General features: G+C 39.0%; 1 protein-coding gene across 3 annotated transcripts; it reads left to right on the top strand.

Moving 5' to 3' along the window:
- Positions 1-21,836: 21,836 nt before the first annotated feature.
- On the top strand, positions 21,837-55,088 carry ZMAT1 (zinc finger matrin-type 1; the record flags this gene model as incomplete). 3 transcript variants are annotated; one of them, XM_079726888.1, is made up of 7 exons in its annotated part: positions 21,837-22,122; positions 36,742-36,848; positions 40,769-40,870; positions 40,948-41,122; positions 42,718-42,786; positions 52,020-52,119; positions 53,364-55,088. In XM_079726888.1, the coding sequence occupies 7 exons, from the start codon at positions 21,837-21,839 to the stop codon at positions 54,676-54,678; spliced, it is 2,154 nt and encodes a 717-aa protein (XP_079583014.1). In that variant the 3' UTR covers positions 54,679-55,088. The 3 variants fall into 3 exon arrangements, with proteins under 3 accessions (XP_079583014.1, XP_079583013.1, XP_079583015.1); XM_079726887.1 differs by having other exon boundaries at positions 21,837-22,140; XM_079726889.1 differs by lacking the exon at positions 42,718-42,786.
- Positions 55,089-72,089: the final 17,001 nt, after the last annotated feature.

Here is a 72,089-nt window from a genome sequence, read left to right as displayed (position 1 = left end):
AATAAAGAGCTAAAAGAAAGCACTACCAAGATAGCACTGAGAAGGTAAAAACACAAATCTGGTGCCTCTTTCCCATAAAGATTTCATCTGAATTTGGAAACAGTATGTTGGGAGCTCTCAGAAGCATCTTAGCCCTCTCCCTAGAATATTTTCAGGGAAAACAATTGAAATTCAGGGAAAAAATAACCTGAATATCTTTCTCAGGATGGAATTGTGTTTTCACCTGCTTAGCACCAACTAAGTGATTGAAACAGGATTCAAGTCCTGTCTTGGAGGCTCTGATGTCCATTCTCTTTCCAGTATAAGACACAGCCTGCTGTTAGACACAACACTGCCTGCCCTGATATATCTCAAAATATTTTCAAGAATGTAAATACAGGAGGAAAATAAAAATAAAGCTAACATTTATTAAATGCCTACTAGAGGCAGGCTCTGTAGGAACTACTTTACATAAAGAACTTTGTAAATAGCAAAGCATTTTTGAAATTTTATTCATTATAGTAAAGGGTAAGTGAGATTTGTTTTTATCACCTGTGAGTACTTTCCTTTATCAGCACCCCAGTACTCCCTTTAGTACTTCTTTAGATTTCATTTCTCCAGTTATTCAGTGTCCTTCTTCTGTTCCCTTACTTTTGAGGCAGAAACTCTTGTGTCTGCACTGGTCTGCCTTTCTCTAGTTGTAGATCTTTCCTTTCTTCCTCCTCCTCATTAAAAATGACTTTCCTATGTCTCATCAAATAATTGCTTAGCTAATACATTTTATAGCAGGATTTCTCTTTGTGCAAATAAGTGATGGAGACAGATGGTTTAAATACCTGAAGCTAACACAACATTGTAAATCAACTATACTTCAATAAAAGAAAAAAAAAGACAGACGGCTTAACACAAAACCTATAGCAGAGGAAGTTACTATTGATGGACTTGCACTCACTGCAGTAGGCCACTGGAGGAAACACCTTGTGGATGGTAGTGAGATTTTGCAGTAAGAAAGACATGGGTTAGATTCTCAGTTCTGTCACTAATGAGCTCTATGTTATTGGGCTAGTCACTTTTCCTCTGGCAATCTCATTTTCTCTGTAAAAGGAGTGACAAAAGAGGATTGTTACCATCTATTTTAGCACTAAAATTGTGTGATTTTATTAGTAATGCATCTTCTTAACAAAAAGTTATAAGGAGTAAGAGCATTATAAACAGTATATTATGCTGTCTTTTTGCAATTCCCATTAAAAGCAGGTAAAAAAGTCACAGTTGTACAGTGATTTAGGAGCTACAACCTGGATATCTGCATGAGAATCTTGGCTCCATCACTTAATAGTGCCACTTAGCTGTGTGGCTTTGGGCAAATTGATCTCTCAGCTTCCACATCTGAAAAAATGGGAATAACATTAGTATTTTTGAATTAAATTGTTGTGTGATATAATTAATGTATGGGAAGCCCCTAACAAACACTAGGTATTACTGTTATAAAGCTCTGTATAAGTCCCAGTATCTTAATCTGTTACAAGAATCCTTGAGAAAAGTAGAAACAACCATCAGAGAGAGGTAGTGTGGAAAAGGATGTGTATTAATGTTTGTGTTGGGTGGAGGGGCAGATATTAAGTAGTAGTAATCCATGAGCTGAAAGTGACAGGCTAACGATGAGTCCAGATTGATTCTCATCCATATCTTGTGTGTATTTAATGGACTGCTAGTCTTTCCTGTCTTTTACTCGTTTTCTTTCGCCAGTCTCTGTTTTGATTTGGAAATCACAGAGCCTTGCCCAACAGGATGGATGATGTCTAATTTCCTTACATTAACATGGAGTTATGATGAGGGGGTTGTTTTGTGCCATTTAGGTTTTGCTAAGAGTCCTGAAATCGTTTCTAAGTGAGGCTTTGGCAGAAGTGAGTGGGTGCTCATCCTAATCTTCCAGAAGATTCATTTTAAAGTCTAGATCTCAAAAATAATTCCAGAAATATCTCTTGAAGCAAGATATTGTCTCCTCACACCCACCTTTTCCACCAAGCTTTGTGGGTTTTTAAAAATTATATGAGAGCTATTTGGACACTTTTCATATCTAAGACTCTTCTGCAGACTGCCTTGTATGATTATGGGTCTGATCAGGGGTGAAGCTGAAGGAAAACCTTAGAAGTACACATGTATGATGATTAAGGGTACCAGTTGAGGCAGCAGAGCTGACTTTCTGGGGTTTTATAAGATTATATATGCCAGGGTGGCCTTTATCATTTTAGCCCATATCATAGGTCCCCAACAAAGTTCAGTGTTTACATTGAACAAATATTACTTCTAGGGGGAAGCTTCGGAGCCACGCAGGAGAGCGCAGCAACAGGGGTGCAGAGGGCAAAGCGGAGAGATTCCCCCGCACAGAGGATCAGTGCCGACCAGCACTCACCAGCCCGAGAGGCTTGTCAGCTCACCCGCCCGGGTGGGTGGGGGCTGGGAGCTGAGGCTCAGGCTTCGGTCGGATTCCAGGGTAGAGGACCGGGGTTGGCTGCGTGAACACAGCCTGAAGGGGGCTAGTGCGCCACAGCTAGCCAGGAGGGAGTCCGGGAAAAAGTCTGAACCTGCCGAAGAGGCAAGAGGCTCTTTCTTGACTCTTTGTTTCGGGATGCGTGAGGAGAGGGGAATAAGAGCTCCAGAGATGGGCCGGAGCCACCTCTTTCTTGACTCTTTGTTTCGGGATGCGTGAGGAGAGGGGAATAAGAGCTCCAGAGATGGGCCGGAGCCACGGCTATTAGCACGGACCCCAGAGACGGGGACATGAGACGATGAGGCTGCTGCTGCAGCCACCAAGAAGCCTGTGTGCGAGCACAGGGCACTATCCACACCTCCCTTCCAGGGAGCCTGTGCAGCCCGACACTGCCAGGGTCCCAGGATCCAGGGACAACTTCCCCGGGAGAGCGCACGGCGCGCCTAAGGCTGGTGCAACTGGACAGGTACATGTAAAAGTATGAGATTAGATCACTCCCTAACACCATACACAAAAATAAGCTCAAAATGGATTAAAGACCTAAATGTAAGGCCAGAAACTATCAAACTCTTAGAGGAAAACATAGGCAGAACACTCTATGACATAAATCACAGCAAGATCCTTTTTGACCCACCTCCCAGAGAAATGGAAATAAAAACAAAAATAAACAAGTGGGACCTAATGAAACTTCAAAGCTTTTGCACAGCAAAGGAAACCATAAACAAGACCAAAAGACAACGCTCAGAATGGGAGAAAATATTTGCAAATGAAGCAACTGACAAAGGATTAATCTCCAAAATTTACAAGCAGCTCATGCAGCTCAATAACAAAAAAACCAAACAACCCAATCCAAAAATGGGCAGAAGACCTAAATAGACATTTCTCCAGAGAAGATATACAGATTGCCAACAAACACATGAAAGAATGCTCAACATCATTAATCATTAGAGAAATGCAAATCAAAACTACAATGAGATATCATCTCACACCGGTCAGAATGGCCATCATCAAAAGATAATAAATTACAAACAATAAATGCTGGAGAGGGTGTGGAGAAAAGGGAACCCTCATACACTCTTGGTGGGAATGTGAACTGATACAGCCACTATGGAGAATAGTATAGAGGTTCCTTAAAAAACTACAAATAGAACTACCATACGACCCAGAAATCCCACTACTGGGCATATACCCTGAGAAAACCATAATTCAAAAAGAGTCATGTACCACAATGTTCATTGCAGCTCTATTTACAATAGCCGGGACATGGAAGCAACCTAAGTGTCCATCGAAAGATGAATGGATAAAGAAGATGTGGCACATATATACAGTGGAATATTACTCAGCCATAAAAAGGAACGAAATTGAGTTATTTGTAGTGAGGTGGATGGACCTAGAGTCTGTCATACAGAGTGAATTAATTTAGAAAGAGAAAAACAAATTCCGTATGCTAACACATATATATGGGATCTAAAAAAACAATGGTTATGAAGAACCTAGGGGCAGGACAAGAATAGAGACCCAGACCTACCTGAGAATGGACTTGAGGACACGGGGAGGGGGAAAGGTAAGCTGGGACGAAGTGAGAGAGTGGCATGGACATATATACACTACCAAATGTGAAATCGATAGCTAGTGGGAAGCAGCCGCATAGCACAGGGAGATCAACTCAGTGCTTTGTGACCACCTACAGTGGTGGGATAGGGAGGGTGGGAGGGAGGGATATGCAAGAGGGAAGAGATATGGGGATATATGTATATGTATAGCTGATTCACTTTGTTATACAGCAGAAACTAACACACCATTGTAAAGAAATTATACTCCAATAAAAATGTTAAAAAATTATATTCTACATAATTTCTTCCACTGCACCCCTCCCCAATTCTTTTCACTCCTTAAGGAGCTGCTGGTCTTTTTGCCAGAAGGAATCATCTACTCAGGTCCACTGTACAACTGAGTAAGTATATTTTTAAAATTGTAGACAACATCTCCCCATTTTCTGGCAGGCTGCTTTTGTGTCTCTGCTAATAGCGAGGGTCTTGGGATCTGTTGACTCAGTTAGTATGTTACTCTAAACTAGAAGTTCTTCTGAGACCTCCAAACATTTCAGCAAAGCCCTCTTCTATTTGCTTTTTTATTCTACACCCCCTGAGACCACACTTGTTCCTGATTTTGAAGTCAGGTGGTCCCAGCATACCCTATATCTGTTACCTCTGCCCATAATGTTACCTTTTCCAGTTCCTCATACTTTTATACCCAGAATACTTCCCATCCTCTGAACCCTGTCTATTGCATGTAATCTCCATCTCTTGGAAGAATTCTTGCAATTGACACTTGGCTCTCATTTGAGGACATTTCCTTTTCTTGCAGCTTCTATGGGAAAGTTGATAGTTCTTTCAAACCCCTATACTACATTCCTAGATATGTCTCTGAGACCCAGTTGCCACTTCGAGAGCATTATTTTTATACCCTCAGATAAAAACTTCCTCTCATGCCATCTGATTTTATATAATCAGCTACCCTTCTTGATCATTACTGTCTGCTAACCCCTGGTCATTGTTCCTTATGTTCATGTCCTTACTATCTATCCTATCCATCTCATCTTCACTGCCTTCAATATCTGCTTATACAAGTCAACTAACTCCCTAACTTCACAGATTCTTGGTTTACTCAATTCCAGTTGTCTTCCCCTTTCTTCCGTACCAGGCATACCCTCTCATGGCCACATCCTGGACACAGTCATAATTCATAACTTCTATACTTCTGACATTTTACACTCTAGTGCTACTTTCTAATTACCACTTCCTACCTTTTCACCTATCTTTCCTTTCTTTCCACTAAAGTTAGTGTATGATCTCATAGAGACCTCAAGTATTTGACATTTTATTTTCTCTATCAGAAATCTCCCATCTGCATATCTTTCCTTATCTTGCCAGTTCATAACTTTAACCACTTTCTTGCCAATGCACTAAACCCTCTATCCTTCTTGACCATTCTACCCGCTTGTTTGGTAGCATTCGAACCAATTTTATTTAACTGTCCATTTTTTTCCTACTTCACTTGAGGGTGATAATCATAGCTTTCCTTAGTTATTTTCCTTAATAGCACATCTCCAAGCACATGTGCCTCTACAAGCTCCAGTTCTACAGTCTCAACTTGGCCTTCAGTGCTAGCTAGAAATGCTTCAATGGATTGATTAAAAAAAAAAAAAAAGAAATGCTTCTATGTGTCCCTCATTGGCTCTCTCTCCCCTTTAACTCAGTGGTTATTTCAGATATTCACTACTGTCCTTGAGTCCTCTGTTTTCATCAAATGATATCATCTACTTGTCAGAAAATACAGAGTCCAGAACATGTGATTCCCTACAGTTCATCCTCCTACCCTCATGACAATATCTGTATCTCCACTCATCCTTACAATCTTCCCTAGAAGTTTAGTGGAATGGGAGACCTCCTTTTTCAAAACTAAATCATACATCTGTGTCTGAAACTCCCCTGCCCTCCTGTGACATTAGGACCTTCCTCCTTAAATTGTCCTTTCTCCTTCCCTTGACATTTCACTATCCACTGGCTTTTTCATTGCAGTCAATAAACAAGATGGAGATTCTTTGGTCATTGTTTTCACAACCAAGCATTTTTTTAAAGAAGAATTGTCTCTTATAGTTATCTCCACATTTTTACTTCCCATTCCTTCTTGAACCTACTGTGGACTACAGGCCTCCCATCCCTCCAGTAAAATGGCTTTACCAAGGCTAATTCCAGCAGATACTTTTCAGTCTTTATCTTATTTGAACTCTTCATCAATTGATACTTCCTACCCTTGATTCTGTGACACCACTTTCTTGTGATTCTCATGAAATATGCCTAGTGTGTCTCAGTTGCCCTTGTTGGCTTTATTTCTCTAACTGCCCCTGATATATTAGCCTTTCCTGTGGCAGGCTTTATTGTTAGCTCATTCTCATTTCACTTTATACAAGCTTGTTACATGAGCCCAGTCAGGCCCTTAGCCTTAATGGCCACCTATAGGCTGATGATTCACAAATCTCAGCCTCCTGATCTTGTTTCTAAATTGTAGACCCACACACTCAGTTGCTTCTAAGACACTCTTCAGAGCTCATCAAACTGGACATATAAAATACAAGTCTTCCCCTTTTTTTCTTTCCTCTTCTTCCACCAAAACTGTTTCTTTCTCTTCCTCTCTCTTTCTTTCCCTCTGGTATTTTCTACCTTAACAAACAGCCACGTGGTCCAAGTCAGAAATTTGGAAGTCATTTTTGATCACTTCTTATCATTCTCCTTCATCCACTTGGCTGCCAATTCCTACCTCCCAATTATCACTTGGATTTTTTCACTCTTCCTTATTCTTATTGTCAGTGCCTTAATTTTAGCTATTGTTGCATCAATAAAACTGTATCACTGGATACAGATCACTGCTAAATTCTTTTAACCAGCCTCTCCTGTCTCCTAATTAAATTGCCCTCCACAGTGCTATCAAAATGCTATATCTCAAAAACAAACCTGAGTCTATCACTTCCCTGCTTTAACCTCTTCAGTAACTCCCACCAACCAAAGAATAAAATCCAGACCCCTTGGCATACCACCCAAGACTCTTAATGATTTGACTCCTGACATTTCCTTCTTTAGCTTCTTCTCTATGTACACCCTATACTTCAGCTGAATCCAATCACCCACTGACCTTTGAATGGACTATAATTTCCCATGTCTCCCTGACATCATGCATGCTCATCTCTTTTGAATTCTGAAATATTATCTAAAATACCCTCAAACTGTTCCACTCTTTTTCATCCTTAAACACCAGTTTAGAAGTCACTTCTCTGTGAAGCCTCACTGAATCCCCTATATTCAGTTAATTACCCAACAGGGATCTCTCTCCTTTCATCCTGGAATATCCTTGTAGCACTCTTTACATGTATCTTAAGCCTGATTACTTGTCTGCCTACTCCATCAGACTATAAACCTCCCTGAGGTCAAGGAGTATGCTCTCTTATTCACCTTTCTTTCTCAAACATCTAGTACAATTCCTGGAACATAGTGGATATTTAGTAGTGTGTGTTGAATTAAATGGATGAATTTGCTTATATCATAGCAAAAGTCTTTCCCCTGTTTTTGTTTTTTCTCTCCAAAAGGACAGAATTCCCCCCCATTTGATTTTCCTCTCCAAGAAAGACAGATTTTTCAGATTATAACGTATTCTTTGTTTCTCAGAGTTCTCATCTCCTTTTCTTCATCCTCTGCCCTATTGCTTAAATAGATGTGCATGTGAAATGGTGGTGGTCTCCCTTTTCAGATATGTTGCATTGAATGATATAGAATGGAGCCTGGGGACAGTGGGTGGGAGCAGAGGCCTCTGTAGGATTCAGCTGGCATGTGTACCTGCTTGCTTAGGCAGACTCAAACCAGTTGGAGGATGGACAGCCTATCCCAATTGTTTTGGCTGTTGTGGAGGGTAAATAACCTTCTTGTTATACCATCTCGACTGTGACATCTATAAAAAACAAACAAAAAAAACAAAATTAAATGAATAAACCAAATAAAAAAACACATAGATACAGAGAACAGAGTAGTGGTTACCAGAGGGGAAGGGGTGGGGAGGGCAAAAATAAGTAAGGGGATCAACTATATGCTGATGCATGGAAACTAAATTTTGGTGGTGAGCACACTGTAGTGTATACAGAAGTAGAAATATAATGTTGTACACATGAAACTATGTAATGTTATAAACCAATGTTACCTCAGTAATAAATAGATAAATATTTAAAAAATAAAACCTCCTTGCCTGCAAATATTAGGTTCAGATACTGAAAATCAAGACAGTAATTCTTTGGTACTATCAAAGATGTGTTACTCACACAAGTGGGGAAATCCTGAGGCAAGATGCTAGGAAGATGGTTGTTTTGGAAAATGTCTGGGGGGAGGGAGGGGGGGGAGAGAGAGAGAGAGAGAGAGAGAGAGAGAGAGAGAGAGAGGCGAGTGCATGGGCATTTTATAACTAGTTGGTTACCAGAGGGGAGAAGGATGGAGGATGGGCAAGATAGGGGAAGGAGATTAAGAAGTACAAACTACTAGGTATAAAATAAATAAGATACAGGGGTATAATGTACAGCACAGGGAATATAGCAATATTTCATAATAACTTTAAATGGTGTATAATCTGTAAAAATACCAAATCACTCACTATGTTGTACAGCTAAAAACTAATATAATATTGTAAATCAACTATACTTCAATTAAAAAATATGGAATCCCAACTGGCATGAAATTTAAGAGACAGCTATTAGCATAAAGTTTAAAAGAGGCATCAAGAGGGTGCAAGAGCTTGTGGAGTATGTGTGTGGGCAGGGTGAGCCTTATTAGGATGCTGAAGGAGGCAACAGACACAGATAGGAAATGTGGCCTAGAGGTCGCTGGTACTAAATCACACATCAGTTAGGATACAAAATTTTTCCTGAAGTCTGAGTTAGCACAGCAACCTACTACATTTCCTGTAGATAAACATATGCTTGAGAGAGATCAAATTTGCAAAACCAACTCAAAATAATCAGACCAGCAATTATTATAACTCCCTGAAAGATAGTACAGCACCTTCACTGCAGGCAGAAGGAGAAATCCAGGAGAAGAAATCAACCAGGGCCCAGGGAATCTCTTAGAGTACTTCTGTAATATTATTTATTATTTGGTTTGCTCTATCTGTTGGAATATTCCAAAGACCTTTCCTGTACTATTGGCCCATCTTTAAGGCACAAACCTCACCTTGATATGGCAGTAGGTAGTCCAATGCTAACTTTTAATCAGTTACCATAGGAGCTAGAGAGATTTATGCCACATTAAGGGCTTCTAAGTCTTGAGCTGCTTGATATACATGGTCTTCTAGAAGTGATGCCATTGTCTGGGTGGCCTATATGGATTGAGTTTGTGTTAATAAATTGAAAATACCTAAATTTGTGCCTGTTATACCAAAGGTTTTGAAGAGGCCCAATATAATAGGTAAAAAGATAATTTGCTGCTGCTTTTTGTGGGAAGGCTAGATAAGAGAAGTTGATTTTCTAATTGGATATAATGAGACCAGAGACTAAATATGCATAAAACAAAGGTCAATGTGCATAAGGCAGAAGGGGGAGGAATGGAGGAGTAGAATATGCTACCCTACTGAACAGGAGTGGTACCACAGGAGAACCAGTAGCCCAAGGGGGCTTGGAGAGTGGGGTTTCTGATGGGAAAATTTAGATCAGTGCAGACATGTGAGGATCAAATAATCTTAATGGAGGGACATAGCTGTGTATAATATTGACTGATGGTGGGAGACAGGAAGGATATACGGTCCATGAAGGGAAATTTAATGAGGGCAAGGGAATGCTGGGAAGAAATGCAGGGGCTCCAGATGAGGAGAAAATGATGAGTAGTCAATATGGACATCAAACACCTCCAAGAGGACAGGGATTAGTTGTATAAGTGGTTGTCCAGGCTGGAGCACCAGGTAGCAGGTCCAGCATTATTAGAGGTTTAGCTCTTAGGTAACATGTTGCATAAATATTTTCCAGCAAGTCAAAGAAAGGAGGAAGTGGGAATGATGACTGTGAAATAGTGGAGAGTGAAGTGTGGGTTGTTGGACAAGGGGAAGTCATAGCTACTGCAGTTGTGGGGGTTACAATGGAAAATGATGTGGGAATGATTATAGGTACAGTAATCATGGCCAGGTCCCAACTGCTATGCATAGTAGTAGGTAGAGTTTTAGGCCTTTGTGAAGAGATAGTGGAGGTGAGGATCCCAATTCAGGTTTTAGGTACCCAAGAGGAGAAATTAAATGATGTGGCACCAGTAGGAATAAGTCAGCTAACTTAGAGGGTGGTAGTTTACACCAAGAAGGCAGTGTATGGAGATGGAAAAGAGTGGGCCAAGAACAAATCTAAATAATCTGCGAGGAGTTCTTTGATGTAGCAGGATAGATAATGGGGCCTGCCAATAGGCTTTAGTTCCTTGCAAAGTATTCTTACATGTTATAAGAGAGGATATGAAATCATAGAGATGTAGGTAAGCAGGATGGGTAGGATCTTCATTTAAGCAGTTGACAATAACCATGGTGGTACTGGCATCATCTAGGTAGGGAACAGAGGACTGCATAGATTGAAATTGAGGGATAAGGTAGGAGGAGAGAGAAGAGAGGGCAGTTAGGGAAATTATAGGGGATCCAGGTGGGTATATTGGTGGGTGGAGGAGCCAAGGGTTGAGTCTGGAAACAGAATCTTTATTTGGTGGGTTTTGACATTGGATTGTGTTGGCAGGACATCTTGCAGTGTCAGCATCAAGGCTAGGACTGACAAGTTGTGCTGAGATCATCATTTGAGATGTGTTCATCTACTGGGCAGAGGTCATCATCTTGAAAGTGCTGGGCTGCTGGGCTGAGGCCATCATTTCTGAGGTGATGGTTTGTTGTCTGTGTCCTTGTCCATTACTGGCTTGTGGGTGATACCTGTAAGGAGCCTAGTGGGGCAGGGGGACCAGGAGCTCCAGACATGAATCCTGAGCTACCTTTAAGACTTTAAAGCACAGTTTTACATTTGGAAAAATATTACGAAAGTGGCTGAATATTTGCCTTTTGCCCACCAGGTGTTACAGAGTAACTTCTTATGGGGAAACTGTGAACTGATTGAACACTTCAAACAAGTAGGGTAAAAAGGAGCCCAAGCAGTTTGGCATTGAGCTGAAGTGGTGGAATCCCACATCCAAACCATGAGCCAAATAAGGCACAGCAAGAACAAGCAGAACTAGAATGTTCCACAACTTTGGGCCTTTGGCATATAGTCCCTGGTGTGCTGGGGTGCCTGTTTATTATGATGAGAGTCATAGGCATTGTCATCCCAGATCCTGTAGTGGCTCCTCATTTGGTATCACTGTAATGAGGTGGATCCACAGTTGGTATCCGATTTAGCAATACTGACCCAGAGAACTAAGTTAAGATTTTTCTTCACTGGAAGAGCCACACAGTTGTAAGTAGTATCAGGTGTGGAGACTTCTATTCCTTGGAAAGAGGAACCTCTAGTTAACCAAACTTTAAAACCATCACATTGGGAAAGGACAGCAGACTTTTGTGGAAAGCTTCCTTGTGGCATACAGAATAAACTTTTGGGGTGGAGGCAGACTAAATTTTTGGTGAGTGTCATTCTATTATTTGCCCTTCATCCAGGCACCAATTCAGCATGATTTGTGCCAGGATAGAAATGGGGTAATAGAATGGGGATATGTCATTAATTTGAAGGTGCTGTTACATTTGGATATTGTATACCTAGACCTATAAGTGAGAAGTGCCCATTTATGGCTAGAAAGGGGATGACAAATCGTTCAGGAATAAAATGGCATGTTCAAAAAGAGATCCAGGGCTTCCCTGGTGGCGCAGTGGTTGAGAGTCCGCCTGCCAATGCAGGGGACACGGGTTCGTGCCCCGGTCCGGGAAGATCCCACATGCCGCGGAGCAGCTAGGCCTGTGAGCCATGGCCGCTGAGCCTGCGCGTCCGGAGCCTGTGCTCCGCAACGGGAGAGGCCACAACAGTGAGAGGCCCGCATACCGAAAAAAAAAAAAAGAGAGATCCAATATACAGACATAATTAATAAAAACCTGACTTCAAACTTCTTGCTGGTTGCATGATAATTGACCAGAGTTATGTATTTTCCCTAAACATTTATTTCCCCATCTGTGAACTAGAAGTGGAAGTACACACCGTATAAAAGAGTAGTGAAGAGTAAAAGAGAGAATGCACATCACTTAAGCAGTACTGATCCTGGCATTTAACATATTCTCACTATATGTTTGCTGAATATATCATTACTTGTATTCCTCCCAGCCAACCAGAAAAAGAATAAAGGTTAGTGGTTGGATACTGGGGAAGTTTATTGCATTTTGTCCAATCCAGTACCCTACTTCTGGCACTGTTATATGAAGAGACCCGCATAGACCCTCTGCTGAGAAATGGATGGTCTGAGAAGTTTCTCGGTGGCTAAAGTGAAACTGGTTAGCTCTGGTTGTGGGTAGTTGACATCCTGGCATCTGCTGCTTCAGTCTGTATCCAGGCCACTGTGCTAAGGTCCCTAAGTCCCTGCACACTGTGGACTCTGTCTGCAGGCCTTTTACATCCACTGACCCTAAAAGCACCATGTGATAATGTAAATACAGAATTGTATTATTTGCATTCATAATAATAATTTAAGAGTGAAGAAAAAGGTTAACACTGAATATGGCTATTAGGGTTTTTTCTATACTTTTTCACAATCTATATTTAAAATAGGTTGCTATATATATTGTTTTTAGTCACAGGTCAGTGTCATCTGGCGAAGACGCCCAAAATTATAGCTTGGACATCACGTGACAGGTAACAAGGAGTTGAAGGGGCATGAGGGGTTTTATGTGGTACAGGAAATCAGGCAGAGCACTGAAACACTAAATCACATGACAAAAAGTATTCTCTAGATCTTTCCTCAGCTGACAAGAAAGGTGTGCGTGTTTGTGTGTTTTTATGTGTGTGTTTGTGTGAGACCCTGGGGAAAGAGAGAGAGAGAGGGAGAGGAAGAGAAAGGTGTAAGGAGTGTTCAGAAGCTAATGACATACTAAGAGAATATATAGTATTATATATTATATTATTGAAAAAATATATACTATATATTAACACTATAAATATACTGTGATATATGACTGAACAAAAGATGCAGGTAAAAGGTGTTTATAACCTCATTTTTGTTTCTGTCAATGATACATATTTAACACCTTTGAATGTAAGAGAAATACATTTACACAAAATAATTTTTTGATTCAATTTAAAACTCCATTTCTTACATTTTAAAAATGTATATCAAGTTCTTTTCCTGATGACCAAATTAATATATTTGAGGCAAGCATTAGAAAATATATCAATATAAGAGGAAATTTTTATGTTGTTGCCTCTCACCTTGCCACATCACAAGATAAACCAATAGCAATATTTGGATGTATAATCTCCAGATGTGTGTGTGTGTGTGTGTGTGTGCGCGCACGCGCGCCTATCCCAGAAAATGTAATTTACCTCCTGTAACTCAGGCATTGCCCATCTTCAAAATGGGAGCAATGGAACCTTCCTTGCATGATCACTGGGAGGAGAAAATGAGAAAACCTAAGAAGGTTTGTCACATTGGGCACATTCAGAAACTGGCCTCACTCTGCTTTCTCCCTCACATAAAGAAGTCACTTTAATACCTACTGTTCCAGTTATCTATTGCTGTGTAACAAACTGTCATAGAATTTAGTGGTATTAAATATTTCTTTGGAGTCAGACAGTTATGCATTCGAGTCCCAGTTCACATTGTTTTCAACATTCAGTGGTTATAGGATAAATTACCTAATGGAGTTGGTAAAGAAAAGAATAATTTTTATCATTTTATTTTCTTTCATGTGTTTTCCTAACCCCTGAAATTATTGTATAGTATGATATAGGAGAAAATTTTCCACTGGTCTCCAAAAGGAAAAGATGGACAGAGTGACAGAGCATAATAGTGGGACTGCTAAACAGAGAAGTGGATTCAGGAGATACAAACTGTTGGGCCCATACATAACCTACATCATTTCATTAATGAACATTAATTATATTAACTGATTAATATAATTCATTAATTATATTAATGCTCCCTTCAAGTAACCATTTTGCTAGCACTATAGTAGGCTTCTAACAGGAACTGTCTAAGGTCAACTGGCTAGTTTATTCTGTCTGCTTGATTGTTTAGTACGTCTTCTGTGGTAGGTGCTCTTTAGTGGGTATTAATATGTAATACAAAGATGTTCACTTTTTGCCTACTCCCATTAGTCCATCCACATAACTCCTCTCCAGATTTTCTTGTACTGGATATTCTATCTTTCTCCTTCCAGGACCCTGACCAACTTGACAAGTCATTCTCCACTGCCTGTGAATTCATATATATTCTTACCTTGGGCCAGTTCTCTCTGAACCAAGGTGAAGAACCAGATGCTCTCCCTATAGCGCTGCACATTGGGAAACTTTACCCTTAAAATGTATGTCTTTCAAGGCTACCTCTGAGCGAAGCTTAGTGCAGCAGCATTCCATGTTCAGCTTGTACCTGCATACTGGGCCAACCCATACATGAATGTTTCTTTCTCCAAGCGAGTCATAAGGAATCTCCCATGGCCACAAGTGTGACTTGAGACTTGAGTCTCTGATGCAACAGTTTTGCTAACTTGGGAGCCTGGGCCACCCACACCAGTAGTTTAATTGTGCTTTGGGGACCTGCCCATGCCCAATCCCAGCCATATCACTTCCACTTTACAATGAATCATTGCTGGACCCACTCAAGTTTATGATTTTGTGGGTCTGACAGTATTCAGCTCATGATGGGAAATTCTAGCTGTATATTCACTTAGTGTCAAAGGATCAGGTGCTTTGTCTCTACCAAGGCCCAATAATGTGCTGGGGGGTCTTTTTTGAATGGTATCTAATTCTTCATTGCACATGGCATGCCCTTGCTCCAGGACATCAGAGATTATGTTGTAAATATCCTGCTGAGGCTTGCCATAAAGTACACGTCATCTATTCCCTCTACATGTACCTACCTTTAATATCATAGGATCTGTTGGGTCATATGGCCCAAGAAGCAAGGCTGCATACACCCCAACTTGGACCTACTACAGAGCCTTTACTCAATTAAGCCCAACTCAAAGTTGGTATTCTTGCATACCACTAGGTAAATGTGTCAGAACAGTACTTCCAAGTTGGAATATGCTGCCTCCAAAATCTGAAGAGGTCTATCAGGTGTCTTATCTATCCTACTTGATGATGGATGGCTAAAAATGCTATAACACATCCTGTACGTTCATACGATTGTCCTTGTGTGCCCAACACGACTAGACCCTTAAAAACTTCACTGATGTGAATCTGTGATGGTTTTATCTCCCACCCTCTGGAGCATTATCTGTTTTACTAAGGACTCAAATGTACCTACCAGTTCTTTCTCATCTGATCCAATTAACATGATATCATCTATATAGTGGACCAAAGCAATATTCTGCAGAATATCCACATGTTCCATATCTCTTCAAACTATGTTATAATAGAATTGGAATGTTAACATATCTCTGGGACAAAGGCTTACATTAATTAGGTTGTCCAAATCATGTGAATGTGAACTGTGCCTGGACGTTCTTCATGGTAAGGATGGGAAAGAACTCATTTGTTAGATTAGTGGCCATGTCCTGTGTACTTAAAGCCATGTTAATCTGCTCTAGCAAAGATACCACAACCAATATGGCAGCTGCAATTGAGGCTAATGCTTGTTTCAGTTGGTGGTGGCTTACTCTCCTCCTCCATAGTCCCTCTGGACTTTTTATGGCCCAGGCTGATAAATTAAGTGGGAAAATGATGGGCATTATTACCACTGCATCCTCTAAGTCTTTAAGAGTGGGACAAATTTCTGCCACTCCCCACAGGATTTTTTAAAAATTTACTGTCTTGGCCAGAGTAGTAGCAATTTCAGAGGCTTCCACTTGGATTTCCCTAGAATAATAGCTTTTTCCTCACAGGCTAAGGAACCGATGTGGAGGTCCTGCCACCTGCTATGTACATTTACTCTAATTATATATTTGTGGATCAGGGAGATGCCAAGCAGATTGTTTCATAGACTTTTTAGAACCACAGTGAGTCAGACCTGGGATAATTCATATGCTCCCTCTCAAACAGAGAGCCATAAATATGCTTTAGGTCTTCAGGCATCAATGTCAACTAGAACTCCATGTCCAAGAGCCTAAATATGCCTGGGTAATTGTTCCCCAATGTGCAATTAGTTAAGTAAAAGGCTATAGGTGTCTTTGGGGAAGGACTCTGTGAACTATCCCTATATAAACTTGCTATAGAGTTGCAAGATCCTTACTTCTGGGGACCTCACATCTACGCTGTCCCTGGAGGCTGACAAGACAAAATACTGAAGGGAGTAGGTCTGTTAGATTGAGTGCTAAAGTGAGAGTCAGCCAGTGTGTATCCCATAGTCAGACCCATCAGTCTTTGTAGGACCTGAAGTAGGTCACATCCTCTGTCACCATGTTCAGCACCCAATAAATGCCAACTCATTATTATAGTGAAGTAAATGTCCTGTGGTGCTTTTGAGTAGTTTTACAAGGCCCTGTAAAAATATTCAGACCTTCACCCAAACACTTCTAGAATGGAGCTATTTTAAAAGAAAATCTTTCTTGAAGAAAAGACTTGTGAGTGGCTCTGTTGAAGAGAATTTCAAAGACGTGGATCTGGTCTGTTCAGTACACACACACACACACACACACACACACACACACACACACACCAGATATCAGCAAACTAAATTCTCAGACACTTCCTGTAGCATAAAATCTCTCTATAATAGAGCTAAATATTTTTTAAATGCTCACGTGAAATACAACCTTTTGCAATAACAAAAAAAATAGCTATAGTGACATGTATTCTGACATTCTTTACACACAGAAAATAATTATTGGCTGGGTAGTAAGATTAGTTCTAAATTTAAAAAAATTTCTAGCTCATACTATTACCTAGGCAGTTACTTTTATTTAACTTCATTGTCACTTTAATGCTGAGTAGTCTCTAGCTGAAAGAAAAACTCTAAATATGACCTAAGAGGGCAGTTGATATCTCTTAAAGCAAGAGCTGCATGGCGATGTAGAGGATGGATAACATAAAATGCAAAAATCAGAAGTCAGGAAAGCACATGAAACAAGTGGTGTGCCGCTGAAATTTGTCCCTGACTCCAAACTCCACTGGGTGATTAAGTGACCAATACATAAACTGCTCTTCCCTTAACCCATCATAGACGATAAACTTATGTTTAGGAAAACACTTCCCTATAGTTCCCAACTGGTGAGAATTTTCTGGAATTTTCTGCACGTTTATGGAGCCTATGGAGCATTAAGAGTGATTCTGGTAGAGATCTGGATGCTAAATCACATGGTAGGATGTTCCCCTCAGACCCTCTCTAGACTGACAAGAGAGTTCTGTGTGTGTGAGTGTGTGTGTGTGTGTGTGTGTGTCTGTGTATGTGTCTGTGTGTCTGTGTGATGGGGGTGGGGAGCAGAGAACAAGAATGAGAATATACTTAAGTGTATACCATGAGACCAAGACATTAGGCATACACAGATATAGTTTCTGTGAAGTCTCTGTATAACTTCCTTTTCATTTACATATTAATTTGACAACTTTCATATTAATAAAAATACACTTCTATAACATCAATTCCTAATGAGATACATCTTATGCTGTCATAATTTGATCTATATAACTATTACTCCTTCAACAATGGAGAAATATGAAATACTCTTAGTATTCTGCAGATACATTTTATGTGTTTGTACATAATTCAGTTGTTATATCTGTATGTTCATATGCATATATTTTTTGTTTAAAACTTTGTCATGGGCTTCCCTGGTGGCGCAGCTGTTGAGGGTCCGCCTGCCGATGCAGGGGACGTGGGTTCGTGCCCTGGTCCGGGAAGATCCCACGTGCCGAGGGGCAGCTGGGCCCGTGAGCCGTGGCCGCTGAGCCTGCGCGTCCGGAGCCTGTGCTCCGCAACAGGAGAGGCCACAACAGTGAGAGGCCCACGTACCGCAAAAAAAAAAAAAAAAAATTCACATTATACATGCTATTTTATGTCTTTCTTATTTGTACATATCAATGTGTCTATTTGCTTTTCTTTAATTTTACTGTTGTTGAACAACCGGATATTTGATTGCCATTGTTTTTCAGCTTTGATTTATTTGTTGATAAAATTTGAACATAACTGTTCTACTTAGTCAGATTCATTTCTTTTTAACATCTTTATTGAAGTATATTTGCTTTACAATGGTGTGTTAGTTTCTGCTTTTTAACAAAGTGAATCAGCTATACATATACATATATCCCCATATCTCTTCCCTCTTGTGTCTCCCTCCCTCCCACCCTCCCTATCATGTCAATCACACTAGCTATATGCCACTAAATTATGTTCTAATTATTGTTTCCATTTTCTGATATCTTTAAGTGTATCGTGTTTGGCAGTAATGAATTTTTAATTTCCCCACATTATTCCAAACAATGCATATTATGTTTCACTGTAGAAATAGCAAAATAACAATTGGTAGGCTTTTTCTTATTGATTTCTCAGATATTCAAAGATATACTCCTTTATTTATTTTTGACCTCCACCTTAGACCCACTTCCACAATCCCCCACCCCTGTCTTCTCTCTATGATTTGGGGAGTTGTTAGTTAAAACTCATTTCAACCAATACTGTCCTCCTCCCTCTGGTCCAGTGATATAAACAAACCATTTCAATCACTAAATTGAAAACCATGGAAAAGTCAGTTACATCCATGAGGCTGTGTGCATTCTTTAAACAGGGTTAATGAGCCCAGTGTAATATCACTGTTGTGAGATGACTGGGAAATTATGGGAAAAGACTAGCCCATAGCAGGCTTCCATCAATTGTTACTCTCTGCCCCATTCCACCTCCTCTCTCTTGTGAAAGAAATTACTTTGGCATTCACTTAATAGCATTACTGTCATAGAGAGCAATGAGAAGTATAAGAGGAAGACAGGAAAGTAGGTGCATATTGTCACAGTGTATAACTCAGATTTGGTGGCATTTTTGTTTTATGGCATGTCACCAAATGGAGTTGGGGAATGGGCAGAAAATTAACTACTTTCTTTTATGTCATGCATTATCCTCTCCCCTCTTTTTACTGTTTGATTGAACAGCAGACACAGAATTTTCCATAGAGCCTAAGAAGGAAGAAGTAACTCAATAATTTAATAAATATTTGTTGACTGCTATAGTCCAAAGACAGGAAATTGTAACTGTCACACAGAGGTCAGCGGGCTCCAGAAAACCACTGCTAATCTTACAGGTCCTCCAAAGCCTTTGGGTGCAAACCTTGCAAAAGAATGTTAAGGCCACCACAAAAACTCATGTTTTGTATCTGTTAGAGTGCATGTAAAGAATGGCTTTTATCTCCATTCTATTCTAAAATGCTTACCATTGGTGAGACCTAAACCATATTCAGAATCCTGCTGGCCAAAAAGTCTGGGAAATGTAATTCATAGGTTTCCAGCTTCTGCAACACAGGGGAGAGCATAGAAGGGGATGGAAAGGCTATCCAATACTAGCTGACAGTATTTGGAAAAGTCCTCTGAGTTTTAGTCCTCTAACCTTTCTGATTTTTAAAAAATACCTGATTCCCTATATTAAATCATTTCTGTTTGAAATACCTAGTGCAGTTTCTCTTTTGCTGACTGAATCCTGAGTGATGCACACTCCCAGGAGATTCTGACTGAATGGTTCTTATACAGCAGACTGTGATTCGTATTTTCAGAAACAATGCTTTTGAGGGATTCCCCCTCGCATATTGGAAGGAATAAAGTAACACTCCTTTTTATGCTTACCTTGTCTTACTGGCTATTTCAGTGGAATATTTCTTGTGCATGATCTTTCCAGTAGTTTCTTTGATGAGTGAATGCTGCACTAACTTAGAGAAGGACGGGAAAGGACATTAGAGAAACCACCTAATGACTCAGGTAATCTTGGGTAAATTATTGAACCACAAAAACAGCATTAGAAAATGTCCTTAAGAGCCTAGCACTCCAAGTCTCTGAATTTGCTATTCAGCTCCAGCCAGTTGTTGCCAGTCAGGAATACACAACCAATACTGCCAAATCTTCAAATGCTTTTAAGAGACTTTTTTCTTTTGTATGAAATGCACCTTTCAAATGTGGACAGGCAAGTAAATAAATAATTGTGCAGTTAAAACATATCTGTGGACCAGACCTAAGGACTTAGGGACCTAGGCTTGGGGACCACTGGTTTTTGACCTTTGCCCTAGGACTTTACTGTGCTGGACCATGAGAAGTCAGAAGTAAAACAAACTGTCTTTTATCTTAAAATGGTCCCAGGCTATGGACAAGAGAGGCACACAATAAAAATGTGCACAAGATATAGGTGTAGCACAGAGGAGGGCGGAATTAAGTCTAAGCAGGGACAGGACATGTTACCTGGAAGAAGTGATGTATTATTTGGGTTTCCAGGGGTGTATAAGGATTCAGTAGGAAGGTGCCTAATGTGGGGAAAGGGGCATTTCAGGAAGAAGGAGCAATGTATACAATAGCATTACATCATGAAATAACAGTTTTTATAGGAATCTGTAAGAAGATTTAATATAGCTAAATAAAGTAAAAGAAGTGTCGGGAGGTGGGGGCAGTGGAAGGGGATGAGATAAGGAAGTAAGAGGGGGGACTAATAGTGCAAAGGTGTGTCCTTTGACTGTCTAACAAGCAAAGGTGAGCTAGTGATGAATGGCAGCAATATGGAAATAAATTGAGGGTTTGAGATCAGAGAAAAGGAGACCAGTGGGACAGATGTCATAGTTCTGGCAAGAGATGATGAGTACTTGAAATAGGGCAATGGAAGTGAGCCTGGAAAGGAGAGCATACCCAAGAGAAACTTTTGCACAGATGCACCATGACACATACCCATCAACAGAGAAATGGATGGATATTGTACAGCATTGACAGTGAGTGAACTACAGCTATATGGATGAACCTCAGAAACAAAATTTTAGTGAAAGAAACAAGCTCCAAAATGCTACCTAGAAAAATATATAAATTTTTGTTAAATTTGAAAAAAAACTAAACAACATGGTTTAGGCACACATGTATGTGCTAGAATGTATGTAAAAGGGGTATGGAAATAATAATATAAATCAAGATATTGGTTTCTTTGGAAGTTGGGGAAAAGATGGTGAGGAGATTCAAATTATAAGTAATATTCTAGTTTTTTGGTTGGGTACTGGATTCCCAGGTTTTTATTGTAATTTAGATGGGTAGATCCATAGTTAAGCAGGACCTTAGGGCCCACGATGAAACACTTCATGACCAAGGCTTCTGCTTATTTCTGTTCACTGAGGGCTGTAAGAAAGGCAGGAGAAGATATATTTTAGAGATATTTTGGGGGTGGAATAAATTGTTTTCCAGACATTTTTTTCCCTTAAATTGGATTTAGATTAGCTCCTCCAACGGAAGAAGCTTCACTGTGTGAGGCCCACGTGCTTTTACATCCCGCGCTTTTTGCCCTTTGCCCTTGGTCACCGTTGCTTCCCCTCCCAAGGGAGGCGGGTGACGGCCGAGCCGTGGAGGGAAGGGAGGGGTGGCCCGCGGATCTGAAGCGTTCCTATTGGTGGAGAGAAGGAGCGAGAACGAGGCTTGAGCCAAAGAGAGAAGAGGGGGCAAGGGGGCGGGGCTAAGAAGGAGGCGGAGACAAAGGAACTTAACTGGAGAGAGATGAAGTGCAATTGTCCGCGCCTCGCTGCGATGGCGGCGGCGCGGAGTACAGCCACACCGCTGGCGGCGGAGTCTTCCTCTAAGGAAGCTACCGTCTCTGCCGCCTCCTCCTCCTCCTACACCGCCTGCGCGGCGGCGGCGGCGGCGGCGGCGGTGGCAGCGGTTGTGCCTGCCTCCTCCGCCACCTCCACCCCTGCCTGCCCGCCTGCCGGTGGCTGCGGCGACGGCGGCGGCGGCTTTGGCGGCTCCACTATGGCGGCGGCGGGGAGGGGGGGCAGTAGTTTTAAAGTAGACACCCGCCCTTGCCTCAGAGAAGGTGAGTTCCCGTCCCGGCGTGTGGGGGCGGCCCCATCTTCTTCGCTGCCTCAGTTCAGTCAGTCCGAGATCGGACTGGGCGCGGTTCGTTAGCGCCCCACCCCCCACCTGCTGTGGCGCAGTAAAGGCCAACCTCGCCTCGCCCCGCCCCGCCTCGCAGTTCTAGCCCCTAATGTGCCAGAGGGACGAAGCCGAGAGGGGCTTCCCTACCTCCCCATGCCCCGAAAAGGATGGCCCCAGGAAAAGGAACTGCAGGTATTCACAAGGCAGGAGTTCGAAGGGAAAAAAAATACCACATAATTTCTCTCCCAGTCAGGGTGCTTTAGTGTTCTTTGTAGGAAGCTGAGATGTCATTTGGTGAAAGCTGAGGAGGCAAGGTAGAAAAGTGTGGCGAAACTAGAAGGTCAGGGAAAGGGAAGGGGGACTGACGGAGAGAAGGGGCAGAGATGAGAGAGAAAAGGCCAAAGAAATGAGAGGGAGGAAATCTCCCTTTGGGGAAATTCAGCATCCCGCAGTGTAGAAACTTGCAGTAGTATACGTAAGGAGAGACAACATTACACGTTTGGGGAGGTTAGAGTGTATATTGAGCTTTAAGGCAGGATCGGTTGGATTTTAGGATCCTAGGGTCTGGTGGAGGGGGTTGTACTGAGGAAAGAAGAGAGGCAGAAGCACAGATTTCAGAATTTTCTTTGGCTATTTGAGGGTGCGACCTTATAAAGCAAGGTTTTCATGCCCATCTTTAAGGTGGTTTTGGTTTTCATAAGTGCTTTTGTACCTACCAACAGTATTACTCCTAACATAAAAAGATATTTCTTGACTATTTCAGTAGAAGTGGTATTTAGTTCACACAAAGTATATTATATACTTGTAAACAGCCTACTAATAGCAAACTGTAAAATTTGTCATTGAAATGTGTTTTAAAGCAGTTTTGGAAATGCTTCTTAGGTGGTTGAGACCAAGTCCACCCTAGAAGAGCTCAGTAAAGCATTTTGCCATCGTAAAGTTCATAATTAATTTCCAGTATATTCTTTGTTACCATATGCTGCTAATTTGCCTCCAAAGTGAAAGACCGTGGACGCCAAAATAGAGTAAAATAATGTAAGTTACTTTTTCTTAGGAGGACACTGCATTAAAATTATCCCATAAAAATAATTTTCTCTTCACATTCTTAAATTATATATCCCATAACCTTTGACACCTTTCACTTTGGAGGAATGGCAAAGCAGTAAAAAAAAATCCCTTACAATATTTGTCATATGCACATTACATAAATGGCACTTACTAAATATGGAAGTTAGAAATACACTGTAACATGATGTTTTTAAAATTTATTAACTCTCTTACTGAAGGCAACGTTTGAAAGACTCTATGTAGTACATTCAGTCAGGCTGCATTTGTACAGTTGTTCTAGGATGAAAGTATGAAATCTCCTAGATTTTTTGTTTTTATACCAAAGTTTCTGTCTATAACCAGCAGGAAGGAGGGAACAGTTTTTCAGGGGTGAAGATCACAATTCAGTTTAGCTCTCATGGCCTTTTCACAGTAAGGTTTAGGACCAGCATCTTATAGAAAAATGGCTTTTTGCCTGGCTCTGTGACTGGCTTGGTTGCATTATCTTTGATATGCAAGTATTAATGGCTTTAAGAGATATAAATTCAGAAAGTAGCAGCAATACCCTGTCTGTACTACTGCTAGCTGGTAAAAATGAGGAGAGCCCTTGAATAGGGGTCTGGTGTAGTGAATCTAGCTTCTGTTGTTAGTTTATCTGCTAGATTTTTCTGACCCTGAACAGATCCCAAGCTTCCTGGATTTGGGTCTTGACATTTTTGAAACAGAGGTATTGGAGTAGCCAAACTCGAGGTTGATTTCAGATCTGAAAGCATGAACCATGATTTTGCAGTTCTGCATTGATAATCTTTCGATGGCATTTCCATGGCTGTGCACTAGAACAGTGATTCATAAACCATAGAAACCTTCATTGAGAGTTAATGACCTGACATTCAGTGAGTAATGAAATCTGTGTTGTTAGTGTTGAGACAATTTACTAGGATATGAGAAACCAAATATAACTGCTACCTAAAAATTATCTCTTACCATTTCATTTTGGGTAAATATCCTTCATTAACTGTTCAGTCCAAACCAAAACTCTTAAATTTTCACCTAACAAATGATGCATATTTGATATAGTACACTGTCCAAAACACTATTAGGGCTCAAAATATTTTTATTTAGATATTTATAAAGGCCATAAATGGTTACCAGTTATGATAGTGGCTAAAAGAGAAGAGAGAAAAATGTTTCTTGGTGGTGTGCCAATGTCTTTTGCTTGTTTATTTTTTTAAGTCCTAGTTAGGAGATGGCTCTAACAGGTGGCAGAAAATTGTCAAGATTCAGATTATTACAAATCCACTCCAGATAGGACCATTAAAAGTTGTTTGATAAAGCATTTGCTGATCCATTTTCAACTGTAGTCAGCATTCCTGAGGATTTCATCTGTCTTGGGGTTGGTAATGAGCAAATATCAGTGGAGATTAGAGATTGCCAAGCAGGGAAGATTAGAAACTCTGAAAGTTTACAAGTGGGAAATTGGGCAATCAACTTAAAAACAATCAACAAATAAAAGAAATGCCAAGTGAACACACATGAAAAAAAGCACATACCTACCCCAAATTCGTGGCAAGGGGAGTCACGAGATTTTGAGGGACCCTACATATTTCATTCAGTGAAGTTTTTCAAAACTAATGGCTCAAAACTGAATTTTCATCCAGTATTGATGTTGTCATGTGATCATAGTAAAAATCAAAACAAAAATAAAAACCCTCTTGTTTATTTCGCTCTTCCTTTTAAGAAAAAGAAATTATTAAATGGATTCTGTTTTAGATTGGAGGACATGCTGGCATTTAATTTAGTTAATGATCTGTTTGCACAGCCATTACCTAACAAGACTTTCCTTTGTCTTGATGTTATTCAGTAAAGTTCAAGTGCAGCATAAGAAAACGTAGTTAATAGCCTTTCCTTCATTTATTCAGGAATCATTTATTGAACACCTGTGTGTGTGTGCACGTGCACAGGCACACATGCACCTGTGCCAGGCACTTGGTTCAGTGCCCAGAATATACAGGCGAACTGGACACAGCTATATTATAGAGCTCAATAGTAGTGCTTGATAGTAAAGTTATAAAATAAAAAAATAATTGGGGAAAAAGCAGTTTTAAGGGTAACTAGCCAGACTCCTAAACTATCAAGGCTGCACCATCGTTTATTGTAAATCTGTACTTTGCCCATGGTGTTTCAAATACTATAGGCACACTAAGACACGTTATATTATACATCTAATGTTAGTACTAAGGAAGAATAATTAACCAACTGTTAGAATTAATTTTTTTTCCAGACTGAAGCAATTTATTTAGCACTTGAAGTTGTTGGCATATTTAACAATCATCAGATAGACCGTAATACTGATAAAGCATTATATGGGTTAATTTATAAAATGTATTCTTAGCTGTTATCTAATAAACAACATTTCTCATTGATTGAGCACTTACTGGCATACTTGCTTTGCTTTCCAAATTGCGACAATCTTCCAATGTCACATGAAGTATTTTAAACTACTATGAAACATACATTCATTCGCTCATAGACTGAAGATTTTATAAAAAGGGCAAAATAATTAAAATTTTAAAATCAAAATCATAGGTTTTATTTTTCACTGTATTTTATTTTTACAAGAGATAAATAAACTGACACCAAGCATTGTAAATGGATGACCACAACAAAAGCAACAATGATTGCAATTACCAAACATGAAACACACTCATACTATGTCATAATATTGCCATTCAGTCCAGTAATCCTCCACTATAACAGCTCTTTACTTTGCAGTGAAAATTGATTTCCATATTTTTTGCCTCTGAGTCCTTGTGGGATTTTTTTAAATCAAACAGAAAGTCACAAAAATTATAATCATCCTCATCAGTTCACTCAGTCCCATGTAATTATTTTTTTCATCTTGATCTTTTGTTAGCACTTTTATGAATTCATTAGTTTTCCATTAGAGTTTTGAAAATGCTTATTCATTCACTTCAGCAGTATAGTCAGTTACCAGAAATCTGTACTTGTCAGAGTCTTTTCCATGACTACCTTGAAGATGAAACCCTTTTATAGGAACATTTTTGTGAAAGCATCAGGGTACACCCAGAACTGTCTGTAAATGACAAAAGACTTAAAAATGACCACGGTTAAAGATTTGATGAAAGTTCATAATAATGCAACTGACAAGGATATTTAGTTATTTCTGAGATATACATTTGAAAGTAATAACTAGAATTATGACTTACAACATCATACCAGAACATATAAGATTTTTAGAAATTTCATGTAATGTCTGAAACATTTATATTAATGTATTTCCATACAAATGACCCAAAGAAAGTTTAGTATTAGTTGTTTTTCTTTGTTTTTTATACTGCAGCTTCTTATTAGTCATCAATTTTATACACATCAGTGTATACATGTCAATCCCAATCACCCAATTCAGCACCCCACCATCCCCACCCCACCACGGTTTTCCCCCCTTGGTGTCCACACATCTGTTCTCCACATCTGTGTCTCAACTTCTGCCCTGCAAACTGGTTCATCTGTACCATTTTCACATACATGCGTTAATATACGATATTTATTTTTCTTTTTCTGACTTACTTCACTCTGTATGACAGTCTCTAGAACCATCCATGTCTCAACAAATGACTCGATTTCGTTCTTTTTTATGGCTGAGAAATATTCCATTGTATATATGTACCACAACTTCTTTATCCGTTCGTCTGTCAATGGGCATTTAGGTTGCTTCCATGACATGGCTATTGTAAATAGTGCTGCAGTGAACATTTTGGTACATGACACTTTTTGAATTATGGTTTTCTCAGGGTATATGCTCAGTAGTGGGATTCCTGGGTCGTATGGTAGTTCTATTTTTAGATTTTTAAGGAATCTCCATACTGTTCTCCATAGTGGCTGTATCAATTTACATTCCCACCAACAGTGCAAGAGGGTTCCCTTTTCTCTACACCCCCTCCAGCATTTATTCTTTGTAGATTTTTTAATGATGGACATTCTGGCCAGTGTGAGATGATATGTCATTGTAGTTTTGATTTGCATTTCTCTAATGACTAATGATGTTGAGCATTCTTTCATGTGTTTGTTGGCAATCTGTACCTTCTTTGCAGAAATGTCTATTTAGGTCTTCTGCCCATTTTTGGACGGGGTTGTTTGATTTTTTGATATTGAGCTGCATGAGCTGCTTGTAAATTTTGTAGATTAATCCTTTGTCAGTTGCTTCATTTGCAAATATTTTCTCCCATTCTGAGGGTTGTCTTTTCGTCTTGTTTATGGTTTCCTTTGCTGTGCAAAAGCTTTGCAGTTTCATTAGCTCCCATTTGTTTATTTTTGTTTTTATTTCCATTTCTCTAGGAGGTGGGTCAAAAAGGATCTTGTTGTGATTTATGTCATAGAGTGTTCTGCCTATGTTTTCCTCTAAAAATTTGATGGTCTCTGGCCTTACATTTAGGTCTTTAATCCATTTTGAGTTTTTTTTTGTTTATGGTGTTAGGGAGTGTTCTAATTTCATTCTTTTACATGTAGCTGTCCGGTTTTCCCAGCACCACTTGTAGAAGAGGCTGTCTTTTCTCCACTATATATTCTTGCCTCCTTTATCAAAGATAAGGTGACCATATGTGCATAGGTTTACCTCTGGGCTTTCTATCCTCTTCCTTTGATCTATATTTCTGTTTCTGTGCCAGTACCATACTGCCTTGATTACTGTAGCTTTGTAGTATAGTCTGAAGTCAGGGAGCCTGCTTCCTCCAGCTCCGTTTTTCATTCTCAAGATGGCTTTGGCTATTCGGGGACTTTTGTGTTTCCATAAAAATTGTGAAATTTTTTGTTCAACTTCTGTGAAAAATGCCAGTGGTAGTTTGATAGGGATTGCATTGAATCTGTAGATTGCTTTGGGTAGTAGAGTCACTTTCATAATGTTGGTTTTTCCAATTCAAGAACATAGTGTATCTCTCCATCTATTTATATCAACTATAATTTTTTTCATCAGTGTCTTATAATTTTTTGCATACATGTCTTTTGTCTCCTTAGGTAGCTTTATTCCTAGATATTTTATTCTTTTTGTTGCAAAGGTAAATGGGAGTGTTTTCTTAATTTCACTTTCAGATTTTTCATCATTAGTGTATAGGAATGCAAGAGATTTTTGTGCATGAATTTTGTATCTTAATACTTTACCAAATTCATTGATTAGCTCTAGTAGTTTTCTGGTAGCAGCTTTAGGATTCTCTACGTATAGTATCATGTCATCTGCAAACAGTGACAGCTTTATTTCTTCTTTTCCAATTTGGATTCCTTTTATTTTTCTTCTCTGATTGCTGTGGCTAAAACTTCCAAAACTATGTTGAATAAGAGTGGTGAGATTGGGCAACCTTGTCTTGTTCCTGATCTTAGTGGAAAAGGTTTCATTTTTTTCACAATTGAGGAAGATGTTCACTGTGTTTGTCATATATGGCCTTTATTATGTTGAGGAATGTTCCCACTATGCCTACTTTCTGGAGGGTTTTTATCATAAATGGGTGTTGAATTTTGTCAAAAGCTTTCTCTGCATTGATTGAGAGGATCATATGGATTTTCTCCTTCAATTTGTTAATATGGTGTATCACGTTGATTGATTTGCATATATTGAAGAATCCTTGCATTCTTGGGATAAACCCCAGTTGATCATGGTGTATGATCCTTTTAATGTGCTGTTGGATTTTGTTTGCTAGTATTTTGTTGAGGATTTTTGCATTTGTGTTCATCAGTGATATTGGCCTGTGGTTTTCTTTCTTTTTGACATTTTTGTCTGGTTTTGGTACCACAGTGATGGTGGCGTCATAGAATGAGTTTGGGAGTGTTCCTCCCTCTGCTGTATTTTGGAAGAGTTTGAGAAGGATAGCTGTTGGCTCTTTTCTAAATGTTTGATAGAATTCACCTCTGAAGCCGTCTGGTCCTGGGCTTTTGTTTGTTGGAAGATTTTTTTTGTGTGTGTGTGGTACGTGGGCCTCTCACTGTTGTGGCCTCTCCCATTGCGGAGCACAGGCTCCGGACACGCAGGCTCAGTGGCCATGGCTCACGGGCCTAGCCGCTCCACGGCATGTGGGATCTTCATGGACCATGGCACAAACCCGTGTCCCCTGCATCGGCAGGCAGTCTCTCAACCACTGCACCACCAGGGAAGCCCCTGTTGGAAGATTTTTAATCACAGTTTCAATTTCAGTGCTTGTGATTGGTCTGTTCATATTTTCTATTTCTTCCTGGTTCAGTCTTGGAAGCTTGTGCATTTCTAAGAATTTGCCCATTTCTTCCAAGATGTCCATTTTATTGGCATATAGTTGCTTGTAGTAATCTCTCATGATCCTTTGTATTCCTGCAGTGTCAGTTGTTACTTCTGCTTTTTCATTTCTAATTCTATTGATTTGAGTCTTCTCCCTTTTTTTCTTGATAAGTCTGGCTAATGGTTTATCCATTTTGTTTATCTTCTCAAAGAACCAGCTTTTAGTTTTCTTGATCTTTGCCATCATTTCCTTCATTTCTTTTTAAATTTATTTCTGATCTGATCTTTATGATTTCTTTCCTTCTGCTAACTTTGGGGTTTTTTTGCTTTTGTTTTTGTTTATGCTTTTGTTTTGCAGTACGCGGGCCTCTCACTGTTTTGGCCTCTCCCATTGCGGAGCACAGGCTCGGACACGCAGGCTCATCGGCCATGGTTCATGGGCCTAGCCACTCCGCAGCATGCGGTATCTTCCCGGACCGGGGCATGAACCCGTGTCCCCTGCATCAGCAGGCAGACTCTCAACCACTGCACCATCAGAGAAGCCCCAACTCTGGGGTATTTTGTTCTACTTTCTCTAATTGCTTTAGGTGTAAGGTTAGGTTTTTTATTTGAGATGTTTCTTGTTTCTTAAGGTAGGATTGTATTGCTATAAACTTCCCTCTTAGAACTGCTTTTGCTGCATACCATAGGTTTGGGGTCATTGTGTTTTCATTGTCATTTGTTTATAGGTATTATTTTATTTCCTCTTTGATATCTTCAGTGATCTCTTGGTTATTAAGTAGTGTGTTGTTTAGCCTCCATATGTTTGTATATTTTACAGATTTTTTCCTGTAATTGATATCTAGTCTCATAGTGTTGTGGTCGGAAAAGATACTTGATACAATTTCAATTTTCTTAAAATTACCAGGGCTTGCTTTGTGACCCAAGGTATGTTCTATCCTGTAGGATGTTCCATGAGCACTTGAGAAGAATGTGTATTCTGTTGTTTTGGGATGGAATGTCCTCTAAATATCAACTAAGTCCATCTTGTTTAATGTATCATTTAAAGCTTATGTTTCCTTATTTATTTTCATTTTGGATGATCTTTCCGTTGGTGAAAGTGGGGTGTTAAAGTCCCCTAATATGATTGTGTTACTGTTGATTTCCCTTTTTATGGCTGTTAGTATTTGCCTTATGTATTGAGGTGCTCCTATGTTGGGTGCATAAATATTTACAATTGTTATATCTTCTTCTTAGATTGATCCCTTGATCATTATGTAGTGTACTCCTTTGTCTCTTGTAATAGTCTTTGTTTTAAAGTCTATTTTGTCTAATATGAGAATTGCTACCCAGATTTGTTTTGATTTCCATTTGCATGGAATATCCTTTTTCATCCCCTCACTTTCAGTCTGTATGTGTCCCTAGGTCTGAAGTGGTTCACTTGTAGACAGCATATATACGGGTATTATTTTTGTATCCATTCAGCCAATCTATGTCTTTTGGTTGCAGCATTTAATCTATTTACATTTAAGGTAATTATTGATATTGATGTTCCTATCACCGCTTTCTTAATTGTTTTGTGTTTATTATTGTAGGGCTTTTCCTTCTGTTGTGTTTCCTGCCTAGAGAAGTTCCTTTAGTATTTGTTGTAAAGCTAGTTTGGTGGTGCTGAATTCTCTTAGCTTTTGCTTGTCTGTAAAGGTTTTAATTTCTCCATCATTCTGAATGAGATCCTTGCTGGGTGGAGTAATCTTGGTTGCAGTGTTTTCCCCTTCATCACTTTAAATATGTCCTGACTCTCCCTTCTGGCTTGCAGAGTTTCTGCTGAAAGATCAGCTTTTAACCTTTTGGGGATTCCCTTATGTGTTACTTGTTGTTTTTCCCTTGCTGCTTTTTATATTTGTTCTTTGTATTTAATTTTTGATAGTTTGATTAACATGTGTCTTGGTGTGTTTCTCCTTGGATTTATCCTGTATGTGACTCTCTGTGCTTCCTGGACTTGATTAACTATTTCCTTTTCCACAATAGGGAAGTTTTCAACTATAATCTCTTCAAATATTTTCTCAGTCCCTTTCTTTTTCTCTTCTTCTTCTGGGACCCCTATAAGTCGAATGTTGGTGCCTTTAATGTTGTCCCAGAGATCTCTGAGACTGTCCTCAATTCTTTTCATTTTTTTTTCTTTATTCTGCTCTGCAGTAGTTATTTCCACTATTTTACCTTCCAGGTCACTTACCCATGCTTCTGCCTCAGTTATTCTGCTATTGATCCCTTCTAGAGAATTTTTAATTTCATTTATTGTGTTGTTCATCACTGTTTGTTTGCTCTTTAGTTCTTCTACGTCCTTGTTAAATGTTTCTTATATATTCTCCATTCTATCTCCAAGATTTTGGATCATCTTTGCTATCATTATTCTGAATTCTTTTCAGGTACACTGCCTATTTCCTCTTCATTTGTTAGATCTGGTGGGTTTTTGCCTTGCTCCTTCATCTGCTGTGTGTTTCTTTGTCTTTTCATTTTGCTTAACTTACTGTGTGTGGGGTCTCCTTTTCGCAGGCTGCAGGTCGTAGTTTCCATTGTTTTTGGTGTCTGTCCCCAGTGGCTAAGTTGGTTTAGTGGGTTGTTTAGGCTTCCTGGTGGAGGGGACTAGTGCCTGTGTTCTGGTGGATGAGGCTGGATCTTGTCTCTCTGCTCGGCAGGTCCACGTCTAGTGGTGTGTTTTGGGGTTTCTGTGGCCTTATTATGATTTTAGGCAGCCTCTGTGCTAATGGATAGTGTTGTGTTCCTGTCTTGCTAGTTGTTTGTCATAGGGTGTCCAGCACTGTAGCTTGCTAGTCATTGAGTGGAGCTGGGTCTTGACATTGAGATGGAGATCTCTGGGAGATTTTTTCCATTTGATATTACGTGAAGCTGGGAGGTCTCTTTTGGACCAGTTTCCTGAACTTAGTTCTCCCACCTCAGTGGCCCAGCGCTGACGCCTGGGTGGAGCACCAAGAGCCTGTCCTCCACGCGGCTCAGAATAAAAGGGAGAAAAGAAAGAGAGAAAGAAGAAGATAAAATAAAGTAAAGAAGATAAAATAAAATAAAGTAACATAAATAAAAAATGAAATAAAACAAATTAAAAAAATAATTATTGAGAAAAAAAACTTAAGTAATGAAAAAAGAAAAACGGAGAGACAGAACCCTAGGACAAATGGTAAAAGCAAAGCTCTACAGACAATAATCACACACAGAAGCATACACATACATACTCACAAAAAGAGAAAAAGGGAGAAAAATATACATACCATTGCTCCCAAAGTCCACCTCCTCAATTTGGGATGATTCGTTGTCTATTCAGGTATTCCACAGATGCAGGGTACATCAAGTTGATTGTGGAAATTTAATCTGCTGCTCCTGAGGCTGCTGGGAGAAATTTCCCTTTCTCTTCCTTGTTAGCACAGCTCCCGGGGTTCAGGTTTGGATTTGGCCCCTCCTCTGTGTGTAGGTCACCTGAGGGCTTCTGTTCTTCGCTCAGACAGGACAGGGTTAAAGGAGCAGCTGATTCGGGGGCTCTGGCTCACTGAGGCCGAGGGTAGAGAGGGGTACAGATGTGGGGCGAGCCTGCGGCAGCAGAGGCCCCCGTGACATTGCACCAGCCTGAGGCGCGCCGTGCGTTCTCCTGGGGAAATTGTCCCTGGATTACGGGACCCTGGCAGTGGTGGGCTGCACAGGCTCCTGGTATGGGAGGTGATAGTGACCGGTGCTTGCACACAGGCTTCTTGTTGGCTGCAGCAGCAGCCTTAGCGTCTCATGCTTGTCTCCACACCCCTGTTGCTGCGCTGTCCTCCGTGGCTCCGAAGCTCCCCCACCATGCCACCCGCAGTCTCTGCCCATGAACGGCCTTCCTAGTGTGTGGAAACCTTTCCTCCTTCACAGCTCCCTCCCAGTGGTGCAGGTCCCGTCCCTATTCTTTTATCTCTGTTTTTTTTCTTTTTTCTCTTGCCCTACCCAGGTACGTGGGCAGTTCCTTGCCTTTTGGGAGGTCTGAGGTGTTCTGCCAGCGTTCAGTAGGTGTTCTGTAGGAGTTGTTCCACATGTAGATATATTTCTGATGTATTTTTGAAGAGGAAGGTGATCTCCGCATCTTACTCTTCCGTCATCTTGAAGCTCCTCTTATATCCCTTTTTAATCACTTTTTTTCCTTTTTTGAATGCAGAATTAAGTCCAAATGCCCTAATGAAGCCAATTATGATTTGGCTTCATTCCAAGCTTTCAGTTACTGTCTTTCATATTCTTGTGTACCCCCAGGTACCTTTATTCCACTCTTTTTATCTGAATTTTATTCATCTTTTAAAGCATAGTTCAAAACCTGTTCACCTCTAGAAAGCTTTTCCCGAACTCCTCAGCAGGAATCCACTGTACCTTATGTCTTATATCACTTACGACATTTTGATCTTGGAATCATAGTTCTTTTTTAAAATAATTAATTAATTAATTTACCTGCACCAGGTCTTAGTTGCGGCACGGGGATCTTTAGTTGTGGCATGTGGGATCTTCGCTGCTGCACGCAGAATCTTAATTGTGGCCTGTAGGATCTTCGTTGCAGCATGCAGGATCTTTCAGTTGTGGCATGCGAACTCTTAGTTGCGGAATGTGGGATCTAGTTCCCCCACCAGGGATTGAACCCAGGCCCCTGCATTGGGAGTGTGGAGTTCTCGCCACTGGCCCACCAGTGAAGTCCCCATGGTTCTTTCTATACACATCTTCCTTACTAAATTGTAAATTCCTTGAGATTAGGAGTTATTCACTTGCTGTGTCATTTCCAATATGTGGAGCAGTCATGTATTTATAATGGAAAAATGTCAAGGTAAAACAAAGTTCTGCTCCAACAAATACACATGTGACAAGTTATTCAGATTTCAGGGAATCCTAATTTCCTAACCTTCCGGTTGTGGGAAATATTGCTTACCTTGCAGACTTGTTTAAAGAACTAAAGGGGTAAGCTATTATCTTGTTTACACATAGAGGGCCTTCAATAAGTGCTCTTTCTTTTTTCTTATCTCTTTCCAAAATGTGTACCATAGTACTTTGAAACTAACCTCAGTAAATACCAATAAAGCTAAATGATGTGCAAGACATTGAGGGCCTGAACTTGGGTAGTGTGGGGAATTAAAAGGAAGAGATGGATATCAAATAACGTTATAAGCTAAAATTGACATGAAACAGTGATTTGCTGGGGAGCAGAATGGCTGAGATTTTGAGTCTGGAATATTATGCCATTTAATAAAGAAAAACAGACCAAAATCTTGTTTGAGAAAATGAGTCAAAGGCAATAAGTCTAGGCAATACCATTCTAAAGGAAAAGTTGTAGGGGTACCAGTAACTTCATGGACTTCATGGAAATTTATCTGGGTCACCAGTAATGAAAGGCTAGGTTAAAATACTTAGCCTTGGGCTTCCCTGGTGGCGCAGTGGTTGAGAGTCCGCCTGCCAATGCAGGGTACACAGGTTCGTGCCCCGGTCTGGGAAGATCCCACGTGTCGCGGAGAGGCTGGGCCCGTGAGCCGTGGCTGCTGAGCCTGCGCATCCGGAGCCTGTGCTCCACAATGGGAGAGGCCACAACAGTGAGAGGCCCGCATACCACAAAAAAAAAAAAAAAACTTAGCCTTCATATTTCCCAACTTGAGTGTCAGTGTCAAACTTTGACTATTAGAAGTGGGGAAATCTGGAATTAAAGGTTGATCTAGGAAATAAATGAGTGTTAAATTTTAGGAATTGTTGAACCTCTAAATTAGTAGTTTCCTTTTGTCTTCTTAATGGAAACTTTCCCTCTGTAACAAGTTATATTGCCACCAAATGATAATATTTACTTATTATTAAAGAATTTAATAGGAAGTTCAATATCTTATCACTATGCTCAGATTGCATATAGTAGTTAATTCTGAAACAAGGGAAGTCCTGAAATACATTTTAGTTAAACTCTCTACCTTGCTGACTTTAAGAGTCAAAGTTAGAGAAATCATATATTTTAAAACAACCTAAAAATAATTCAGAGAGGATACTATATATTATAGGGATAAATTTTTAAGTGTTCATCAACTTGTTTTTGACATGTTCCTAGTTACAGTTATTATTATCTTGAGCATGCAATTTAAGTAAGCATTTTTAGTCCATACAGTGGTACTGAAAACAAAGCTTAGTTGCAGATATCCAACATAACTTTTAAAATAAATACCTCTAAAGGTTCTTTAAATAGAAAGTCCAACATACTTCTTGCAAAAATTGAAAGAAAACAGTTGTACAGAAAATAAAATGTTAAATGTTCTCCCTTTCTTCCTTTTCTAGCCCCGCTTCCCAAAGTTAATCACTTTTAAATTTAATTTATATCTTTCCATATTTTTTATATGTGATGTATATTTAATTTTTGTTAGTGTTGGAAATGGATGTATTGTATTTATTCTACAACTTTTTATCCATTTAATATATCATTGGCCTTTCTCTGTGAAAGTATGTGTGGTATCAGCTTATTCATTTAAATAGCCAAATAGCAAGCAAAATTTTGATGTTTTGAGATTTATACCTTATAGATGCATTAATAAATTTTGGGGGAATACATTGCAGCTGTTAAGAAGTTTAGATAGAAGTGTGGACCTCAAGTGTAAATTCAGAAAGTTTTGGCATATGTTATTTATTACAGTGAGAAACATTTAGAAATAACACTTCTAGATGTTATTATATGAACATTACTTTATAGCTTTGGGGGATTCTGTGAGACTTGTTTGGCCAGATGAGTCTACTAATGTTCATACAACAATGGAAAATGTTTGCCTACTATGGGCAAAGTTTTTTTGTGGTTCCGTGTGATTTTTAGACAACATTGGAACCATAGCTCCAGATAAGTGACAGTCTTATAACAATGCCTTTTTAAGGATTGTCTACTGTAAAACACAAATTCCAAGGCTTGGTTTTTTAATCCTGCCGCTCATTATTGGTGCCCCAAATCAGTCTACGAAGCTCATGAAGTTACTGGTACCCCCATAACTTTTCGTTTGGAATGGTATTGCCTAGGCTTATCATGTTAAATAAATAACTCTTGCTATATCCTACATTAGAGGCATATTTACTATGCTCATATTAAATTGCATACTCAATAAGCAAAAAGCTTTTACTGTAGCCTCACAAGCACTCAGGTTTGAGGTGGTATATAAAACAATATGTAGTTGAAGAATGAAAATGATACTTCTAAATATTCATTTATGTGATATGTAGTCTCATTACCCTTTATTTTATTCATAGATATGACTTGGAAAGAACAGGAAAAGACTGAACTTTCTACAGATAATTTTTGTAATATATGTGGAGTAGTGCTGCAGTTTGAATCACAAAGGACTTCACATTATGAGGTAGGTTAAAAATAATGGGAATAGAATCTAAAATAGGTTTTTAAATATAGCAGATAAACTTCATATATTATCTGTTTTTGATTCTTATGAGAATCCTGTGTATTATTTCCCTTTGATGGATGAGGAGCCTGGCTCAGAGAGGTACAGTAACTTACTAGCTTAAGTTTGGAGAATTCAGGTTTAAACTTAGTCTTTTTGACTCCAAAGCATGTTTTCTTTTCTTCACATCATTCTGCCTCCATTTGTATCTATCAAGCCACTATATCCTTCGTGTCCTTGTGGTAAATATAAGGGGAGTTTTATAAAGCTTGAGTAGGAAATAGTTAATGTGAATCAAGGGATATTATTGAACTCCAGAGTTTTCCTTTACAGTAAATGAAGGATAAAAACAAAATGAACTAGTCTTGCACTTGATTTAGCTACATGTTTTTAAGCACAGTACCATAGAATTCTAGAGTTAAAAGAGGAATGTTTAATGTCCTTACTTCTTTAGTTTATTGATTAGAAAACTGAAACCCAGAGGGATAGTGATTCTGCATAGCTAATCTTGGCATGACTAAGCTTAAAAATGATTGCTTCTAATTTCATATCCAGTGTTCTTTCCTTTCTTTTAGTGTTGTCTCCCATTTCTACATCATATTATGAACTATTGGATTTATTTTCATATCTGGTATCCGTGTTAACAAAAGTACTAGATACATTTACTTAAAAGAAATACAATGCCAGTTCTACTTTTTTAAACACCTCATCTTGTTTTGCCCATTGCTCATCTTATTGGAAACTATATTTCAGCCCTTATGTTGATTGGGATTCAATTACTGTAATTACAGATAGTGAAATTGTGTTGGCCGTGGATTGAGAGGACGTAGGTTCAAGTCTTAACTCCACCATTGTTGTGAAACCCTGGGCAAGTCACTTTACCTCTCTGAGCATGTTTCTTGACCCTGCAAAATGGGGGCATAAGGTCTCTCTTACTATACTTGTGAGAATTAAGTGAAATCAGGTATGTGATTGTGCCTAGCATATCCTGGGACCCCGAAGCTCAAAGATTTAGAGTTAACAAAGAGAGACACATAATCAAGGGGCTCTGTGATAACTGTGGTTGGAACCATTTGAATTTAAATTTGAAAAATCACTTTTATGGGCTTATGAAGTACTATTCAGTGTAATATACAAAAATATAAGAAAATATGAATCAATCATAATTCTGTTGCTTGTAAGTAAGCATCATTTAATTAACTTCTATTTAGTTTATATGATTCCAGTATGCTTTCTAAACACACATATTTTTACAAAAGAGAATTGTATGTTGTTTTGCACTTGCTCTTTCATATAAGAACATATTCTGAACACTTTGTCCTATCATTACATCTTTTTACTTTTCTATAATAGTTTAATGGCTATAAAGCGTTATGTTATGTAATGTTGTAGCATATTTTTTAATTTAAATTTCAGTGCTATCTGTAAGTTTGGTACTTAAGCTTGTTAAATAATCAAATCAAAATTATACATGACTTTCCATATATTTGAAAGCACTTCTGTGCAAATATCCTACTTGAAAAGGTGATTTTTTTTTTCTCTTTAGTATACAGCTTGGTTAATAGTGTCAGACTATCTCAGCATAGTATTTATTGTACATGTAAAATAGGACAGTACTGCAGAAGTTTTGAATTTTAATGAGGTTGCACTTATTAATATTTCCTTTTGTATTTATACTTACATGTTTAAGAAACCATTCTTTGTTCTTTTGTCATATAGATATTTCTGTCTATTTTCTTCTAATACTTTTAAAAGTTTTATTTTTTAGGTTAAAGTGTTTGATCCATCTGGTATTGATTTTCACATATGGAAGGTGGTAACATTATTTTCCATACAGATAGCCAGGTATACCAGCAATATTTATTTAAACAGTCCATCCTTGCCTCACTGATTTGTAGTGGCATCTCTATCATAAGTTAATTTTCATATACATATATATATATTTATAATGTCATTATGTTTTATTGTATTGCTTTGTTAGCCTGTCTCTATGATAATTTCACCTTATTAGTATAGCTTTAAAATATGCCATGATACTTGGTAGGGAAAATTTATATGACAAAAAACTCATTATAAAGTTAAAAGACAAGCCACAGATTGAGTGCTATTTATAACCAATATAACTAACAAAGGATTAGTATCTAGAATATATAAAGAACTATATATCAATTAGAACAAGTAACAACCCAATAGAAAAATGGGAAAGTGTTATAAACAGGCTATAGAAGAGATACTTAACTTCAGAAGTGATCATATGGGAAATGCAAGTTAAAGTGATAATGAACTACCTTATCAAAACCATCATGCTCGCAAAAATTGAAATCTAACAGCACTTAACACTTCAGGAGAATATAGGAAGACAAATCACTCATATATGCTACATTTGGAGTTGTAAACTGCTTCAACATCTTTTTTTAATTAATTTTTATTGGAATATAGTTGCTTGCTTCAACATCTTTGGAGAGAAATTTTATAATACCTATTAAAGCTGAAAACTCTCATACCTTATAAGCCAAATAGTCCATATCTAGGTGTCTACTTTAAAGAAACTCTTGGACATTATATTAGGAGATATGTTTACATATGTTCAGTGCAGAAATGCTTGTGATAGCAAAATAAGCAAACATAACTGCCTTCAGTAGGGGACTTGATGGGTAGCATATGGAGTGGAATATTATGCAGCATGTAATATGAATGAACTAGAGCTATATGTATCAATATGGGCAAATCTTACATAATATTGAGTTATAAAAAGTTGAAAAGGATATGAATAGACTGATTCCATTTTCATAAAATTAAAAAAATGACAGTAGTACATAATACTGTTTATGGGTACATGCATATCTAGTAAAAGAAGAGAAGCATAGAGGAAATGATATAGACCAACTTTAAGATAGTGGTTACCTATTGAGAGAGACTGAGGAGGGGAGGGATTGTTGGCATGAGGAGATAGGACTGTATGTGTAAAACTTTACCTCTTTTGAAAAGGAGATCTGAAACAAATATAGAAAAATGTTAATAATATGTGTTAAAACTGGGCAGTGGGTATGTACTTCAGCTATATTATTTCCTGTGCTTTTCTATATGTATATATTTCACAATTTAAAATGCTGTAGAGAGAGAGTAAGTAGTTGCCTCACAGTATATGTTCAGGAATGTTAGTTTCCCTTCTATTTACACCAACATTTTCGTTATCATGTATTTTGTTATACATTTGTTCAGAGATTTTTCTAATGTGCCTAACCTAGAATGGTTAATTTCCTCACATAAAAGAATTTGAGAGGTAAGCAGTACAGGGCTGATGTGACAGCTCCATAACATTATCAGAGATCTAGGCACTTTCTGTCTTTCTACTCTGATGAACTAGCCTCTGTCCTCAAGATCCCCCATAGTCCCAGATGACCTTTAAATCTTAATTCCAGAAGCAGGAGGGAAGAAGGTTAGAAGAAGGGTTCATCCTCCATCCTTTTAGGAGGCTTCCCAGAAGTTCTACCCAGCATTTCAGATTACATCTTATTGGCCAGAATAGAGTCACAAGGTTACATCTTGCTGAAAAGGAGGCTGGAACATGCAGTCTTTTAGCTGGGTATATTGCCTAAGATGTGTAGCTAAGGAAGAAGAAGAAGTTTGATATTAGGCAAAAAAAAAATTAGGAGTCTCTGTCAAAAACAAAAACCTAGAAGTTATTGGACTCTAAATTACAGCATTATTTTCATTTTAACTGAGATTTAGAGATTTGAAAGCATGTGAACCCTTTTCGTAAACTTGGTACACATTAAATATATTTCAATTCACGAGTACTGTCCTCAAATTTGAAGAGGTGTAAATTTGGGGTACCTCTGTTATTGAATAAACAAAGTCATATTATATCATTTTTTCAGAGTGAAAAACATGCTCAAAATGTTAGGTTTTATTTTCAAATGCATGGGGAACAAAATGAAGTGCCTGGTAAGAAAATGAAGATGGATGTTAGGAATTTTCAGGTGAGTGGCCTTTGTTGATGTTGTAATTCGAAACTTTGAGTTATTGAATCTTTCTAACAAGATTGTGCTTATTTCAGATGCATAGGAGTGAAGTCGTATACAGAAACACATTTTGTGATCTCTGCAACATGATTTTTAGCTCCCCAGTTGTTGCTCAGTCTCACTATGTGGGGAAAGTCCATGCTAAAAAACTGAAGCAATTAATGGAGGAGCATGATCAGGTATCTCCATCAGAATGTCAGCCAGAGATGGGTAAGATGACATTCACCTCTTTAGCTTCAATACAGGGTCTCTCTATAATTTTCTCCCATCTCTGCCATCCATTTTTTATTGGAGAGACTTTTACTCTGCCGCAGTAACTTGGTTCTTCTTCTGCCCAGTTAATCTCTTTCTGTATCCTTGTAATTTAATATAGAGATCATAATTGCTAGCTGAATTTTAAGAAATGTTGCGACCTCTCCTTTTCAGTTTATTAAATCCAAATAAAAGCAAGTTATTTGCTATGTTGCTATAAAGAAAGAACAATAAGCAACCTGAGCTCTCCAGTTTCTAATCAAATTATAAAGTCTTAACTCCTTCTTACTTCTTCCCCTTGGCATCTATCTCATTCTTTTTTTTTTGCTTTAGTACTTTCCAAAACATTATCTCATAGTGTGTGTTCAGACCAATGTCTTCACCATAATATAGTTATATTGCAGCATTTTCTGACTATAACTATAGCCAAAAAAAAGGTACAGAATCTTCTTCTACCTGATTGCTCATTCCTTTCTTCCTATGAATATAAAGAAAAAGTACTACTAGCATTATCAATCAGCAGTTATTGAGTACTTATTTTATGTTAGATGCCAGAGATACAGAGAACTGTAAAACGTTGCTGTTTCCTCCTTCCAGTGATGTTGGGCCTCCAGCGCATGAGAGAACTGACCCACAGATCTCACTTCTCGCCTGAAGTGGCAGAGTACACCCTGGAAAACCCAGCCTGTATTTTGAAAATGTTGTGTGCCAGAACAAAAAATAAGATGATCAATTCTCTGGAATAAATAATTTACCACATTCTCACTAGCTTCAACACTTTAGGAATAAAGCATGTCTAGCATGGTAATTTTACCAACATTAATTTCCAACTCATAGCGTAGGCCTCATCAGCATTAAAACATATAGTTTTCTTAATAAATGAAACCAGAATTATTTTTAAATTTATTCTAGTCTCTCTAATTTTTGTATATTTGTTTTTCTGCCTGTCGGTCAAGAGGGACAGAATCAGTGTGCCCTACAAGAGAAAGCATCTTGTAAAGCCTTATCTTTTAGTCCCCAAAATTCATAAATTTGGGCTCAGAGAGGAGACTAAATGAAAGAGCTCTGAAATAACTGTAATTGTGGAAACATATAATTTTATAGCCTTAAACAACTGCATAAATTTTATTTTGATACAGACACCACAAATCTGGACTGAATAGGTGATTTACTGTGCTACTCAAGAAAGACACCCACTTAGAAGTTGGTACCATCTCTTTTACCCTCACTAATTTCAGGAACCATCCTAAGACATCTCTTATGCCTTCATTGATTTTTCAAATGAATAAAATTCATTTGAAATAAATGCCTAATGCTGAATATTCTTTCCTGTATCTTTGTTGTAGAAACTTGGTGACAGACTTGTATTCAAATTTTTATTCTCACAGAAGGAAATTCTTTTTAGCCTGAGTACCTTTATCCAACAGCCCTATATGGAAAAAGTCCAGAGATAGTAGGTTTTTAAAGAACTCTAACTTTCCCTAATACTTCATAATAAATGCAGCTCTAATAGCTGGACACATGTTGATCACTTTTCATTATGACTATTTCAGCAGGTGTGCCTATTACTACTTCTGCAGAGTCAACTTTTCTGAAGCCCCTTGTTGTCAAGCCTCCTCCAGGTGGGATTAAAGACGAGACTATGCCTTCCTCTTCCAGCAGTGCTTTGGATTTGAATAATCCAAACAAGTATTGCAAGCTCTGTCCTGCTTCCTTCAATAGTCCATTAATGGCTCAACAACATTATGTTGGGAAAAAACACAAAAGAAATGAAGCTAGGAAGAAGTTTGTAGACAAGATAAGAAAGAAGGCTCTCCCAGCAAAATCAGATGCAAATGGTAAATAGTAAAAATATCCCAAATCTCTTTCTTAGGAAGTTTATATTTTATAAAACATACTGGCTTATGTATATACTATTTTGCTTTTACTGAATACAAGGTTGATAATACTCATGGGATCATAGAATTTTCGATAAGTAACGACTTTTGAGTCCATATAGGTCTGTCTGTTGGTTTTCTAGAAAATGAGACCCAGAAAGGTTTAGATGACTCTTACTAATAAAATATAGGTATTACCACGGTTTCATGTTATATCATAGGTACATAAGGAAGTATTTTAAATTAGTATCATGTAGTTATATCATTCGGTCACTAAGTATGACTTAAGTGTCTCTTAGGTGCTAGGCTAGTTATTCTTGGGAATACAAATGAAGATATACTATTTTCCCTGAAGGGGCAAGTGTATAACTACTTAGGTTAATAATACTTCATTGCAAGAGGCTGCAGACATGGATTTTTGTGTACATATTTTTGGTAACCAGAGGAGCCAAACATCATGGTTCAGAAAATCTTTATAGAGGAAGATACGATTTAGATTGATAGCAGTGGGAAGGAGAGGGGATGAACAAAGGAGCTGAGAAAGAGTGGCAAGAATTCAGGTGCAGTAAAGATTCTTATCCTGACTGGAGTGATCTACTTGCTCTTCTAACCATGTGTTTTTTCATTTTTCTCCCACAGGCACCTTCTCACTACTAGTATATTTTATTCCCTTTTCATATTCTCTTCTCCACCCACTTTTCCTCTCCTCACCATTATTTTTCAATTCTTTCCTTACTAGACCTTTCTGCTTAATGTGAAAATGTTCATTACTCCCTTCTTGAAGCTCTACTCTTTGTCATTAGTAACTCCTTATGCTATTGTTCTTTTCCCGTGTTTCTATTTCTTTTCTGTTTTCTTTGGGGGCTCTTTTTTAAATTCATTGTCTAAATGTAGGCATTCCCGTGGTTCCATTCTTGACCTTAATCTATAACATGATCTAATCTGTTCCTCTGATTTCAGCTCTCATCTGTATGCTTATGACCTTTCTGCAAAGCTTTAGATTCATATATTCAAAGAGCAGCTACCTCTTCACCTGTATACCTCATAGCCATTTCAAATCCACTCAGTCATTCAAAGTAGAAACCTGTAGTTAATTGTAAATCCCACAGCACCATCTACTTCACTTCCTATATCTAATGAAGCACCAAGCCATGACTGTTTTACCTCCTGAATCTTACTGTTACCTTTTCTCCAGCCATGCTTTTCCCACACTAGTTCAGGCCCTCAACATCTTTTCTAGAGTTTTGCTACTCAAAGTGTGGTTTGTGGCCAGCATTATAAACATCACTTGGTAGCTTGTTAGAAAAAAGAATCTCAGGCCTCACTGCAGACCTACTGAATCAGAATCTGCATTTTAACAAGATCCCTAGGTGATTTGTACTCACAATAAATTTTGAGAAGCATTGTTCTAGAATATTGCCACAACCTCTAACTATTCTCCTTGCCATCAGTTTTATCTCCCCAGATCTACCCTCAATTTAACCACTAGAGTTTTTCATCTAAAGTGTACATCTTTTCATGTCATTCCCCTGCTTAAAAGTCCTTATTTCTCTATTTTCTAAGGATAAAAATCTAAGCTTCATAGCTCTCTACCATCTTGTCCCTATCTCCTTCTCCAGGCTTATTCCCTGCTACTTCCTGCTATGATTTATGTGGGTCAGAATCTACAAACTGCTTATGGTTTCCAGAAACCATTACCCCATTTCTTGTCTCCGTGCCCTTCATGCTGCCATTTTGCCTAGAACATCTTCGTGTCCCTCTTTTCTTGACCAACTCCTACTCATTTCACTTCTTTCAAGCCTTTTCACTTCCTTCAAGGCTTATCTTCTGTGCTTCCTTAACCTGAATATCTAATTATCTCTCCCTGTGTCTTTATCTCCCACTAGAATGTAACGTCTTTGAGGGAAGGGACTTCATCTAACTCATCTATATTTCCAGTACTAGAGATAGAAACTGGCACAGAGTAGGCCTACCTCAATAGAGATTAGTTTAATATATGAATCAGTGAACTATTAACCTTTATTTATTGAGTGCTAACCCTGTGTTTGTACTATTAAGTTTTCTGCTTAATGTGATTCAACATGTCCCCAAAAGTTACATAGAGATCTGTATTTTTATCTAGGATTTTAAAGAACATTGATTTAGGCAAGTGTAGAAATAGAAGTGGTAGGGCTTCTGAAAGTCGTAGATGTTTGGAGAAATGACAAACTTCCACTTGTTAGGGTATTTTTCCCATCGCTACGCTGAGGGTGATCTGAAATAAGTGGCTTCTAGTTTGTAGCATTAGGTAAATTGGAACTGAGAAGTGTGTCAGCCATGAGAAATGTGTGCACTTTGGTCCCTTCTGAAAGGAGGGTCATTTTAGCACTCTGAAGTTTCAAGGTTATTAGATTGAGAGAAGGATTTTGGTGAAATTTTCATCTGGCTGGGGAGGCAGGTGCTGATCATCAGCGTAATTTTTTTTTTTTTTTTTGCGGTACACGGGCCTCTCACTGCTGCGGCCTCTCCCGTCGCGGAGCACAGGCTCCAGATGCGCAGGCCCAGCGGCCATGGCCCACGGGCCCAGCCACTCCACAGCACATGGGATCCTCCCGGACCGGGGCACGAACCTGTGTCCCCTGCATCGGCAGGCGGACTCTCAACCACTGTGCCACCAGGGAAGCCCATCAGCATAATTTAATCCAGTCATTGAAGTCATTTTACACTAGCCTCTGAAGATGAAGCTCAAAGAACAGATTTTCAACCCTGCCTTGACTATTTCATTTTGATAACAGTAAACATTTGAGGATTAAAAAATAGCTGGCTTGAGAGTCCGCCTGCCGATGCAGGGGACACGGGTTCGTGACCCGGTCTGGGAAGATCCCACATGCCGCGGAGCGGCTGGGCCCGTGAGCCATGGCCGCTGAGCCTGTACGTCCGGAGCCTGTGTTCCGCAACGGGAGAGGCCACAACAGTGAGAGGCCTGTGTACCGCAAAAAAAAAAAAAAAAAAAAAAGCTGGAGAATTTAAAGTAGCTAATGAGAATTGCAAAGAACAGCTACATCAGAAGCCCATATTATAAGTGAGCAAGCAGTAAGACAAAAACAACTTAACCTGTGCCACTTTAACTATATTCACTCTTCACCCATTTTCTCCCTTCTTTCTGTCTCTGCCTTCTTTTCTATCTGCTATTGTTTATATATGTTTCTACTATATCTAATCTCTTTCTCTTTTTCTTCATCATTCTTACTGCTCTCTTCATGTCCCTCATTCAGTCCAGATCTTATTAGCACAGGAATGGCTACCATAATGATATGGAAATAAAGTATGTATGTATTTTTAATTTACTGTATTTGTTTTGTTTATTTTACTAATTTCTAGCCCCATTATTGCACTTAGATGTCTCACCTTCACCTGTAACTCAACATATCTAAAATTGAATTAATAATCTTCCCTAAAACCACCTTAAATTTACCAAGTTTTCTTTCTTTGCCAGTAGTACCACTATTTATTAGTCACCCACACTTGAATCTTTGAGGGCATCTTTGACTAAATTTCCCTATCTCCTATCCATCCACAGTCTTATCAGGTCTTTTTAGAACTATTTCTCCTTCCTTTATCCTTCCATTGCATTTTCACTACCATCATCTCACACTTTAATGCTGTAACCACCTTCTGAAAGGCTTTACTTATACCTCATTGTTATTCTCTCACTACCTAGTAGCAAGATTTCAACCCAGGATCAATTCCACAGTCCACTTGTTCTACTTTTACATTCAGAACACTGAGTGATGCTATGGAGAATTATATAAGGCTAGAGATTGGGTACCTCTACAGAGTCTTAGTATCCAATCTCTGTGGCCTTTTAGTCCTACTTAATACTTTTCCTTTTCCTTCACTTTCCTTTCAGCAGTGATTTTTAAGCCTACACCACTCTGCAGGACTCTCTTCTGTTTAGCACTCCCCCTCCTCACAACATTCAGGCAAGCTTATTCCTTATTTCATCAAGAAAAATGTGGCCATCAAATGTGGATACCAAGTATCTTGCCTTAACCAAATAATCCCTTAACCTTGAGTTTCCCTTTAACTACTACACTTTCCCCTTCTCTTCTTTGCCAAGTTTTTTTTGTTGTGTTGTTGTTTTTGTTTTTCAAATATACTCTTAACTGTCTTTACTGATATTCACTCCTCAAGTCGTTACCAGTTGTTGACACTCATTCCCCCAGCCCTCCACACCACCACTGTACCGATCCACTGAAACTGTCCCTCACAGGGTTATTGTGACTTCTAAATTTCTAAATCCAATGGCCATCTTTACTCCATTCACTAAACATTCCTCCTTTGACATCACTCCCTCCTGTTCATCCTTACAACTCTGTCCTTTACTTCTTGATTTTTCATGGACCCCCTCCTCCTCTATCATCTAGTTTAAAGAGTGGTGCTCTCCAGGGTTTTTATCATTATGTTGGTGTTGCTATGCCCACCCATACATTATCCTCAGGATATCTCACCCACTCTGATTGTCTTAACTAACCTCCATCCCTGACTTCTCCAGAATTAACCTATCTTCTGCCTTTCAAATTCCCATATCTAACTGCCTATTGGACACCTTTACATGAAAATCTCACAGATATGTCAGACTCTGTGTGTCCAAATTCAAACTCACCAATGCTTATTCTCCCACCTCCTAAAATAGTACTTCCTTATGAAGTTCCAATTTCAGTTAGGATCACCACCCACTCAGTCACCAAACTATGCTGAGAGGTATTTTAGACTTCTCTAGATTCCTCCTTCTCCCTTATCTCCCACATTCACTCAGGCATTAAATTTTGTCTGTTTTAATGGTAAAAATTTCACCAATATCCCTGCTTCTCTCTACCCCTGCTGTGACCTTTCTAGCCCATGCCCTCCTTATCTCTTGCCTCATGTAACTGTGGTCTCCTTACTTCCAGGCTTGCTCCTCTTAATATTACCCTCCATATTGCAGTTAGAGGAGAGATTTCTCTAAAACACACAGCTGACCATGTTACTTACTACTTAAACCACTTCAAGGTTTCCCAGCCCACAGAATAAAAATCTAGGCTCCTTAGCATAATATAAAAGTCTCTTTGATGTGATACACTTTTGTGTATCACAAAAGGCGGTTTTGCCTCTCCCATCTCGTCCCCTTATATTTTATTCTGCAACAATTCCAAATTTTAACTAGTTCCTGTAAACACTTCTGTGTTTTTTTTCATGCTATTTCCTCTGCCTACAGTACTCTTCTCAACTCTTTTAACTGTTAACTATTTTTCATTTTTCCAAGTTTAACAAAGGCATCATCTCTTCCAATAGCCCTCTTCAGACCCCCATATTGTACTAAGTGCCTCTGCTTCCTTGAATTCCCATACCTCTTAAGCATACTTTTCTTACCTTTTACCAAATGAGATTGAAATCCTCTGTTCATGTGTCTGTTTCTCACTTGGATTTGTGAGCAACCTGCCTATTTTATTCATCTTGTACCTCTAGCATCTAGCATGATGCTTGGTGCCACACAGGTGTTTAGTGTTGGTTGAACAGATTATTTGAATTCAGCACATCATGCTCATTTCTGTCTCTTCCATACCTGATATTGTTTTCATCCCCTGGAATGCCCTAATTGCCTTCCTTACAATTCAAATCTTTCTTTTCCTCCAAAGTCCATCACAACTTCCCTCACTCCTCTAGCTCTTGGTATTCTCCCCTTCCTCTGATTTTTCATAGGTATTACTGTTCGTTGACAGTTGCATTAATTATACTCCCTTAACTGAATTGGCCCCCTTGAGACAAGGGATTGTATTTTATTCTGCATATCCTTCTCAGTGCTTTATATAGGAATGAGTATATGGTTTTTCTCAATATTTGATAATTGTTTATTGAAAGGCAGTGTTGTGTAGTGGGATAAACATAGATTTGGAGAAATGTTTGAAGTCAGTTGCCCAGTTGCACCTCAGATTCCTCAGGTATAAAATGAAAATAAGGCTACTTCACAGGATTAAAAGAGGATGAGATGAAGCAGTATATACAGTACCCATCACAGAATAGGTCCTCAACAAATGTCAGTTTTCTTGAAATATTTTGTTTTCCTGCCGTAATTTAAAAACATGTAAACTGGACATTTTCTATTTTTCTTCATAAGCTAAATGCCACATTAAGTTGCATTTTTGCTTGCATGTAGCTCTCAGTTGATTTTCCCCATTTAAGATATTAGATCAATGGTTCTCATTCTTGACTACATACTAGAATCATGCAGGCAGCTTTTAGAAATCCCAATGCTCAGGCCATCCCTAAAATCAATTAAATTAGAATCCCTGGGACCCACACATTAGTGTTTTGTTTTCTCTTTTTTAACTCCCCAAGAGGTTATGATATAGAGCCAAGATTGAGAACCAAAATGTTAGACTATAAAAGATATGCAGTTCCTCAATCTATCCTTTGAAAACAAAGACCTTAGTCCAGGGAGTTATGAGATAGGGCTGTGATTAGGAGAAAAGTGGGCTCCACAAATGTTAGGTTATGGATGATTCTGAAAGTTACAGGTTGCAAAGAAGCTTGAGTTTCTGGGTGAAGTCAGAAACAGGGAATCCTAGCAAGGCTGAGGGGAGCAAAACTTGACAGGCCCAAGGAGCAGACTCAGATAGGAGAATGGACAGTGTAAGGAACATAGTAGAGGCAGGTTTCAGTAGGATCAGACCAGGAATTTTGATCTTGGGGCCAATAAATAGACTTCATGTCTTCAACAGAAAGGGTTTACACCATTTTTATATATTATTTTCTGAGATATCTATATCCTAGAAAAAGATAAAGAATATCAGTGTGTGAAAAAGACAAGGGCTGAGGTAATAGAAAGCAGACCATAGTTCCAGAACTGCCTCTGGATCTTTCATATGTGTCCTGCAGCTGCTCTAAACTGCTATATTACCTATATTATAATCTTCTGGTATAATTTATGAAGAAACCAAGGAGGAACTGAGGAGAACATTATATACAATATACTCTATAAGCACTAAACAAATATGTAAAACCTCTGAAATATAATCTGAGTTTATAATCATAATGAAGATCATTGACTCGATAATCTAGGCAGTGGTGCTCAACAGTGGCTGCACAGAAAAATCATCTAGAGTGCTTTCAAAAAGTAAGAAAACCTGGTTCTACCCCTAGAGATTCTGATTAAATTAGTCTTATGTGGAGCTGTAACATGAATATTTTTAGAGTTCTCCACAAGGTTCCAATGTGTAACTAACATTAAGAACACTAGTCTAGAGGAAACCAGGATTCCTGCTTATCTTGCATAACTTGGGTGCCCTCAAAATACATGGTATTGGCCAAGTGAATCTGAGCCTTAATTTTCCCACCTGTTAAATAAGGTTAGTAATAATTTCCTGAAAAGGGTTGTTATGAGCATGCAGAGTCCTGGATTTAGTCCTCAGCCTTGCAGGAAGTCCAGAGTCTTCAGAGGTGATCAGCCTCAAATCAGGGACTCCACAAACCAAAAACAAAATTGGAAGATGCAGATAAATAACCAAGGAACTGGAAAGGTATTCCCTTAGTGTTTTTTTCCACACATCCTCTGACAATAATTAGCTGGGGTATTGTTAAAATACACATTCCCTGTCCCAGTGAATCATATTCTCCAGAGGAGGGGGTCTGGGGATCTATATTTTAAACTCACACTCCAGGTGATTCTTACCAGAGAGGGCTGAGAAACATTGTAGTTTAATACACTGTCATTCTGGTATTGATTTATGGTAGGAGGAGAAATAGATATTTCCAGTTCCGAGGTTTTTAAAAATATATATCTATCATCTAGGGTATCCTCTTTTTTGTATCAGTAATATGGGAAACCAAATTATAATCAGAAGTGGCTTGGCAAGCACAAAATCAGAGCACAGGAAGAGAGGATAGTTTTGAAGAATTATTTATTTAGACTTTGACATAACCGGCTCTCCTGGGCCCACCACAGAGTATAAGTCAATAGTGAACATAGTCCTCATGTTCTTCAAAGTCAAAATCTTTCTTTCTCCTTGACAATTATCTCCTGTTTCTGTGAATAATCTTTGCTTAGACAAGGCCAATACACTTAGTAATAATTAATTTAGTGGCCTTTAAGTGATTAAGTTGCTGTTTGATTTAAAAGAAGATGGTCTTGCCTGACCCTAAAAATCTCTGCAGCCGTCAGTTTATTGCCTCTTCCTTAGGGTGGGATTGTTTTTATACTTAGCTTATGAAATTTATTAAGTTATTTCTTCAGACCAAAGAGAAAGTGGAAGGATGATAAGATTAAGAAAATAAAACTTAATCTGTCACCTGCTTCCTGTTCTACCTATGAATCAGAAGAGAGGTAGCTAGTATATCTATTCTATAGTTCTTGACTCTTATGAAGTGGTAACTGGCGGTTTTGTTTTAGAATTTTCCTTTCAGCATTTATCCTGAGAGTGGGGCTCACTGAACCTCTCTCCTTTCTAAAATCTGTCTGTAGAAATAACTTCTGGTAAACTAATGCACTACAATGATTTCAGGTAAGAGAGTAAGAATTTGCTTTTATTTGTTTTTAATATTTTGGGATGTTTCAAGTTTTAGTTGGGTAGAAAGAGAATTAGGGGCAAACAAAAAAGAGGTTGGTTGAGGGATTAAGAGGCAAAGATTGATTGGGCATGCTAAATTTGAAGTGTCTGTTGTACTTTCATGTAGCAACAATAAACAGGCAGATAGCAGTTTCTTAGGAAAGAGGCCAAGGCTAAAGAGGCAGTGCGGTGTAGTGTGAAAAATTTGGGACTTTAAATTAAGAGACATGGGCTCTGAGAGGCTATCTCTGTTACTAATGCTTTGTGACTTTGACCAAGTCATTTGACCTCTCTGGGCCTTAGCTTTAAATTGGGAAGGCTCAAGTAGATGATCTCTAGTAAATTCCTGTCCAGCCATGTGATTCGAAGTGTATTCCTATTGACCTTCTTAACTTGAACTCTCTGTTTTTTCAGCATTTAGTATGAAAACCTACGTTTGTCATATTTGTAATATCACCTGTACATCTTTAGAAATGTTCCGATCCCATATGCAAGGAAGTGAACATCAAATTAAGTAAGTATTTCTTGACAAAATGCTCCTGTGATACCAAAGACCAGGGCTTCTGTCAAGTACCTTTGCATGTACTTTACAAACTTTCTAGGCATTTATTTCCCTAAGAGTTGATCCTGGGTATGGTTGATGATATTTGTAACATATTGTATGTTAGTTCCATCCCCCAGGGAGTTCTCTAGCCATGATAGTAACTGACAGAGCTGGTTAACTGCCACACCTCCTGACCAGACAGCATTGTCCTTCTTTGGAAAGATGCTAAAGGATCATTCTCAGGCTAACCATATAAATTCAAATAATCCCTGTAATCCCTGGAAGGTTGGCTAATTCCAGAGTTTCAGTGATCCAGTCATCATCCTTCCAATGAGGTATAGTGGCTAAGAAAGAAGGTCTTGTTGTTAGACAGAACTGAATTGGAATACCAGATCTATCTTTCTGCCAAGTATGTACCTTTGGACAGCTCTGACATAAAGTGGTTATAATGAAATATAAAAATATGTGCAAGGTGCCTGACCTGGCACATAGTTGGAGCTCAATACACATTTATTCCAATCTGTTTTGTTATTTTGAGGAGGAAAGGATTGAGTGGACAATTGGGGATTGGATAAGTCAGGTAGTGGGACAGTGGGGCACTTAACTATTGTATATTTTTTTGTTGTTTTTAAAATCAAAGCATACTATTTCGGTTACATTATTTTAGTGGAAAATATTTATATTATTGAGTCTGAATACTAAGTAGCTAAGTTGTCTCACTCACCAAATTAACCTTCATTTAGACTCTTTTTTAAAATCTCAGGGTTCCAGAATAAATAGCTGTCACATTTATAGATCTGTACAGAGAACTAATAATCAAAAATTTTTAAACCAATGTGACATTCAGATCAGACCATCTTTAGGGCATTAAATATTATTGGTCCTTTCCCACACATCCCAACATGCCTTATATTTTTAAGTACTACAGCAGTGTCAAATATGTCTGCTTCTTTGTACCCATCTTTCCCTTCATCCCAGGCCTGAAAATTTTTTTATGTGTGAAACACTGTGAGGTGCTTAGGAGATATCTGACTATCCCTGCTGCTTCTCTTTGACATACAAAAAGTCACAATTTTTAGCTTTTATATTGAGGTAGGTAAAATTTTGTTTGGGCCTCTGTTGTATTTTTTTTCAAACTAATATTTTTGAAAGCAAAGCAAACATTCCAAATAAAATAATCTAGTAACAAGAACTTTCTACTGTCTTGTTTGCAGAGAATCCATTGTTACCAATCTAGTGAAGAATCCAAAGAAGCCACCAGACTCTTACCAAGATGAAAGTACAGATTACATCAAAGTACAGAAAACCGGAGGACCAGAACCAAAGTCTTATTTCAGAAAGATGGAAGAGACTTCTTTGGAAGTCTGCAGGTACAAAGAAGCAGTTGATTCCAGATCCAGATATAGAATGTTTGAACAAAGACTCCCATGTGAGACTTTCCGGACATACCCAGGATCATACAATATTTCACAAACAGTGGAAAACCAGTTACCTCATTGCTTTCCAGCTCAGTCAGAGGACACATATGACACTTTCCAAGATGAACTGGAAGATTATATCAAAGTGCAGAAAGCCAGAGGACTAGATCCAAAGACTTGTTTCAGAAAGATAAGCAAGAGCTCTGTGGAAACCCAAGGGTACAGAGAAGTTGATTCTGGACCCAGACCAAGAATGTGTGAGCAAAGATTTTCATTTGAGACTTCTCAGACCTCCCAACGACCATACAGTACTTCACCAGTGGGAAGCCAATTACATCACTCGTTACCAGCTCGTTCAAAGAGCTCATACGACTCTTTCCAAGATGAACTTGAGGATTATATCAAAGTGCAGAAAGCCAGAGGACTAGAACCAAATACTTGTTTCAGAAAGGGAAGCAGGAGCTCTGTGGAAACCCATAAATACAGAGAAATGGTTGATTCCAGACCCAGATATAAAATGTTTGAGCAGAGACTCCCATTTGAGACTTTCCAGAATTACCCAATATCATACAGTATTTCACAGGCAGCGGAAAACCAGTTACCTCATTGCTTACCAACTCATGACAGCAAACAGAGATTAGACTCTATGACCTACTGTCAACCCACCAGAGGCTATTTCCCAGAAAAACCAGTACCCCTGAGCCTTAGTCAACAGGAAAATAATTCTGGCCCATACAGTGTAGAATCTGAAGTTTACAAGCACCTCTCCTCAGAAAACAATACCATTGACCATGAAGCAAGTCATATGCGGAAACATAAGAAGAGAAGGCACCTGGAGGAAGATGAAGAAAAGCCAGAGGAGGAGCAGTCGAAGAATAAAAGGAAAAAGAGTTATGGGGATACAGATCTAGATAAGGACAAGAGCATCCAGAAAAGGAAAAAAGAGGGAGATAAAGTCAGTTCAGAAAAGCTTAAGCATCGAAAAAAGGGAAAAAGCCATGGTGTTCCCTCTGAGAAGGAAGAGCGTAAGCACAAGAAAGAGAAAAAGAAATCTGTTGAAGAAAAGACGGAAGAGGAAATGCTTTGGGATGAGTCTATTCTTGGATTTTGAACTTTTAGCTTTGTTTACCCAATGAGAAATCGGTTAAGAATAGGGGAATTTAGACAAAGACATGAACATCCAATGAAGAAAAGGAGAGGTGAATACAGTCAGTGTCAGTTCAGGAAAGCTTAGTTTTTTGTGTGTAAAAATTAAAATTGAATTGAAAGAAAAGACAAGCCTAAATCTAGTCTCTGAGAAAGAAGAACCTAAGAAGAACCTAAGAACACAATAAGAACATAAGAGAAAAGGAAGCCTGTTGAAGAAAAGACAAAAGTGTCAGTGCTTTAGGATGAGTCTTCTCTTGGATTTTGAACTTTTCAGTTTTGTTCACTTAAGGCTGAATTGAAGAAATAAATTGAAGAGTTAAATTCATGTTATGAGTTGTCCTAAGTAGACAGTTACTTTAACCGCTAACAAAAGCCAAGTGAAGTAAGAGTATTCAATATGCCTTTTCCTCAAGTTATTTTTCCTCATTTATTAAAGTGAAAGAAAAATTACATGTTTCCTGTGTATAAAGTAATTTCCCTTAATGAGGCTGTCTCTGCTCCTATTCTTCAAATTGCTGTGATAGTGAATTACTTACCTGTGGGAGATAATTTATTTTAAATGAGACAATTACCAGGCATTACAGAATCCATCCCTTGTTTGGGTTTGTGTTAGTGGTATTTTATTGTTGTTATTGTGTGTTTGTTTATGTTTCTTGGTTTTCTCCAGGGAAAACGTGTGAAGCGATTTAGACTAATTTTTTGTTTGTTTGTTAAATCTAATTTGCAGTGTATTTTTGTATTTTCTATTTCTGAAAGTGGAAAATGAAACAGTCTATAGTAAACTTAGATGATATATGGTTTTAAAGAGCTCTAAAAAAGTACTGATAAAAAATCAGTCTATATTCTGGAAATGTTTATATTATATTAAAGTGTTTTAATTTCTACATATTTTTTTTATGTAAATGGTCATTTCCCAGCTGGATATTATCTTACTTTGGGAGTGAGAGGGGAAATAATTAAACAGTTTGCACCTCTGGGGAGATCACACTATAAAGTTTTAATAGTTTCATTTATCCTACATCTAGCTTAGGAAAAGATACTCAGAGTTGAGCTCAGTTTTAAGTTAGAAAAATATGACCAGCTAAATACTTGAAACTGAAGAAGGAAGAATTTATAAGTGGGAGAGGACTGTGAGGAGGGGGCATTACCTTTATTTATTTATTTATTTATTTAAAATTTATTTATTTATTTATTATTTATTTTTGGCTGCATTGGGTCTTCGTTGCTGCGTGCGGCTTTCTCTAGTTGTGGCGAGCGGGGGCTACTCTTTGTTGCAGTGTGCAGGCTTCTCCTTGCGGTGGCTTCTCTTGTTGCGGAGCACGGGCTCTAAGCCTGTGGGCTTCAGTAGTTGTGGCACGTGGGCTCAGTAGTTGTGGCTCATGGGCTCTAGAGTGCAGGCTCAGTAGTTGTGGCGCATGGGCTTAGTTGCTCCACGGCATGTGGGATCTTCCCAGACCAGGGCTCAAACCCGTGTCCTCTGCATTGGCAGGCAGATTCTTAACCACTGTGCTGCCAGGGAAGCCCGGGCATTACCTTTAACTTGTTTCATCTTGATTATGCTTTTTACTCTGGTGCTCCTTTCTTTTATGTTTTATGATAAACACCTGTAAGCATTTGAGCATCATCATGGTATAGTATAAAGAGTCGTAGCCTGGGAATCTAAATCCCAGGATTCTGGTCTCAGTTGTACCGTCAAGTTGCTGTGTGACCTTGTAGAAATACCATCAAAATCCAAACATGGAGTCATCAGGAATAGGAAAAATAGGCTATAGTATTCCCTTGATGTGTTAATACTATCAAAAAGCAAATAAATTTAGATGGTGATTTATCTGCACTTAGGCATTTAATGGTTGTTTTTTCTTGAGATTTGAATAAAATGGTAAATATTAACTGAAGCATAATATGATTGTTGGACTCATACCTGGTTGAATGAATAGTCCAAAGGGGAGTTCGATGATCCTCAAATTAACTTTTCTTCCAGAAGACTGTTGGTATAACATTATTGGTGTTACAATATCACTTCTCCTCTTTTTAAAAAACCCATCTGGTGTACTGGTGAAAGTAGAGGGGAAAGAAGAACCAGAGTAGAGCAAATAGAGTGTTAATTGGCCACAAAAATGGCAAATTCTCTTTTTTGAACATGTAAAAAAATGTAGCATTTTTTTCCACAGGAAGTACAAGATGAGTTCAACTGAATTGTAAGCATTTTTAGAATTGGTAAATTCTTTTGCAGAAGTCCATTTTGCGTTTAAAGCTGGAGGGTGGGAATTCAAACTATATATCGTAAGAATATTCACTAAGATACCAAATTACTATGATCTTCCCAAAGTAAATAGATGAATTATTTATTAAAATTAGCTGCACACATCAAAAATTAAAATTTTAGTCAATACTGGGTAAATCATTTAAATTGGTGGTGTGGCAAGTTGGGGGAGGGATAAGGGTGTGGTGTTGACTGCATTCTTGGAGAAGTTATCAGTGACCTGCTCTAGTAAATGGTTTAAAATTTTTTTAGGACAAAACCCCTTTTTTTGCCAAAAATGGGCTTTATCTTAACCCCACCATAAAATAAATTTTCTGTTAACCAGAAAGTATTATTTTCTGCTTGAATCTGGGGACAAGGACTTGGATCCAACTTTAGCACATTTGCTTTGCTTCCAGCTTCTGCCTCTGAGCACTTGAAGGTCAGAGTATGTCAAGATATTTAAATATATATGGAGGGATCCAAAATGATCTCCACTTCTGGAGTTGAGTGCTGAATCTAGCAAGATGAATTTAATAGCATAAATATTAAATCCACATTTGGCTATGGAAGACAATATAAAAACATGTTTGAGGAGACAGTTTTTAAGATATTACGTGGTAGGGGGGCAAAAAAAGATACTACATGTGAAAACAATGTTGGGATTTTTATTACATGCTTGTTTTGAAAAACTAATAGGCATATATATATATATATATATAAAATCACATATGATCTAAGGCAAGTTATTGAAGTCAGTATTCAGACAAGTAAATTAATAGCACTTAGCTTCACAGGTATATCCTCATTTGAATAGAAGGTAGAAGGAAGCAAATTTTGGCTGAATTTAGAAAATAATTTTCAATAATTGGAGCTATGGAGAAAAACGGAATTGGCTGCTTGGTTTATATGGATGCATTGAACAAATAATAAGAGGTGACTGTTAGCACTGAGCCAGGAAGGAATCTGAGAAAAAAATGAAGAACATAAGTTCTGTTCCACAAACAGCTCACATTCTAACAGAGAAAATGGACCAATAAATAGGAAACCGCAATATAAATTTGCTAAAAGCTACAATAGGAGTGATGAAGGATGCTGTGGGTAGCAAGGGTAATAAGCTTAATGGGATGGTAAGTGGGTATTCAGGAAAGGCTTCCCAAAGGAAATGACATCTAAGTAGACCTTTTCCTCTCAGTTCAAAGACTTACTTCTTTGATATACCCACTTAGCTATCTAACAGGTACTTCAAACTTAATTTATCCAAATAGAGTGCCTGCTTCTGCCATTACCAATCATTCATCTCCCAGTTTCCCCCATTTCTATAAAACTTTCATTCAGTTGCTCAAGCCAAAAACCATTTTTGAGCACCTCTTCACTCCTGCATTAGACCATAAGCAATTCCTCTTGATGATATCACCAAAATATCTCTTGTAATGTCCAATTCTCTTCATCCTCACTGTTACCAGTCTCATCTGGGACATCATTACTTCTTCATCAAACTGAGAGAATAGGTTTGTGAGCAACTGAAACATTGAAAGAAGACATTACAGGCTCTGAATTACAGGTGAGTGGAAAAAATTGCACAGAATCAACAAGAGACCAAAAAGTGCTCAGGTGAACTAAGCCCTTGAGGACTTCAGAACTATCCAGCATATAGTTTCCTCCAGAAGAACAAACCCACATATAAAATGAAAACCACTAGTTTCAGAAATCAAATTCAACAGCCAGAAACATTGTGGGTAAGGGGAAGGAAAAGTTCAGATAGCAGTGGATGAAGGAAGAGTCTAGAGAAAGCAGATCCCAGGAAGTATTATGACAACAAAGTAAACAAATTGGAAGGAATACAAGAGAGAAGAGACTATGGTAAAGATAGTAAGGAAAATAATAGAAAAAAGAAAAAAGATAAATTTTTGAAAATTATATAGATTGATAGAATAGGTAGCAGACAGCAATGGAGATACAAATAAATTTGTTGTAATGGGTGCTGTGTTGTGCTCCCCAGAACTGCCACACCTTTTCAGAACAGAGGCACTCATTTCCCCTTCTGGGGAATTGGCCTTGTCTGAAGGGAACTGACTCTCCTAAGGTAATGCCTTCTGGGGGCAGCCCACATTGATGGGATAATGTAGGTATACAAAAACCAGGCCACCTGTTTCAATTTTGGGCAACTCTGAAAGACCATGGGATCAGCTGAGTCCTTTGTTGGAACTGTATCACAGTTCAGTTTCTCTACTAATCTCCTGCTTCCCTCACAAGTGTTGTTCTTTTGAACATACCCCTGTAAATTACCTACAAACAAATCTCTGTCTCATTGTCCTTTTCCCCCCAGAAACTTACCTGAGACAGGAGGTACTGGGAGTAGTCCTAGGCAATAGACTCCATTTTGGAGCAGGCTATGAGATTCTGTCATTGGTAGTTGGCAAAATACTGGTAGTAAGTTGTTCCTGGCATGCTGTAGCAGTACAATTTTTTAAATTTTCACAGGTGATAATAGCAGAAAGGAATGCACGTGCAAGTGTAATATCTCAAGCAGTTAAGATTGGGGGAAATAGCCATTATATGGAATTATATGGAATCTGCTGACTTGTTGAGTGACATTGATGCATTGGAGAAAGAAAACAAAAGACAGAGAATTAATTACCAAATTAAGGCAAAATGTGAAAGTCAGAAGGCATCCTGGGTAGCAGAGAAAGGGACTTCCATCTCTTCATCTTGAAATCCCACCTCCCCCTGAACCCTCTGAACTTGAAAAGGTAGACGAATTCTAGGATTGCCAGATAAAACATAGAATGCTCAGTTAAATTTGAATTTCAGAAAAAGCTAATTTTCAGTATAAATATGTCCAGTGAAGTATTTGGAACACACACTAAAACAAAATGTCATTGTTTATCTGAAATTCAAATTTAACTGGATGTCCTTGTATTTATATTTGGTTAAATCCAGCAACCCTATCCATTTCTCCCAATTAATGGCTAGCATTCCCACCTTGCTTCCAGATGATATTTAACCCTCTGCCTTGCAAAACAACAAGCCCCCTCCCCTAGTATCTATCCCCATCACTCCTGCTGGCTACCAGACTGATAACTATGATCAAATCACAACTTAACCTGGCCTAAAAAGTGTTGGTCTGATAAGGTAAAAAAGGGCCTAGGTACACTCTAAGGGAAGGAAAGAACTAGGAGAAGGCTTGGTGGGCTTGAGCTCAAAGGTCACATAATTTGTGGCCATACTGTAAGAGGGCAAGGGATTTCCAGGAAGAGCCCCATAGTGCAGGGGTGATTACAGATAGAGAGTAAAGATAGAGGGAGCAACCCATCAGAGAATGTATAAGAGAATATGCACAGGAAGAGTAGGGTCAGACCTGGAAGACTTTGACAGAGAGGGTTTTAGTCATTAACTGTTAGGTAAAAGGGGTCATTGAGGATTTCTAACCAGAAAAAGAAAATGAGAGAAAGTTGGACTGGATGGTCTTAAATGAATCTAATGTGCTCATAAAAAAAGTGTTAGTGTGAAGCTGGAAAGGTAAACAGGGGAGGAGACCAGACACAGGATCTGTGTGATATCAGGGGCAGGGTGGTATCAGAGAAAACTGGGAGTAAGAGACGGATGAAGAGAGACTGTGAAGTTCTCTTGACAAGACTCTGAAATGCCAGGGCTAGATCATAGGTGTCTGAGAAATATACGAGTTGAGATGCAGGAAAGTGGGAAAGCAAAGCCCAGCTGCAGACAGGCTAATTTCACAGTGACTGATATCAAGAAAGTCAAATAAGCATCATGATGTCATTAAAGGAAAGAGGTAGCCTTCAGATTGAAAGAAGCCTAATTTAATTACAGACCCAAGTTTCTTGGGACCATTTAATCAAGTCCAAAGAGAATTAAAAACTTTTAAGTACATAACAATTGACCCATGGGACTTGGAGTCAGTAAAGTTTCACTCTGCACCTCAGTTTAAGACAGGAACTTGGAAAACAGATGTTTGGGAGTAGCAATGACAAATCATATTCTGGAAAGATAGAAAAGGATTCCCCACAGATCTATAAACAAAATAAAATTATTAGCATAACCTCACTAGAGGTTTGCTCCATTTATGTTTTCTTCCATTTGTTTTTATATAATTTTTAGGTATATTGTGGCAAGACACAGGAGGGAGAATTCATAAGATCTTTAATTGTCTCACTGAGGGTAGAACAATGTGTCAGGAAAATCTAACTGTGTTGTATTTCTTTTCAAAAGATTAGATGTATGTCAATTTTACCTCACCTGATATGTATACAAGGAGGGAGATTTGTTAGAAAGAGGAAGTGTAGCTGGTACCCACCCCCCAGCAAGAGGTGGACAAACAAGAAGTGTGCAGTACTCTTTTGCCTTCATTTAAGAAATAATCTAAGCAAGCAAGAGCTTTATTTGGTTCCTCAAATTTTCAGCTACCATAAAATGGATGAATCTATAAACACCAGGGCAGCTATGGGGAGAGCAAGAGTGAGAGCCATGGCGTATCGAGCTCTCATTTATCCTGAAATACCGCATAAAGTAACCAAGAAAGTAATCATTAATTTGGCTTGTATATACTCCACATCATGTTCTTCTTTTCCAAAGCTGACAGAGCCCTTAAGAGGTTGGGTGGAGCAGGGCTCATTCCCATCCTAGAAGAGAAGAAAATCCTATCCTTACATATTTCTGTATCTTATATCCAGTGAAGTCAGGAGGTGATTCCTGAGGCTTTCCCTGAATTCACTTCAGTGTAATATTTGTTACTCAATAATTGGTAGCAACCTACCAAGTGCCCAGGTAGTTTATAGTGCAACAGGGGGATAAAAAAAAACCATATGCATTATGGGGAAATGACATGGAGTAGTGCAGGCATTGGATTCAGATTCAGAAGACCTATGTTTGGAAGACCATTCTAACACTCATTTGCTTTAAGGTAACTAGAAGCAGGTCATTCAACCTCTGAAACCTTACTTTTCCTCATCTATAAAATGAAGATTTAAAAAACTCACCTCACAAGGTTATTTAAAGATTAAATGAGATAACGTATCAATACAATTTCTGATGCATATTGAACTTTCAGTAAATGTTAATTAAATTAGAATATCAAGTAGAGAGTGTTAGGGAGACCATGACTAAGTGCTAAATTACATGATGGTGATCCTAAGAAAAAGCCCTTTCTAGTGGTCATAGTTGTTCAAAAGTAAACTAAGTCATCTCAAGAAGTACTGAATACTGGCAGTGTTCAACGGCTGGATTATTAGGCCAGGTTTTACAGGGTGCTCTGAAGCATTGAATATGGGGTTCAATACCAACCTAACCCTCATTTTTCACTCATAACTTCACTCTTATTTTTTTCTACTTTTCTTTATCTATAATTTCATCACTTAAATTTTTTTTTTACCATCAAGCCTCTGTCTTTGTAAGCTGCCTTGACATTTTTTTGAAATGAAGCCTGATATAAACAAATAAATTTCACAAAAATTATATGTGGAATTAGACCTGGTAATTAAAAATTCTGTGGTTTCATTTTTTGTACTAGGAGAGATTTGATAGGGAAAGTCTGCCTTCAAGAAGGCTGAAGGAATAAACATGTCATGAACTCCTTGCATTGACACCGTTTTCAGGCTATTGCTTTGCGGGTAGGCATTTTTTTACTATCAGCTAAGATTTTATAACAGTGGATATATAAATGAATAATTATACTGCTTTACATTGGTTAAGTTTGAGTTTGTAAAGTATTTTCACATGTCACCTTCATTATCCTCAGTTCACAGATGAGCAAAGTAAGGATTCACGTGATATGCCCCAAATCACACAACTCCCTACCTGCAGGTAGTTAATATCTGCATATACATCATAGTGTGTCTAATTTATCAAGCATCATGTCCTCTGCGAGAGTGGAATGGCATCATCTACCAAAGATCTTCCCTTATCAAAAACAAATGCCAATGCCCAAAGTTCATGCCAAGATAAGGGGACTCGTTCCTCTTCCTAAACTGTACTTCTCCCAAAAGAAATGAGACTTTTAATTCCATCAGAAAAGTTTAAATCCTATGGGCTGTGGGCTTCCCTGGTGGCACAGTCGTTGGGAGTCCGCCTGCCGATGCAGGGGACGCAGGTTCGTGCCCTGGTCCAAGAAGATCCCACATGCCGCGGAGCGGCTGGGCCCGTGAGCCATGGCCACTGAGCCTGTGCGTCCGGAGCCTGTGCTCTGCAACGGGAGAGGGCACAACAGTGAGAGGCCCGCACAAAAAAAAAAAAAAAAAAAAAAAAAAAAAATCCTATGGGCTGAAGATTGTCCTTTATGAGAATGCAAACACTCTTCAAAATTTATTTAGCCATTACCAGTCACTAATTTCACCTGTGGAAAAATGGCAAGAGAGAAAATAGACGGCTCATGGAAGATTTGAATGTGAGGAGAGGGAACTGGAACTAGATTTGAGTATCAGTATTGGGCTAGACACTTTCAGATTTGCTATCTCTTTGAGTTATTACTTTAATTCTGAGAACCAAATGGAAAAAAGAGGAAAAGTGAATCTCAGAGAAGTCCATTACCCAAGATCATAGAGTTAGTGGCAGAGCTGGGAATTGAATCCCCATTTTTCTGACCACTGAAGCTGACCTGAGCCAGGAAGTTCACTATCCCTGGGGAAGGGCTGGCTCAGAATGGCTTCTAGGTACCAAGATTCTGGGCAGGTCCAGGGCCATCTTATGAATTAAGCACAGTAGTCACAATGCCTAGGTCCCATGATACTTTCAGGGGTCCATGAAAGTGGTTTAATTTAGGGGAGTGATGTCATTCAAAATGGTACAGTAGCAAACTCCAGGGCCCTGTTCATCTACAAAAACAACTAAGCTGGCAAAAACTGTCAGACTCAACTTTCACGGAACTCTAGAATCTAGTCAAAATCTTACAACAACCAGGAGAAAGCTTAATGAAGAAAGAAGCTCTGACATTTTAGTAAGAGAGAGCTATGGCATTTAAAATAGTTCTCTTACTGTCCCCATTCCCCATATCAACAGCAGCCATGAAGATCCCTGGTGTAGGTTGCTAAGTGCCAGGGAAAATAGTACAGGCCTTATTCTCAAAGAATAGTGGTTGTATGCTTTGACTGGTATGGCAGCTCTGTGAAAGACCACCTCAGGGGCTTCCCTTTGTTTTTTTGACTTGGAGAGTTCCCAGGGCTGAAGTGACTTCCCAGGCAGCATTTGCTGACAGCATTCATGATGGTTTATTTTATGGGTCAACTTGGCTGGGCCATGGTTTTAAGACATTTGGTCAAACGTTACTCTGGATGTTTCTATGAAGGTGTTTTTGTGTTGATGGAAATAATCAATAAACTAATCTATAATAATAGAGGGGAGTTTTATTCGAGCCAAACTGAGGACTATTGCCCAGGAGACAGCCTCTCAGATAGCTCTGAGGAACTGCTTCAGCGAAGCATGGTTTTCAGCACAGTTTTATGTCTTGTCAGAACAAAGAATATCAAACATGACAGAGGTACATTTCTTCAAGATTACAAAAAAGACAGATCAGCACATACACAGTAAGTCAGTATGGCATTGGTGCCTGGGAAAGGAGCCTTATCATTGAAGGAATACTAACATTGATGTCCCAGAAAGGGAAGCATTTATCTCTATCTTCCAAATGGACATTCTTTACTTCTGGACAATACACCCTTTACTTTAATGGTTAAAGCAGATGTACAATGTATTTTTTTTAAGATTTTTTTGATGTGAACTTTTTAATTTTTTTGGCTGCATTGGGTCTTTGTTGCTGCGCGTGGGCTTTCTCTAGTTGCAGTGAGCAGGGTCTTTGTTGTGGTGCATGGGCTTCTCTTTGTGGTGGCTTCTCTTGTTGTGGAGCATGGGCTCTAGGTGCACGGGCTTCAGTAGTTCAGGCACTCGGGCTCAGTAGTTGTGGCTCGCAGGCTCTAGAGCGCAGGCTCAGTAGTTGTGGTGCATGGGCTTAGTTGCTCCGTGGCATGTGGGATCCTCCTGGACCAGGGATCGAACCCGTGTCCCCTACATTGGCAGGCGGATTCTTAACCACTGCACCACCAGGGAAGTCCATGGACCATTTTTTTTAAAAGATGTTATTGAATTTATTACAATATTGCTTCTGTTTTATGTTTTTGGTTTTTGGGCCATGAGGCATGTGGGATCTTAGCTCCCCCACCAGAGATCAAAGCTGTACCCCCTGCATGGGAAGGCGAGGTCTCAACCACTGGACCATCAGGGAAGTTCCTACAATGTATGTTTAATAGGCCACAAAACAGGCTGTTCTGGTTAGCATAAAGTTTAAGTTACACCATGTATAAGCTAGAATGACTTCCCCATACCTCAATATGTGAAAATTCCTTCCATCATGTGGATGAATTTGACATTGAAATCAGTGAACTCTGAGTAAGGCACATAACCCTCCATAATGTGGGTGGGCCTCATCCAATCAGTTGAAGAACTGACTGACCTCTTCCTTTGTTTTTTTTTTTTTTTTTTTATTTGGCCGTGCCGCTTGGCTTGTGAGATCTTAGTTCCCCGACCAGGGATCAAACCCGTGGCCCCTGCAGTGGAAACTCAGAGTCCTAACCGTTGGACCGCCAGGGAATTCCTTCCATATTTTTACTTACCAAACCTCCACAATTGTGTGACTCAGTTCCTTAAAATAAATAAACATCCTGTTGGTTCTGTTTCTCTGGAGAACCCTAATATGGATTTTGGTACTGAAAAGAGGGGTACTGCTTTAACAAATGCCTGAAAATGTGGAAGTGGCATTGTATCTGAGAATGGATAGAGGCTGGAAGAGTTTTGAAGTGCATGTCAGAAAAAGTCTAGTCTGCCATGAAGAGACTGTTGGTAGAAAAGTGGACATTAAAGGAGATTCTGATGAGAACTTAGAAAGAAAGAAGGAACATGTTATAGGGAACTGAAGGAAAGGCGATTCTTGTTACAAAGTGGCAAAGAACTTGGCCAAATTGTGTTCTAGTGTTTTGTGGAAAGTAGAAACTGTAAGTGACAAATTTAGATATTTAGCAGAGGAGATTTTAAGCAAAACGTTGATGGCATTGCCCAGTTTCTCTTTGCTGCTTATAGCAAAATGTGTGAGAGAGAGAAAAATTGAAGAAGAAATTAAGCAAAAAGGCATCAGAACTTAAAGATGTGAGGAATTCTCAGTCTATCCATATTGCAAAACATGAGAAAGCATGCTCTGGAGAAAACACCAAGTATGTGATTAGACAGTCACTGCATAAAGAGATTATGGGTATGACTCATGGTCTAATCAGCCATCTCAACAGAAGCCTGGAATAGAGATGGGGTTATACCAGCAGAAACACTGCCAGCTTCGACTGAAGAAGACAGAGATGGGACAAAGTGAAGGAAAACTGTTGGACCTCTGGGATTCTACAGGACAGGACAACAGACATATCCAACTGTGAACATGTGTTATCCTTCAAGAAAAGGTAGAAATGACCCCAAAGATGGGGCTGTCTCCTCCTTGGTTTCAGCAAGCCAGGCCTTGGGCCTCGGGAGTGGGGCTGCTACCCCAGTGGGCCCAGAAAGTAGAGCTTCCATCCCTATGAGTCTGGAGGACAGAGCATTGAGCCAAAGAGGATTATTCTTGACCCTTAAAATCTAATGGAATTTTCTGCCCAGGTTTCAGACTTGCTTATGACCCATGACCCCTTTCCTCTTTCCAATTTCTTCTTTTTGGAATGGGACTGTCTATCCTATGCCTATTTCACTATTATATTTGGAAGCAGGTAACTTATCTGGTTTCACAGTTTCACAGCTGGAAAGGAATTTTGCTTCAAGATCAATCATCTCTCAAGTCTCCCCTACACTTGATTTAGATGGTATTTAGATGAGATGTGGGACTTAGAGTTGAAGCTGAGATGGGTTAAGACTTTTGGTCTGTTGAGATAGGGGTGAATGTAATTTGCATGTGAGAAGGACATGAAATTTGGGTATCTAGAGGGTGGAGTGCTATGAACTGAATTGTGTCACCTCAAAATTCATATGTTCAAAGTCCTAACAACCCCTACTTCGGAATGTGACTGTATTTGGTAATAGGGTCTTTAAAGAGGTGATTAAGTTAAAATGTGGCATTTAGGATGGGCCCTAAACCAATCTGACTGGCGTCATTATAAGAAGAGAAAATTTGGACACACAAAGAGACACCAAAGATATGTGCACACAGAGTAAAGATCATGTGAGGACAGAGTGAGGAGACAGCGATCTGCAAGCCAAGAAGAGAGGCCTCAGGAGAAATCAAGCCTGCTGACACCTTGATCTTAGACTTCTAGCTTCCAGAACTGTGAAAAAAATAATTCCTGTTTTTTAAGCCACCCAGTCTGTGGTATTTTGTTATGAAAGTCCTAGCAAAATAATTAACATTCAAAGGTAAAAGTACTGACTGCAGCAGCCTGGAAAAAAGAGCAACAGTCAGGACAAGGAATAGACAGACTGAAAAGCCCGGGAAGGATGAAGTTGGGACAAATAGATGTGTGAGGAAATAAGACCTTTTAAAAGCTCCTGTGTACATCAGGCAATCCAGAAGTTCTCCTAATGCCACTGGAATCAGCTACTGTATTTTTTAAATTTCAGTTGAAAGAGGGCCAATTAATATAGTCTAAATACTACTTTGGGTTATAGCTTTCCACAACCTATTAAAAGTTTAAGAGATTTATTTAGTATCTATATTAAAGACTCACCTACAGACATTTTCACATTTTATGATTTACGCTTGCCTGTTATTTAAGTTTTTACGGAATATACAGTGATACTTTCATAATTGCCTGATAAATTAATCAATTAAAGGAAAAAATTAGCCTCATCACCACTTCCTCAACCCTTCCGTTAGCCCACTCCCACAAATATACTGCTCCTTGCTCATTTCTGAAGATCTATGGTGTGAGATGTTTTACATACGGACCTCCCGCCCTTCCTTCCTTCCTTCCCTCCTTCCTTCCTTCCTTCTTTCCTACCTTCCTTCCTTCCTTCCTTTATCCCTTTCTCTCTTTCCTTTGTCTGGTTTTGGTATTAGGTTAATATTGTTACTTGCTTCACACAATGAATTGGGAAGTATTCCCTCCTCTTTTATTTTCTGGATAGAGATTTTGTAGAATTGATGTTAATTTTTCTTTAAACATTGAATTTTTCAGTGGTATCATGTGGGCCTGGATCTTTTGGGAGAGTTGTTAAATTACAAGTTAAATTGCCTCAATAGTTAGATGGCTATTTAAATTATCTATTTCACATTGGTTGAGTTGTAGATTGTATTTTTGCAAAAATTGGTCACTGTTGTCTAAGTAGTCAAACTGATGTGTGTACAGTTCCTTGTAGTTATTCTCTGATTATCTTTTTTTTTAATGGCTGTAGGGTCTATGGTAACATTTTCCTTTATCCATCATTCTGGTAACTTGTGTCTTTTTTTTCTTTAACAGTCTTGCTGGAGGCTTGTCAATTTCATCTTTTCAAAGAATCAGGTGGTTCTATTTGTAGTTTTTTAAGGAACCTCCATACTGTTCTCAATAGTGGCTGTACCAATTCACATTCCCACCAGCAGTGCAAGAGTGTTCCCTTTTCTCCAAACCCTCTCCAGCATTTATTGTTTCTAGATTTTTTGATGATGGCCATTCTGACTGGTGTGAGGTGATACTTCATTGTAGTTTTGATTTGCATTTCTCTAATGATTAATGATGTTGAGCACTCTTTCATGTGACCCAGCAATCCCACTACTGGGCATATACCCTGAGAAAACCGTAATTCAAAAAGAGTCATGTACCAAAATGTTCATTGTAGCTCTATTTACAATAGCCAGAAGATGGAAACAACCTAAGTGTCCATCATCGGATGAATGGATAAAGAAGATGTGGCACATATATACAATGGAATATTACTCAGCCATAAAAAGAAACGAAATTGAGCTATTTGTAATGAGGTGGATGGACCTAGAGTCTGTCATACAGAGTAAGTAAGTCACAAAGAGAAACAAATGCCGTGTGCTAACACATATATATGGAATTTAAGAAAAAATGTCACGAAGAACATAGGTGTAAGACAGGAATAAAGACACAGACCTACTAGAGAATGGACTTGAGGATATGGGGAGGGGGAAGGGTAAGCTGTGACAAGGCAAGAAAGTGGCATGGACATATATACACTACCAGACGTAAAATAGATAGCTAGTGGGAAGCAGCCGCATAGCACAGGGAGATCAGCTCGGTGCTTTGTGACTACCTAGAGGGGTGGGATAGAGAGGGTGGGAGGGACTGAGAAGCAAGGGGGAAGAGAGATGGGAACATATGTATATGTATAACTGATTCACTTTGTTATAAAGCAGAAACTAGCACACCATTGTAAAGCAATTAGAAGATTACAAATTCTGAACTTACATTCACCTGATAACATATCTTCAAAAACATATAAAGCAGTAAGTAACAAAGTTACAAGTAACAGAAAGTAAAATCCACTTTTGTGTATACGATAAGGAAATATATTTGCTTATATAACTGAGAGCCCAGAGGTAGAGGAGACTTTAGGTTAGTTGATCCAGTGACTCAAAGTTATAAAGTCTAAGGCCCAGTCTTGAACCAATGAGTGTGGCTAGGGACATAGGATTATTGCGTGAGATCTAGAGTAACTCTGGTCTCACCCTTGGAACTAGCAGTCAAATTCCCCCCAAACATGTGACTGTATGAGGGAGGAAATGCACTAATGAAAATTTGAGATCAGGAGGATGACGAATGTATACTGCGTAGGTAAACAAAAATGTCACCTTCAGGCACCATTTGAAAGCACAATTATCAATATGAGCATAATACCCACAGTACTCAAGCTGAAATGGTTTTCAACTACTATGTCTTTCCAGGTAACAAATACTTCTATTCAGGAAATACCCACATTGAATTTGTGAATGTGTAGTTACAAAGCACTAGAGCTCTCAACCCTGCAGTAAGTTTAGGAAGAACCACAAAGTCATCCATGGTAGCATACTTAAATCTCATTTTCTTTCTCAAATTCTTGGCAAAGCTTTTTCTTACTATCGTACTTTGATATTTTTGTGTCAGGATAGTTTGACTAGAAGGGAATGGATTCTTTGTAGTTACAATTTTATCAAGTATTACCATTCTGTAAACATACAACACAGAGTTCATAAAGATATGAAAGATGAGAAGCAAGAAAATTTTCAACATTTATGATCAGCAACAATTTTCTTTAAAAATTGGAATATCTTTATAAGCTTTAAGCTTTTAGAATAAATTCAGTCTCATGCAAATGTAATAAAATTAAAGAACATCTTCTGTTAACGTACATATTTGTAAATATGTAAAAAGGAATATTCCTTTTGGAACACTAGCCCAAGAACCACTGCAGCCCTGCCGCCTGGCATACCAGGACCCAGCCGATACACCAACAGGCTGGCACCAGCTCTGGGACACACTGGGCCCCTCAACCAGCTGCTCCTGGATCTAGTCCCACTCAGCAGTGGGATGACACCAGCTTTGGGACACCCCAGACCCCACACCCAGCAATGTCAGGAACTGGCCCCATACACCAGCAAAACGACACTAGCTTCAGGACTCCAAGTCCCTGCAGCCAGAGACCCAGGAACCTGGCTGTGCCCACCAGCGAGCCAGCACTAGCTCCAGGACTCCCTGGGCCACAGCTCCACCCACCATCAGACCAACATCAGTTCCAAGACACCTTGGACCCCTCAGCCAGCTGCCTTGGGATCCAGCCCCACTCAACAGTGGGCCATCACCAGCTTTTGGACACACCCAAACCCTGAAGCCAGCCATGTGGAACTGGCCCTGCCCACCAGCAGGCTGACACTAGATACAGGACGTCTAGCCCCACCACCACCCACTGCAGAGCCTAGCACCACCCACCAGTGGGCCAGCGCTAATCCCGGGACTTCCTCGGGCACTGCAGCCAGTAGCCTCATGACCCAGCCTCACTCGGCAGTGGCCACCAGCCTCTGCACAGGCAGGGCCTGGCAACCCACTGGAACAGGGGCCAGCCACACCTACCACACCACCCACAGTAGTGTGCCGGTCACAGCAGAAGGACACACGCAGCCCTAACAGGGGCACCCTTAGAGCATATAGCTCTGGTGACCAGAGGGGAGAGCTCGGCTGGGACACACAGGACATCTCCTACAAAAAGCCACTTCTCTACGGTGGGGAAATGGAGCCAACCTACCAGATACAGAGAAATAAAATAACAAGTTGGACAAAATTAGGCAACAAAGGAATCTATTCCAAGCAAAGGAACACGATAAAACCCCAGAAGAACAAAGTGAAGTGGAGATAGGCGATCTACCTGATGAAGAGTTCACGGTAATGATCATAAAGATGTTCAAAGAACTCAGGAGAAGATTGGATGAACAGAGTGAGAAGTCTTTAACAAAGATTTAGAAAATATGAAGAAGAACCACACAGAGAAGAATAAAATAACTGAAATGAAAAATACACTACACGGAATCAACAGTAAATGAAATGATGTAGAGGAATGGATGAGCAAGCTGGAAGACTGAGTAGTAAAAATAACTGAAGCAGAATAGAAAAGAGTCTGGAGCCAGGGTGCCTGGGAGTAAACCCTGGTTTGGCACCTATAGGTTCAGTTACCTCTTAGGCAAGTGACTTAACACATCTGTGCTTCCACTTTCTCATCTGTGAAAACTGTAATAATAATCATAGTACCTAGTTGATAGAATTGCCACTATTAAAGGAGTTGACGTTTTAAAGTGCCTGACACATGGTAATCATTATATACATTTTTTTTCAAATTAACAGCTAAAATTCACTTATTGGGTTGGCTTTACTTTCTCTTAGACTTGCATGGAATTACGGCAACAAAGCTTACCTGTACTCACCACTTAGGTTTTTGAAGTAGTCCCTAAAATATGGCAATGGTCATGGATTTAGGGAGGACCTAGTCCATTGCTATGTGTTAATTTATGTGTTAAATTTCACATGTTATTAGGAAAAATAATTAGCACACGAAAGAAGCACATTAGCACATTAAAAAGGTGTTGGGGCAGGTGAAGCCAGCTTGTGTTCTGAGGAAGATCATCCGGAGGCAACACCATCAACGGGAAGCCCAGGAATGTGGGCAATCTCAGATCTCCAGGTCGC

This window comes from Hyperoodon ampullatus (assembly GCF_949752795.1).
Source record: "Hyperoodon ampullatus genome assembly, chromosome: X".
In the NCBI taxonomy this organism is placed as follows: Eukaryota; Metazoa; Chordata; class Mammalia; order Artiodactyla; family Ziphiidae; genus Hyperoodon; species Hyperoodon ampullatus.
This window is presented reverse-complemented; position numbering and strand designations above follow the sequence as displayed.